Source organism: Lycium barbarum, chromosome 10, assembly GCF_019175385.1.
Source record: "Lycium barbarum isolate Lr01 chromosome 10, ASM1917538v2, whole genome shotgun sequence".
In the NCBI taxonomy this organism is placed as follows: domain Eukaryota; kingdom Viridiplantae; phylum Streptophyta; class Magnoliopsida; order Solanales; family Solanaceae; genus Lycium; species Lycium barbarum.
The window spans coordinates 30,262,171-30,334,259 of record NC_083346.1 but is presented as its reverse complement, the minus strand read 5'-3'; the positions used below and the strand labels follow the sequence as shown (position 1 = coordinate 30,334,259).

Here is a 72,089-nt window from a genome sequence, read left to right as displayed (position 1 = left end):
GGAAAATGGTCAATAGGGTAAATGGGTCAAAAGTGTTATAACGACCCTGGTCCTTACAGAATAAAAGCAAATTAGAAAAAGACTGATTCTCAAAAAGGAAAAAGGAAATTAATGTATGAAGAAAGACTGGGGGAAATTTGGCAAAGCAGGAAGGCGATAGGTCATTACTTGGAAAATGGCCCATTACTTTTCCGTGGATCCATTTCCAATCAAATTTCTCTTATAGGTAAATAAACCAATATTTTTAAGGTAAAGAAAAGTAGTGATTCCAAAGCAGCCTACAAGAGTTATTTTTAAAAAATTAAAAAAAGTACAAACGTCATATTAATACTATAAATTATTTAATTGTGTATTCATAAAAGCAATTATTTTGTTAAATTCATGTCAATTAATATTTTCATTTTAATCAAGCTATTTCAAAGAGAGTAATAGTTAAATCACAAAATCCAATGAAAATCAAAGTACGTATAGTAGTACATTGCTCTCATCAGTTTATAATAAGTATCCACTTAGTCTTTTTATTTTATTCCAAAATAAGCATCCACTTACATAATCAAAAAAAAAAAATTAACTTTATTTTTTCAACTTTGCCTTATTAAGAAAACTTTGTCTTATTAAGTGGCAAGTGATCAGATCTCAATGTGTCGAATTAATAGTATGGAATTTATAGCACAAAGATTAAGGGTAAGCGTATGACTTATTCTTAAATTAAATAATGTGTTTAATTAAAAGCCTCAAAAAAAGGCTGTTTTTTTTTTTTTTTGGTCAACGCAACTCTTCGTTGGGGTATGTTTCCGTTTTCTTCATAATAGGCCTATGAGTTGAAGCGCGGCTTCTGTTCGCAGATGTTAGTTTTAAATATTTTGTTAAATAAAGTGCTTAGGCTGATTAAGAAGTATATTTTAATAATTTAACTTTTTTGATTTTGACGTTCGCGTTTTTAATATAAATATAGATATAGATAAAATACTACTCCCCCGGTCCATATAATATACTAGTGTTTTTAGTTTGAACACACTTGTTTGTTTACCCCGAATTTAGGTAATCAATTAAATTTATGAGTGAGGTATATGATATGTGATTGAGTTTTAATCTATTTGGTTGAAAAAAGATATATATGGATATGCTATGAAGAAGTGAATAATAATCGATAGTTTGCCCTAAATATATATATATTTAATAGTATATGAATATTATTATCTTGAACAAAGCTAAAGGATAACACACTGAATCCGGACCAAAGTCAGGGAATGAGAGAGGGAGATTTTATATATTTTGCTATTACAATGTTTTAGAACTCAAAAAGTCAACCCTTGAAAGTAAAATAATGTCTCCTATTTATAGATTTGCCTTATGAGTCTCTTACAACATAAAGCCCTTTTGAATAAAGAAAAACCCTAAAAGGGATAAGGTTAGGTCGTACGGTCTGACACCCGTACGATTGGCAGTACAATGTGGCAGAACGGTATTGACGCGTGGCAATTGTGTAACGGATCACTCGGACCAACGGCCACGATCAACCGGACCAACGGCCACGATCAACCGGTCCAACGGCCACGATCAACTCGGCTATGGAGAAACCGGACCAAACGATATCCTTCGCTTTCTTCGGATCAAGCACTCCTCCGGTCCCAAAAGAAAGTCTTCATGCTCGTGCTTGTTTCTTTCTTCCCTCGGTCTCCGGTCTCACCGGTCTAGCATATATCCGATTTTTACCGTATACAGATAGTCCCCACACTTTCCGGACCGTAGTTTTATCGGAGTAACGGGAAGTGGATGAATCAAGAAACCGGTGGCTCCATTTGTCCGTTGTTATCTTTTCATTTTGGCGGGAACAGTTGCGTCACGTCCCTCTGTCATCGGCCACGTGTCTCATCCCGGATGGTCAGCACTGACAACCGCTGTAACACACGTCGTTTCAAGTCACTTCTTATTAATTATGGGACATGTGGCATTGCCAGGTCAATACTAAGAAACTGCTAAAAATCGATGGATAAAAAACTGACGCACTGCGTCGTTTCACAAAACCGACTCACTGCGTCGGTTTTTTGTATTTCTAATTTTTTTTAAATTATTTTAATCAAAAAACCGACGGACGGCGTCGGTTTTTTTGGCAGAATTTTGAAAATATAATTCTGCCAAAATAAACCGACATCCCACGTCGGTTTTATTAAAATAATAATAATAATAATTAATATAAAACTGACGTCATACGTCGGTTTTATTTTAAAAATATTATAAATAATATACAATTCATTTTGTTTTTTAAAAAAATAATAAACAATTTTTTTTTAAAGAAACCGACGGACAGGGTCGGTTTCTTTTTTAAAAAAAAAAAAATTGGGGTCAAAATCCAGTCAAACTTGCGGAAAAAACCGACGGACAGAGTCGGTTTAGTCCGTCGGTTTTTCTTTAAATTCATAGCAGACGGGTTTCATACCCATTTCTGCTCCCTCTTCCAAATTAAAACCCCCATTCCCCCAAACCCTACCCGCCGCCCCCCTCCCCTCCGCCCTGCGCCGCCGCACATTTTTCCGCCGCCCAGCGTCGCTGCCTGCGCAGCCCCTTCCCACCTACCCCAAATCCATTTTGAAGTTAATAAATTGAGGTTAGTTTCTCTTAAATTAGGGCATTTAAAATTATTTTAATTTTAGTTTTATTTGTAGATTTTAGGCCTAATGCTAGTCTATTTAGCTTTGTTAAACATCATTTGCAATGTTATTAATATTGAATTTGTTAAAAAAAAATGTAAACTTTATTTGACTAGTTTACTTGTCATTTTTTTTTTTGGCTTGAGATTGTGCTATATTTCATGTTCTTTGTCAATGTATTTGTGTTAGCTTAGTTATCATTCTTTGTAATATTATTGATGTTGAATATGTGAAAAGATATATACTTTAATTATTTGACTAGTTTTTTTTTTTTTTGTTGAATTGTGCTTTTTGTTAGAATTCCATAAGTTATTAGAATTGTTATTGATCATTCCAAATTAGAATCGATTGAGATTGTGCTTTTCAAAGTTAGAATTGTTAAGTTATAGTATTTCTATAACTTCAATACTAAAATGTAGATTTTATTTCTCTAGATTTAGTTTTCAATTTTTAGAATTGGTTGGAATTGTGCTTTTCAAATTAAGTTAGAATTATTAAGTTATGTTAGAATTATTAAGTTATAATATTTCTATAACCTCAAAACTAAAATGTAGACTTTATTTGACTAGATTTACTTTTCAATTTTTAGAATTAAAGTTAGAATCCATAAGTTATTAAAGTTAGAATTAGTTGGGATTGTGCTTTTCAAAATTATATTAAAGTTAGAATTTATAAATTATTAAAGTTAGAATTGTTATTGAGAATCCAAAGTTAGAAATGGTTGGGATTGTGTTTTCTTAAGTTATATTTTAAGTTAGAATTCTTAAGTTATAATATATTTCTATAACCTCAATAATTTGTGGGTATATTTTTGTAGATGGATCGTATGTGGATGTATAATATGAATAATAGTAATCGTGTGGGTGTACATGATGAATTTGTTGAAGGTGTTGATGGGTTTATCACACATGCAATGACACTTTACCCTTTTCAAAATGAAGGGGTAATTAGGTTTCCTTGTTCTCATTGCCGGTGTATGAAGTATTTGAAACCGGAAGCGGTTAGGGTTCATTTATATAGTCGGGGGTTTAAGCAGAAATATTATGTTTGGACTGATCATGGAGAGACTGATGGGGTCAATGGTATATTTTACAATATGGTTGTCGGTGAAAGTAGTGTGTCGCAGGAATATAGTCACATCTAATGATATGGTTAATGATGCTTTTGGCGTACAGTCTGGGTTTGAACCTGAGCAAAATTTTGAGGAACCTCCTAATGAAGAAGCAATGCGCTTCTATCAAGAATTAGAAGAGGCTAGTCATCCACTTTGGGTAGGGAGTCAACATTCTAAGTTGTCTGTTGCAGTTAGAATGATTAACATCAAATCAGATTGGACTGTTGCTGAAGCTGCTATGGACTCAATGATTAAGCTTGTAGGGGAACTAGTTAGTCCGGAATTAGACATACCTAAGAGTTACTATGAAGCAAAGAGATTGGTTTCCAAATTAGGATTGTCGTATGAAGAATTCATTGTTGTCCAAACGGTTGTATGTTGTTCTATAAGCAAGATGTTGATTTAAATGAATGTAAAATATGTGGACATGTGCGTTATAAGTGGACACCGAGTGGGAAGACGGTTCCAATTAAGGCGATGCATTATTTACCTATTATACCTAGGTTAAAGAGGTTGTTTGCATCGCCGAGTTCTGCTCCTCACATGAGATGGCACAGCGAAAATAGAAGGCCACCTGGTGTTATGTTTCATCTATCGGATGGAGAAGCGTGGAAACATTTTGATAGAACTTATCCTGATTTTTCTAGTGAACCAAGAAACATTTGTTTGGGTTTGTGTGCGGATGGTTTCACACCATACTCTGTTTCGGCTGCACCCTATTCTTGTTGGCCTGTATTTCTTACTCCATATAATCTACCGTCTGAGATGTGTATGACAAGTCCCTATATATTCCTAAATTGTGTTATCCCTGGTCCTCGTAATCCAAAAATTTTGATTGATGTCTATCTACATCCTTTGATTGATGAGTTAAAACAATTGTGGTGTGAAGGTGTAGTGACATATGATATATCAACTAAGAGCAATTTCAATATGCGTGCTTCTTTGATGTGGACTGTTAACGATTTTTCTGCGTATGGGATGTTGTTTGGTTGGATGACTGCTAGAAAGCTTGCTTGTCCTCATTGCATGGAAACTAGTAAAGCTTTCACTTTAAAACATGGCCACAAAAATTCATGGTTTGATTGTCATCGTCAATTCTTGCCTATGGATCACCAATTCAGGAAAATGAAACAAGCATTTAGAAAGAATAAAATTGAAAATGATCCCCCACCTTGAACATTGTCAGGAGAAGAAATTTGGGGGGGGGGGGTTTGTCACTTGCCTATGGTCACAGAAGTTGCCTCTTATAGACTACCTGGTTATGGTGTTGAACATAATTGGACTAAACAGAGCATATTCTGAGAGTTACCGTATTGGAAGGATAATCTTCTACGGCATAATCTTGATGTGATGCATATTGAAAAAAATTACTTTGATAATTTGTTCAACACTGTTATGGATGTTAAAGGCAAGACAAAAGATAACCCAAAAGCTAGATTGGACCTAAAGGAATATTGTAGGCGCCCTGAATTGAACTTGCAAGAGTTAGCGAATAATAAAGTGTTCAAACCTAAGGCTAGTTTTTCATTCACTTTGGAGGAGAAACGACAGATTTGTCAATGGGTTAAGAATTTGCGGATGCCAGAGGGGTATGCGTCTAATTTTGACAAGCGTGCTGATATGAATGAAGGAAAATTAATTGGTATGAAAAGTCATGATTGCCATGTTTTCATGGAAACTTTGATTCCTATTGCATTTAGCCGCCTACCGGAAAAAATATGGAAACCAATCACAGAGATAAGTTTGTTCTTCAAGGATTTATGTTCTAACACTTTGACGGTAGAAAACCTTCAAAGAATGGAACAGAATATACCAGTCATTATAACTAAGCTCGAGAAGATCTTTCCATGTGGATTTTTTGATGTGATGGAACATCTTCCCATTCATCATGTACAAGAGGCACGCCTTGGAGGCCCGGTTCAAACTAGGTGGATGTATCCTTTCGAGAGGTAAGTAACCAAACTTACTAGCTCTTTCTTTAACAGTATTTTGTTAACTAATTATTGTTCCTATTGATATTAAACATGTGTGCAGGACCATTGGCAAATGCAAAAAATTGGCTAAGCAGAGATCTAAGATTGAAGGTTCTATTTGTGAAGCGTATCTTGCAAAGGAAACAACACATTTCTGTTCATATTATTTCGGAGAGCAAGTGTCGTGTATGAGAAATAGGCCCAACCGTAATGATGAGGGTGGGGTTGAACATAACTACCCACCAATGTCCATCTTTAATCAACCAGGACGAGGTTCTAAAAAGCCTCCAAAACGAACCCTGAGTAGTATGGAGAGGCAATCAACTGTGACACATGTTTTGCTCAATTGCCCTGAAATTCAAGTATATATTCGGTGAGTATCGAATTATGTTACTGAATTAAATGGGTAACTGATAAGGGTGAAGCTAATGAAAATCTTGCATATGTCGAGCAGTTACTTCGTAGAACTTGAGGGCGATGAAGCCATATATTCTAAGTTTTCCTATTGGCTGTATGATTTTGTAAGTGTGGAAATTCATTGCATAATTTCAATTAAATGTAGGATACATAGAAGTTATTGAATTTTAATTTTCCTCCTTATTATATAGGTTTATCATATAGGAGAACATTCCCAATTTGTGAAAGATATAGCTCTTGGACTAGGCAATGAAGTTAGGACAATGAAAAAGTACATTGTTAATGGCTACAAGTTTCAAACCGAAGAAGTTTCTCAATATAAGAAGACGAATAATAGTGGAGTGTGCATTAAAGGCGATGCTGATGGTAGCGGTGTAACTGTTGATTATTACTGTGTGCTGCAGGAGATCATACAACTTACGTATCCACGTTACCCTAAAAAAAAGATAACATTATTTCGGTGCAAGTGGTTTGATTCGAGCCAAAGAGGTACAAGGGTGAATCGTCAACATAACGTAATTGAAGTCAAACACACAAGACAATACAATCGTTATGATCTCTTTATAATCTCACGGAATGCTAAGCAAGTCTATTATGCTCCATATCCTTTGCGTAGGGATAAGGTTGATTGGTGGGTGGTTATAAAGACTAAGCCTGTGGGAAGGATTGAGGTTGATAATGCATTAGATGTGGCGTATCAAAATGATGTACCAGTTGTTCATCAAACGGTTGACACAGAGTTAGAAAATAGTTTGGAACATCCTCAACACATATTGGAAGAAGTTGATGAAAATGATGTAACTATCATAGAAAATGTTGAGGAAGAATCGACCGATGGACCTGAAACAAGCGATAAGGAAGAATCATCTGATGAAAATGAAACAAGCAAGGATGAGTGGGAGGATAACTAGTTGCATGTTAGTTTATTCTATACTTGATAATAACACAATTCTATACTTGTTAAATTTTTACCTACGATCAATATATCATTATTGAGTTATTAATTTTATGTATGCAGATGTCATAAGGTGGTAGTGATCAAGGTAGAGGTAGAGGTAGAGCTGGAGGTACTAGTAAGAGAAAAGATAAAAGACCTATAGATCCTACAACTACTAGTAGTCAGTCCATTCCGTCCGCTCCACATATGCAGTCTACTCCGCCTTGTTTTTTTATGCCTGGCTCTTCTATGCAGGGCCAGTCTGGTCAGTGGGTCTTTCAGCCGGCATCATTTACCTATCCTACTTCTATACCTATACCTATGTATTGCCCACCACGTGGCAGATCTCCTAGCACATCGACCACTTTGTCTTCTTCTCCTTCTCCTTCTCCTTCTCCAAATGGTACACCTCCAAGTGTATCTAATTTGCGCCTTAGAGATAGCAGCTCTGAGCCTGAATCACTGCCATCCAACCAGTCTCAGACCCATCGTCGTCCTCCTGCACCTGTTCCTGCTCCTGCACCTGCACCTGCACCTGCACCTGCACCTGCACCGGCTCCTATACAGGAACCGATACATCATGGTTTACAGCCGGGAGATAGAGATGCGATGGGTCGGATTTTCATCGTGCCTGAGGGAGTTGGGTAAGATTGTCTTTTATTAAGTTTACCTAATGTTTTTTTTCATCTTAATCTAATATGCATTAAAAAATTTAACTGCAGGTTCTATCCACATCATGACACTACAAAAGTCGTGCTGGATGTTGTTCGGAGGCTTTATGGCAACCATTTTTATACTTCATGGGGTGAAATCCCATATGATACTCGACAGGCTATGTTTAGAGAGTTTAACGTATGCATCTTATTATACATTTCATAACTTGAATTTACTTTTATATAAATCATCTAACATTAGCTATTTGATTTGCAGATGTATTGTACATGGGATCCAATGGACAATGATAGGGTTGCTGCAAATTTTGAGAAGAAGGGGAGTGCAAGGCAGTCTGATTGGTTTTCAAGGGCTAGAAGGTATATGACGATGCCCCAATGGCTAAACGCTGAACAGTGGGAGAAACTTAAGACATATTGGCAAACTCCTGAGTTTATCGCCAAGTCTGAGCAGGCAAAGGCTGCCCGTGCATCCCAGAAAGGTGGCTCTTTGCACACTGCGGGTGCAAGAAATCAGGGGCACGTGGCTAGGACAATGGTAAGTAATTTTATACTTTTAAAGTTACCTACGATCAATATATCATTATTGAGCTATTAATTTTATGCTTAACTTTTTTTTTTTTTTGCAGAAAAAAGCTACGGGGCAGATGCCAACTCAGGATCAGCTATTCCTAAAGACCCACACAAAAAAGAAGAAGCAGGAGTCAGATCCGACCTTATGGGTTGAGGACAGGGCTCGTAATTCCTATGTAAGTGATAATTTTATTATTTAGGTAATTATATATAAGTTTAATTATGATATATTCGTTATATACTAAGTTTCATTTTTTAATATACAGACGCAATATATGGATCATGTGGACCAGTACAGCCAAACTCAGCCTGAGCATCCAAGCCGTCCTCCACCGGAATTAGAGATAGATTTTTAGTGTAGAGCAGTTGGGGGAGTACAAAAGGGTAGAGCGTACGGTCTAGGCCCAAGGAACAACTTAAATCGCCTTCGGTCAGGATTGCGAGGTGAAGGGTCTTCTCGACAAGCCGAGAGAGTTGATGGTGTTCAGGTCGCAACTATGGCGCAGCAAATTGCTGAACTTAATAGGAAATTAGCTGAGACTGAGGCAAAAAGATTTGAGGAAAGTAACACCATGAAAGCGAACATTGAATTGCTAATGGCACAAGTTAAAAGCCACATCGCATGTGGACAATTTGGTGTGCCTCCTTCTCCCCCCCCCCCCCCCCCCCCCCGACCCAGAAGATGATGATGATGGTGATTACGTAGCCCGAACACCGGATGATCAGTTGTAGTAGTTTGGATTTAATAATGGACTTATGTTAAAACTAGTTAATGGTACTTTTGGTTGGACATTTAAATATTTCTGAACTTTGAAGGTCTATTTAGATCGTATTTGATGTGTTTAGATAGTGTTTGATGTGTTTTATTATTACTTAGGGTGATTTTATGTGTTGTAGCTCTTTTAGAATTGATTTGAAGCATTTTAATGCTAGTTTTGAGCAGCTTTTGTTACTGCTTTCTGAGCAGCTTTTGGTACTGGTTTCTGTGCAGGTGTGGTTGTAGAAAATGCATGATTTGCATGCTGGAAATTTTCCAGAAAACCGACTCAATCCGTCGGTTTTCTGGAAATTAATTTTGCAGATTTTCCAGAAAATCGACGGAAAACCGACTCTGTCCGTCGGTTTTCTGGAAATTAATTCTTAAAGTTTATAAAAAAAAACCGACACACTGTGTCGGTTTTTTAATTAAAATAAAAACAATTATATGAAAAACCGACGCAGTGCGTCGGTTTTTTCATAAAATATATATTATTTATATATAAGATAAAAAATTAGAAATTAATAAAACCGACTCTGTCCGTCGGTTTGTTTTTTTTTTTTTTAAATTTTTGAATAAAACCCGACGGACTACGTAACCGACGCAGTCCGTCGGAAAAAACCGACGTGGTCCGTCGGTTTTCCAAAAGCGAGGCTATGAAAACCGACGGACCTTAAAAGGTCGGTTTCCCGTCGGTTTCATTAAAAAAACCGACGCTGGACGTCGGTTTTTGTCAACGATTTTTTCCATTTTTTAGTAGTGGGTTGGCTGGGATCTGTAACCGCCTCGATCCCATATCTATATAACGTCTTCCACCACCTTATTTTTCCATTTTACGCTTCATTTCACTTCTCTATTTTCATGTCTTCACTTCATCTCTCCATTTCATATCTTCCAATCATATTTCATCTCATATTTCTTGTTGATTCAACCATTTTATCCCCTTTGATTCATTGCTTATACTGCGTGAAAGGAAAACAGCTCCATCAACTTCTTCGTTAGTTGCCCTTTGTTTAGAAAGTGCTGCTGCTTTTTCTTCTTACTCTATCACTTTGAATTTTTTCTCAACTGCTCCCTTACTCCTGTTTTTTAGCTTCTTTTTCGAATTCGCCCAATCTCCTTTTCCATATTTTCAAATGCCTACTAACACCGAAACCACCTCCCATGATGTTCCCTCGGTTTCTTCTCAAGGAACCGAGCCAACTTCTCAACCCAAGGGAAAAATCGCCTTCGAGCCCACTACCTTGGACATTGTACCATCCAAACCCAACTATAACAAGGATTTTGAGGTTGAGAAACCTTCTCTGGTTTTCGATAGAGGGTTCGATGTAAGACGATACCCCTCGTCTATTACCGAGGACAAACTCGATCTAGTCTGGGCTAATTGCGGATGGGATAACCGTCCGGTTAAAGTTTTTGCCCCCGGACCAGATGAATCAGTCACCGACCATCGGGAGGGCTTCTTGTACGTTTATACTTATCCTTTCACCCTCAAGCTCGACCTCCCGATTGATCCGGTCATTGTAGATATGTGTCGGACTTATATTGTAACCCTGGCCCAGATTGGTCCGATTGTCTGGAGGACCGTGGCCTGCCTCCGGCTGTTGGCCAATAATACGAAAAAAGAGTTCACGCTAGCCCACTTCATACGGTTATACTCCCCGAGGTTATTCTAGGGTGGTGTAATAAAACTCGCTAAGCGAAGCCGGAATCCGATTTTTTCAAAAATGGACGAAGATAGAAACCAGGGCTGGTTGGAGAGTTACGTCCGGGTGAGGACCACGGACATTATTCCGGCCAACCACATGCCCTTTCCGGAGAGGTGGAATGATAATCGTAAGTCTCTGTTCTTTTAATAATTGCTTTTGAATGCTTTGTCAAACACTAGTTCTTCCACATTCTCACTACTTGTCCTCTTCTTTATACCAACCGTGGGTTGGATACCTCCGGCTGTCCTGAATATCAACGAATGGGTTAATGCTCTCCTCAGCCAACATACCCACGAAGCTCGGACATGGGGACTCCTGTCGCGTGGCCGATGCGTCGCTCAAAACCACGGTAATACTTTGGTTCTATCGGTATTCATGGCATTTTCTACCTCTTTTTTGCGTAACATCTTCGGCTTTCAGGTTTGCCCAAGGGCTCGGTGGACCCGAGACCGGAATCAGTAGCTGAACCCGCTACGTTGGCACCCTAGTTCGATTCAGTGGGTACATCCCGTATCCTTGCTGCCGCCAACAAAAGAAAAAATCCCTCGGACAAAGGGCAGAAACCGAAGAAGAGGGCGAGGAACGTCGTTCGGACTTTAAGAGACGAAACAGAGCCCGAGCTCCTCGTTCGGAGGATCGGTGTGGCCCCTTCCGTTGCTTCTATTCTGGAGGAGGGTATCACCATTTCATCACTTCCTTCAGCCGGGGAAGGACCTTCAGCTCCGGCATTACACACAGGTGGGGAAGAAATTCATTACCCGACTCCTTTAAGGTCGATTGAATTTGTTGATATTTCAGCTGATGCTTCATCCGAAGAAACCCCCTGCAAAGGACAAAAAGATCCGGGAAGTTCCAACGGATGTTGGTCCGTTGCCCGACTATGAGACTGCTGCAACTTCGGAGATCCCTGCCTTTGCCGAAACTGCTGAGGCCGCTCCAAGTTCTCCAACTCCGGCTTCAAGGTCGGATGAGTTTGATGACATGTTCTCGGATACATCTCCTACTACCGGGGAAGGTGCCGGTTTTGGACATCTCCCTATTCCTCGGGTCACGAGGGCAGCTAGCCGGTCCACTGAGATCGGTCCTAGGGATAGCTTGGTGCGCATCTTTCCGGCCCCGAGTGTGGAACCTAGGAGGACAAGATCGGCTGTGATCACTGTTCCCGAGGACTGTAGCTTTTTGTCTCGTCAGGTGGGTGTGGCAAGCTACCTGAGGCCCCTTGTCTCGGACTCAGACAAACAGAAAATGAACGGAGTCCCCTGGCAGTGTCTCATTAACGAGTGCATGCACGCGGGCAATCGAGTAAGTTTATCAGCCATCCTTTGCTTAATTCATTGAGAATTTTAGTTTCTCGTTTATCCGAGTTTTAACTTTCTTCTTTTACAGAGTGTGGTGCTTGTTAACGAAACCTTCATCCATGCTCAGCAAGAATTTGACGATCTCAAGGGTCAGCTGGATGCCCAAGGTCGAGAAACGGAAAAGTTTCAGCACCTTTTGCAGGTGAAGGAGGATGAGTTGGACCGAGCAGTTACTCTTTCCAACCTCCAACCCGAGCTCGATGCGACAAAGGCCAAAAACCTTCGATTAAATGATGAGCTGGCCGAGATGGTCGACAAGAACCGGCTTCTAGAAGCGGACAAAGTCGGCCTTAGCCAGGACAACGCTCGTTTTTCCTCAAGGCTTGGTGAGCTCGAAACCACCATCTCTCAACTCCGGGGGGAGCTGTACTCGGTCAAGTCCGATGCCACGAGCATGGCCGAAAGGCATCGGCTGCTCGAATCTGAGAGTGCCAAGTACAAAAAGCGGATGAGGGTGTTTGAGCAGAAAGCAGAGACCAGGGCCAGGATATGTGATGAGATAAAAATAGAACTCGAGGAGACGGCTGATGCTAATGACCTTCTCAAGGCCGAGCTCGAGTCGGCCACTCAATTCAAAAAGCTCTTCGAGGATAAGCGGGATGAACTGGTGGCAAAACTAGCCCAGGCTGAGGCCGATTTGGCAGAAGCCCTTAAGAGTGTGGAGGCTGCCGAGGCTCATACTACGATTGCTGTAGAGTATGAACGGTGGAAGTCTCGGAGGATCACCCTTGAGCAAGCCGGGTATGGCTTTGCGGATCCTTCGGCCCTGATACTCAAAGCTAAAAGGGTCGACGAAGAAGCTAAGAGAGCCCTCGAGACTGACTCCGACGACTCCAAGCGGACAGTGTCTGAACACTTCGGATCCAGCCATACCAGATAGACCAGGGCCTGTACTTAGCCTTTTGTTTTTTGCCTTTGTAGGGGTTTCCGATGTAAAAACCTTTGTATAAATGGAACAAGCATTTTTCTTGATTTTCTTTATTCTTTTGTTTGAATGTTTGTTATGACTTTTGCCCGAATTATCGGTCCGTTTTAAGGACAAGCAGACTCGGAGTCATTATTCCGCACTGTGCCTGAATATCAGCTTTTATCTTCATCAGGTACGTTTTGTCTGGGAATTTGATCAAGTTTTTTGCCTGTGGGACTTATCTAATTCTTTGTGAATTCAGACGTCTCTGAATCACGATAGGCATTTTTAGGGCCGGTGTTTTCGGCTATTTTTTAGGGCCGGTGTTTTTCGGACACCTGAATCCCAGCCTTAGCAAAATTTGATATAGCAGTCCCCATTCGAGGGAGTTTAAAGATTTGGACTCGGTTCACTGTGACCTTGTTGCCTTTGTCGAATTTCGACTGTAGTGCCCGGAATAGGGTATATGAATGAAGCAATGCCGAAATACGGTGATAATCACCGTGGTAGGGTATTTTAGCAAGAAGTCATCTGAAATACCGTAATCCGAACTTTCGATAATTTTTGTATTGCAAGTATTTGTACATGCATGATATGAGAATTTTGTTTCCTTCTGCTTTTGCCGCAGAAAATACTAAATGGACACGATTCATTCTGATCGTTTGGTCCTTACATCGAAACCTAATGCAAAAGGTCCGGTCTTGGTTTTGCCGTAGCAAATACTGAGTGGACACGATTCATTCTGATCGTTTGGTCCTTACATCGAAACCTAATATAGAAGGTCCGGTTTTGATTTGTTGAGCTCCTCTGTTTTCCACTAACCGGGGTAAACCTCGATGTGGGTATAATAGTCCCCTAGTGCTTATCCAAGCTGCAAGATCGGGCAAGCGCTATTAATCCCCCACTCGTAGGCCGTGATCCCGAGTTTCCGGGCGTTTGTCCTTGTCTTTGTCAAGTAACACGTTGTACTTGTTGCCTCATTAAAAACCTTGTCAGAAAACCCATTTTGGGACAAAACCGTACTAAGAAAAAGAGTGCAACACGCGTTTTCAGACCTAGATTCTAAATTTATCTGGTACTTGACTTCCTAAAAAAAAGAAAAGGGTTAATAGTAAAACACGATGTGTCCATACCTTAGCAGTAGTATCTCTTCAAATGAGCCACATTCCAGTTATTGCGCAACCGTTGTCCGTCCATGGATTCCAGCTGATACGATCCTTTGCCCGTTACCTCGGTCATCTTGTACGGTCCTTCCTAGTTCAGACCCAGTTTTCCTTCGTTGGGATTCCTGGTGTTCAAGGTAACTTTCCGAAGCACCAAGTCCCCAACTTGAAATTGTTGAAAATTGGCTCTCCGAGTATAGTACCTTTCCATTCTCTGCTTCTGGGCTGCAATACGGACCAACGCATTTTCGCGAAGTTCATCTGTGAGATCGAGTTTTACGGCCATGGCCTCCTCGTTTGACTCCTCGGTGGCATACCTGAACCGGAGACTCGGTTCACCAACTTCTACGGGAATGAGGGTTTCGGCCCCGTAGACCAACGAGAAAGGTGTTTCCCCCGTGCTTGATTTCGATATGGTTCTATAGGCCCACAATACTTCCAATAGTATTTCCCTCCAGTGATTCTTTGACGCTTCAAGTCTTTTCCTCAGATTTTGAAATATTGTTTTATTCGTGGATTTCGCCTGTCCGTTCGCACACGGGTGGTATGGAGTTGATACGATTTTCTTGATCTTCAACCCTTCGAGAAAATCATTGACTTTGCCGCCCACTAACTGAGGACCATTATCACAAGTTATCTCGGCCGGGATGCCGAAACGACAAATGATGTGGTCCCATATGAAGTCAATGACTTCCTTCTCTCTAATTTTTTTGAAGGCCTGTGCTTCAACCCAATTGGAGAAATAGTCAGTCATAAACAGAATAAAATGGGCTTTACCTGTTGCCCATGGCAGTGGACCAACAATGTCCATTCCCCACTTCATGAAAGGCCAAGGTGACACCACCGACTGCAGCAACTCCCCGGGCTGATGAATCATCGGGGCATGTCTTTGACACCCGTCGCATTTCTGGACAAAATTCTTCGAATCTTCCTCCATCCGGTTCCAGTAATAACCGGCTCTGATAATCTTTCGGACCAGGGCTTCAGTACCGGAGAAGTTGCCGCACGTCCCCTCGTGCACCTCTCTCATCACATACTCCGTTTCTCCGGGAGCCAAACACTTAGCCAGGGGTCCGAAGAAAGACCGTCGATACAATTGGTCGTCTACCAAGCAGAAACGCGCAGCTTTTGTCCTTAGTGACCGTGATTCTTTTGGGTCACTCGGGAGCTTTCAGTCTCTCAAGTAGTCGACGTATTTGTTGCGCCAATCCCAAGTTAAACCCATTGAGTTTATTTTGGCATGTCCGTTTTCTATTGCTGAATTCATCAAGTGCACCGTAGTCTCGGGGTTGATTTCTTCCCCTTCGATTGAAGATCCCAAATTGGCCAATGCATCGGCTTCGCTGTTCTACTCCCTCGGTACATGATGCATGGTCCATTCTTTAAACTGGTGTAGTATCACTTGGATTTTTTCCAGATACCTTTGCATCCGTTCGTCCTTGACCTCGAAGACGCCATTCACCTGGTTAACGACCAAAAGAGAATCGCACTTTGCCTCGATTATTTCGGCCCCCATACTCCGGGCTAATTCCAAACCTGCAATCATAGCCTCATACTCGGCTTCATTGTTAGTCAATTTAACAGTTCTAATGGATTGTCGAATGGTATCCCCGGCCGGGGTTCTAAGGACGATTCCTAGCCCGGAACCTTTGAGGTTCGAGGCTCCGTCCGTGTGTAGCGACCAAATACCCGAAGTTTTCCCAAGGTTAGCATAAGTTCTTTTTCAACCTCGGGGACCATAGCCGGGGTGAAGTCCGCCACAAAATCGGCCAAGATCTGGGACTTGATGGCCGTCCGAGGCTTGTATTCGATATCATATCCGCTAATTTCTACGACCCATTTAGTTAGTCTACCCGATAATTCCGGTTTGTGCATGATGTTTTTTAGGGGGTAAGTAGTCACTACACATATCGGATGGCATTGAAAGTAAGGCTTGAGCTTTCTAGAAGCACTTACCAATGCCAATGCCAACTTTTCCAAATGGGGATAACGGGTCTCCGCATCCCCCAAAGTTCTACTTACATAATATATAGGGAATTGCGTACCTGATTCCTCTCGGACCAAAACGCCACTTACCGCTACCTCGGAGACAGCAAGGTAGAGAAAAAGTTGCTCGTCCGCTTTGGGTGTGTGTAATAGCGGTGGGCTGGACAAGTACCTTTTTAATTCTTGTAAAGCTCTTTGACACTCTGGTGTCCAAACGAAGTCGTTATTCTTCCTTAGTAAGGAGAAAAGGCGGTGACTCTTGTCCGAGGACCTCGATATGAAACGACTCAGCGCCGCTATCCTTCCGGTGAGCCTCTGCACTCATTTGACGTTATTCACCACCTCAATATCCTCGATGGCTTTGATCTTGTCCGGGTTGATTTCAATCCCCCGTTTTGACACCATGAAACCCAAAAATTTACCAGACCGGACACCGAAGGCACATTTTTTCGGGTTAAGCTTCATGTTATACTTGCGGAGTACATCGAAAGTTTCCTGCAAATGCTTTAAATTGTCCTCTGTTTCCAGGGACTTGACCACCATGTCGTCAATATAAACTTCTATCGTTTTCCCTACTTGTTCTTCGAACATTCCATTAACTAGGCGTTGGTAAGTTGCACCGGCATTTTTTAATCCAAAAGGCATGACATTGTAACAGTAAGTCCCATATCGGGTAATAAAGGATGTTTTCTCTTGATCCTCCAGGGGCATCCGGATTTGGTTATACCCGGAGTAAGCATCGAGAAAACTTAACATCTCATGCCCGGCCGTCGCATCAATCATTCTATCGATGTGAGGCAACGTAAATGAATCCTTCGGGCATGCTTTGTTTAGATCCTTATAATCAACGCACATTCGAAATTTATTACGTTTTTTCGGCACCACTACTAAGTTAGCTAGCCAGTCCGGGTATTTTACCTCCCGGATAGAGCCTATTTTTAAAAGCTTCGTTACCTCATCCTTTACGAAGGCATGTTTTGCCTCTGCCATGGGCCTTCTCTTCTGCTTCACCGCGGGAAACCTCCCGTCTAAGCTGAGCTTGTGAGTTGTTATTTCCGGTGGCACACCTGTCATATCTATATGGGACCATGCGGAACAATCGACATTAGCTCGAAGAAATTTAATTAACTTGTTCCTGAGCTCCGAGGTTAACCCCGTGCCCAGGTATACCTTTCTGTCCGGTAGACATTCGGACAAGGTGATTTGCTCCAACTCCTCTACTGTTGACTTGGTCGCATCCGAGTCATCTGGCATGACGAATGATCTGGGTACACCGAAATCATCCTCTTCATATCCCGGATCCAACCCTGTGTGCTTTGATTGCTATTTGGTGTCCTTTCCCCCGGTTGAATCTTCTTCCTTTTGATCCGATTTCTTGGGTTGAGGTGTCGCTTCCTCGACCGCGAACATCTCCCTTGCAGCGGGTTGTTCACCTCGGATGGTTTTTATCCCCTCCGGGGTCGGGAATTTCAGCAGCTGATGTAATGTCGACGGCACGGTCCTCATGTTATGTATCCAAGGTCTACCCAGCAATGCATTATACTTCATATCTCCTTCGATTACATAGAACGCCTTTTGCTGGATAGTGTCATCAATGTTTACCAGCAATGAGATCTCCCCCTTTGTGGTTTCGCTCGCCATGTTGAACCCGCTGAGTACCCGGGCTACCGGTACGATCTGATCGAATAGCCTTAGCTGTTCGACCACTGTCCACCAGATGATGTTGGCCGAGCTACCTGGGTCAACCAAAATACGTTTAATTTGAGTTTTAAAAATAAGTATAGAGATTACCAATGCATCATTGTGCGGTTGGATGATGCCTTCTGCATCCTCGTTGCTGAAAGAGATGGAACCCTCGGGTAAATAATCCCGGCTGCGCTTCTCACGCATAATAGAAACCTTGGTCCGTTTCATCACCGGCCCTCGTGGGGTATCGGTACCCCCGATTATCATGTTGATTATATGTTGAGGTTCTACTGGTTCGGCCCGTTTATGAGTCTCCCTTTCCTTGTAGTGACTTTTGGCTCGTTCACTTAACAATTCTCGGAGATGGCCGTTCTTCAGTAACCGAGTCACCTCCTCTCTTAGCTGGCGACAATCCTCAGTTCTGTGTCCATGGGTTCCATGATATTCACACATCACGCTTGGGTCCCGTTGGCCCGGGTCTGACATTAGTGGTCTCGGCCATCTTACATCTGTGATACGGCCAATAGCTAAGACGAGGTTCGAAGTGTTGACGTTGAAGTTGTACTGCGATATCCTCGGCAAGTCTTTGTTGCTGGCCGAGCTTCCGACATCGCTCCTGAATGAGAGACCTCGACTGTTCGATGGGCGCTCGGCCCGTTGTCAGCCCGCCCGGAGAAATGACTCGGGCCAACCCTTGGTTTTTTCGACCTGAAGCTTGGCTTTTCCGAATGAGAGTATGGCCGATACCTTTCCCTCGATTGTCTGGACTCCGGTTCGTAATTCCTTCGCGATCTCTCTGTGCTTTTGTTCATATTTACGGGACCGGGGGAAGCTCGAGTTGGTCATCCTCTACCTGAATCTTTGACTCGTATCGGTTATGGACATCCGCCCAGGTCACAGCCTCGTATTCCAGCAAGTTTTCCTTTAATTTGAATGAGGCCGTCGAGCTCCGAGGATTGAGCCCTTTGGTGAAAGCTTGTGCAGCCCATTCCTCCGGAACCAGAGGGAGCTCTATTCGTTCCCTTTGGAATCAGTTGACATATTTACGCAATAACTCGTCATCCCTTTGGGCTATACGAAAAATATCTGTCTTACGGGCCTGCATTTTTTTTAACCGGCATGAGCTTTTATGAACGCATCCGCGAGCATTTCGAAAGAAGTGATTGAATGCTCAGGCATATGGTCGTACCAAGTCAATGCTCCCTTTGACAGAGTTTCCCCGAACTTTTTCAGCAACACGGACTCAATTTCATCCTCTTCCACATCATTGCCTTTTATAGCGTTGGTGTATAAAGTCACGTGTTCCTGAGGGTCCGTTGTGCCGTCATATTTATGGATATCCGGCATCTTGAACCTCTTCGAGATCAATTTCGGAGTCGCACTCGGAGGAAAAGGCCTCTGAATGTACCTCTTCGAATCCGGTCCTTTCAGAATAGGTGGAGCCCCCAGTATTTGATCCACCCGAGAGTTATATGTTTTCACCCTCTTTTCGGTCGAGTCTACCCGCTTCGCCAATGTTTCGAGCATCGGTGGATGAACCAGCGCCGAACCCATTGCTCTCAACCATCCGCGTCTCATCCCTTCTGGGTTCAGCAACACCCTTCTCCTTCTCCGGGATCGTTTTATCACTTCTGTTTTGCAACTGGGCTATTGCGATTCCCTGTTCGGCAGTCGCTGCTCTCTGTTCCTGCAACATTTCCAAAATTAAACGTAAGTCAATATTATCATCCGGGGCATCCGGTACTTTCTGGCCTTGTGTCCGGGACAAAGTAATTGAATTGTGAGTATTTAAAGGATCGGTGGCCGGCGGGGCGGCATTCTCCTAATTCACGGTGTTTTGTCGATTGAGGCCCTCCCTCGAATTAACGGGGTTCGGGTCAGCGGGATTTGTTGGTAATCCTCGTGGCCTACTGTCTTCATTTTCTACCACAATCTCGTTGTTGTTGACGTGACCAGATTGTCCACTATTAGCCATTTGGTCACCTTTCACAGAGATGAACAAAAGATATTTTTGATTCTGACGGGTAAGATAGAAATCAAGATCAAAGACCACTATTATCCTAGCCCACGGTGGGCGCCAAACTGTTTACCCCGAATTTAGGTAATCAATTAAATTTATGAGTAAGTTATAGGATATGTGGTTGAGCTTTAATCTATTTGGTTGAAAAAAGATATATATATGGATATGCTATGAAGAAGTGAATAATAATCGATGGTTTGCCCTAAATATATATATATATATATATATATATATATATATATATATATATTTAATAGTATATGAATATTATTATATTGAACAAAGCCAAAGGATAACACACTGAATCCGGACCAAAGTCAGGGAATGAGAGAGGGAGATTTTATATATTTTGCTATTACAATGTTCTAGAACTCAAGAAGCCAACCCTTGAAAGTAAAATAATGTCTCCTATTTATAGCTTTGCCTTATGGGCCTCTTACAACATAAAGCCCTTTTGAATAAAAAAAAACCCTAAAAAGGATAAGGTTATGTCGTACGGTCTGACACCCGTACGATTGGCAGTACAATGTGGCAGAACGGTATTGACGCGTGGCAATTGTGTAACGTATCACCCGGACCAACGGCCACGATCAACCGGACCAACGACCACGATCAACCGAGCCAACGGCCACGATCAACTCGGCTATGGAGAAACCGGACCAAACGATGTCCTTCGCTTTCTTCGGATCAAGCACTCCTCCGGTCCCAAAAGAAAGTCTTCATGATCGTGCTTGTTTATTTCTTCCCTCGGTCTCCGGTCTCACCGGTCTAGCATATATCCGATTTTTACCGTATACATTGTTAAGAAATTTTGAACTCTAAAAAGTAATATTTCGTAGGCGTTATCACTAAATTATCCTTAATTAAATACCTATTTACTATGATTTCTTGGTTATGTAGATACTCATTATCTTATATAAAGGTAACCTTAAAAAAAATATTAATACCTTTTTGATTATGTAAAAAAATTATTTATTTTGGATTAAATATAAAAGCTAAAATTATCTTATAATGTATATCCGCCACTGCTTGTTTAAACACCTGCAATTTAATTTCTATTTCTATTTATAATATTGTACCAATCAGATTTATGCATGTTACAAATTCTCTGAGGTCTTTGATTCTAATATATTGAAGGATAGCATTGATACTTGAAAATTTGATTTGCATAAACTTTTTGCGTTCGTGAAAACTTAAACTTTGTCATTTGTGTTAGATATTGATGTAATTAATTGTAATATGGTATGTCAATTATCATTTAATTTTGTTGCTGAAGTTGAAAAAAAAAATGAAGAAGAAGTCAAGATTCACTTTGAGAAAATTGAAGTAAAACTCAAGAAAACAGTGTCGCGAAGATAAAAATCTTTGTATTCTACCAAAACTACAAAACGTACAAGAATGCAACTAATGCAAGAATCTAAGTCACTAAAAAATTTAATCCAAACCAAATTAAAGGGCATCTAAAGCAACTCCAAGTGCAAATATTTCATAATCATCAGCACTGAAAATACTATTACTATTGCACCCACAATAACCCTTGCAAGTACATGACTCATCCAATGATCTTCTCAATCTATTATTATTATTCTAACTTTTGTTGCCTCATTTACTTTGACCTTCATTGCTATCTTCACTGATGGAGGTTTCACATCTTCAATAATTTTCTTAGAAGTTGCCATGAATATTACCCACTCCTCTATCTCCATTTTTGTTGACTCAAATACTTTTTCCCATGGAATTTCAACTCTACCCAAGAGTTGTGAGCCACCAATATTTTTCCCAAAAACTGAATGATATTTTCTTGACCGGAGCTCGAAAAGGACTGTTCCTCTCTTCAGCATGTTAATGGAGTCTTGATTTCCCATGCAATCCAATGAGAAAAATTCATCTCAAAACAAGTCTGATTTTGATGAGATTTCTTGGGTGTTAAGCTTAACTCTTTGGTCGTTTCCTGTTGGGAGATAACATCTAACAAACAAGTTGCTATTTCCTAATAAACTTTGCTCTATGTTCCTTGCTCTTATAATTTGTATTTCACAATTAATAGATGAAAAATCTTGAGTACTCTCCATGAAAAAATTAAAAGTAGAATTTTTCTTTGACGGGCTTGTCTTGGATGGTTTGCTTTGATGATGAGAAGCATTTAGTTAGTGAGGTATTTATAGTTGGATAGTGCTAAGAAGGTGGTGTAATTAGTTAACTAGGATTATCCTTGTAAAGAATACTCCATAAGATAAGGAAAACCACCCACCAAATGAGAATTAGTGCTAATCTAGTAAAGAATATTTGATGGAGCTAAAGTGAATCCTTTGAGAATCATATAAAAGATTATGAGCCCGTTTGGATTGGCTTACAGCTTAAAGCTGTTTGCAGCTTATAAGCTGAAAAAAATAAGTTGGGGTAGTCCAACTTATTTTTTTTTTGGCTTATAAGCTGTTTTCAGCTTATAAGCTGCTTTAGATAAACTAAGTCAAATGGGTCCAATTATTTTTTTTGAGCTTATTTTAAGCATAAAATGACTTTAAGCTGGCCAGCCAAACACTCAAAAAAGCTGAAAACAGCTTATAAGCCAATCCAAACGGGCTCTATATTGCCTTTGTGAAAATTTCTTAAACAGCTCTTTGGACTCTTGAAAGGTTAAAAAACGTGTGAAATAAGATCTTAGGATAAGTATTGATGTGGAATGCATGAAACTAGGGCTTAATGGGTTGATCTAACATTAGGAGTATCAAATTTAACTCATGAAAATTTCACTAGCTTAAATTTGAGCTGGCTGAACTGGTAATCTGGTATATGTTCATTATCATGTCATTTTGGGTATAATTTAAGTTGGTCCATACTAAAACTTACAAAAACATAGCCTCACCCTCCAACAAACCCCCACCTCCACCCACCCCATCTCAACCCCCATAGCCAACACACTCCTACCCTTCATCCCACTACCATAGCGTTCCTAGATTATATAAAATGTTTTTGATATAATTTTTTTTTACTTACTTAATTATCAAATAAATACCGGAAAATACATAAAAATCAACTTATTTTCTAGATAAACATTTTTTGTAAAACACATTTTGCTCCAAACCACCAAACATACCCTAAGTATCACTATTAATGCGTTCCGATTATTTTTCGGATTAATTAACGCTTACAGGAAGCATATAATGCACGTACCTGACTGCCCCTTATTTTTTTCTAACTAGTGTAGTACTTGGATGTCGTTACCCACAGAAATTAAATGGCGATCCATGCTAAATGGCCTTGTATAAAGGTATTCCGCTTTTGTGAGGGACCCATTTTTTCTTGGCATAATCTAGTTCAAGCCATAAAGCTAATCCTAACACTAGAAGTTTATTTTTTAATTACACATGCATATGAAAAATATCTTAGGATAGCATAAACAAGTGTATACTTATTAATGGGATGTTCATTAAAATACACAAACAAGATTGAGAATATCCTAAACACTATCTTTGAATCACTGACAAGATTCTGACTTTTTTACAACTCAAAAGCCCTTATACTTAGATGCACATATTTAATCACATAGATACATATCCATTGTATTAAGAAAATCAACTAGTTGGCAAGTAGATCTATATGATCTTAAATCTAATAAAATAATTAACACATATAAAAAAATGATATGATAGATTAAGAGGAAGTAGACTATAAAGTCAAAAGAAATATAAAATTAGCAATATTGTTTGACCTTAAATTTCTGGATAGCTTATCAATTGGGATCACTGCTTCCACCTATATATCACCTAAGAAAGAAAGAGAAAAAGAGAGACTATGTCTAGGCGGATCCAAGATTTTGAAGTTTATGGATTCCTATATCAACTTCAAAATATAATACGATAATAATAACTGAGTTTCCAGTCAAATATATACATATAAATATTTAGTAGGTTTTCTTAAATATCTATAAGGTCTGAACAAAAGCAACTGAGTTCACGTAAATCTGCAACTGAGCTTCTAGATCCGCTCCTCGACTAGGTTGTTATTTAATTTAACTTATAGTGATGTTGTACCATATAAAGGTGTACAACTAAGTTTTAAAATGTGATCTTATGGGATTTATATTGGATAGTGGACTTTGTAATTTAGTTTACCGCTCTTATTAAGTAGAAATTTGTTAACACTCAAAGATAACATAATTTTAAGTTAAAAGATGCTGAAAGAAATGAATAAAGATTTTGGCTTGACATCTTAAAACCCTTTGGTTTGTTACAAAGAATCAAGCACACCTTGTATAGACGAAAAGGTGATTAATTAGTTATTAGGAAGTGTAGCAATCCGAACCTTATGCACTCAACAAAGAAAGATTATGACAATTGACAGCCGTAAAAATAAAGTATATAAAGTGAAAAAAAGATACATTAATTAACACTACATCAATCTTAGTGCATATCCTCTTTGTCAACTTAATCTCCAGAATAATGTTATCATACGATAATTTGATATATAATACTAGCAATTTAGGCCACAGCAAAGTAGCAATATAAACCACACATAAAGTGTCAACACCGCAACAATCTTTTACTCACTTATGTACTCATCAAGGTAATTTGTGGTTTGTTTTCTTTTTGTGTTATTGTTAAACACTTAAAAATTATTAATTACTATCTATAAGATTTTGCAGGTCACCTGTCCTTAATTTAAAGGAAAAAAAAAGCTAAAAGTGAAATTGGCATCACCCAAGCCTTCCATAAATTAAGATGTTGAGGGAACTGTGTTTAACAATTTGAAAATTGAAAATTTGAGTGTTCATCCACTGAAAATTTAATATAATTCATGTTAATATTGTGTCGTCATTCTCCATTTAAGATCTGTCGACATTCCATCCTATGCTTCTATTCTATCCACCCCATGAGTTCCAACTTTCCCTCATTTAAGATTGTAGAATCCCTAATAAAATACTTTCCTTCTTATCCTCCTTTATATTAGATACTGTGTAAATATATAATTTTCAATTCCTCAAAAAAATTTCGCTTAAATATTCAGTTTCCACTTGAAGAAAGATGTTAAACAAAAAAGAGAAAAAAAATGCCAAGATATATTGGCTTTAACACATAGTAGCCCTTAAACTTGTCAGGTTATTCCATTTAGATACTCGAGTTAATTAAGCCCTACTACAATTGAACACCTCAACTCCTAAATAAATATTCCAACTAACACTTTCGGTTCAAATTTTGGAGAGAAAAAAAATTGCGTGTGTTTTCATTAGTCTATTAGGTAGTTAAGTTAATCACATAAAATAAGTCATCTCCTGTTATAATTCGTCTCATTAAGCCGTAAGACCCTAGATATCTCCTACTTGAGTTTAATGCGTATAATTAAAGGAGATGAAATAATTAATGTGATTAACTAATGAAAACACACTCAAAAAATTCCAAAATTTAAACCAAAGTGTCTAATTAATACAATTTATTAAGAATTAAGGTATTCAATTGGAATAAGACTTAGTTCGAGTTTATAAAAGTTAAACGGGCTGGCTATCCCTTAATTATTTATGGGTTGAAAAGGATCAACGAGGATCCGTGGCGCAATGGTAGCGCGTCTGACTCCAGATCAGAAGGTTGCGTGTTCGATTCACGTCGGGTTCAATTCCCCGATCCATCTTCTCTTTTATTTTATTTTTGTTTATCTCCTTTTCACTTTTTCTAAACCTTGTTTAGTATTTCCATGGTCATAAACATATAATCTTTGAAGAATTATTGGAAGTTAATTGTCACAAGATGGAGCAGTGAATTCTAGTGTATTTTGAGATATTTGATTCAAATGTGTAGTTGTGAATGCCTATATTATGGAGCTTCTTAGTAGTACCATTTTTTCCTGTAGAGTTCAACAGAGAGATGAGAGCAGTGAATTCTAGTGTATTTTGAGATATTTGATTCAAATGTGTAGTTGTGAATGCCTATATTATGGAGCTTCTTAGTAGTACCATTTTTTCCTGTAGAGTTCAACAGAGAGATGAGAGGCTGGCAACATGTTATGGAATTCTAAATTCGAACCCATAACGTTACAATATCAACCCATTAGGTTAATTTTTTATACGAGTCAATATAAACACCTCTACATTATTATAAATTTTTATACAAGGTTGATAAACTGTCTGCAGTAGGTGAATAAAGTTGTATAATGTTGTATACCGTGAAAAAGTGGCTATGCGAATGTAAATTAAAAATGTGGCTATGTGGATGTAATTTTGTATGCTGAATTGTACATTATTGAAATTTCCCCCTTTTTTTTTAAGTGAATCCACTAGGGGAGGTGCCTAGAGCTAGTTTTTCTATTTATATATGGGAAAATCACCTAATAATACCTATTTAAGACTCTATATACAAAACATAAGAATATTTTTCCTTATTTACCAAACATACCAACAAAATTACAAAGTATACCAGATTTGAGCTTAATGGATACCCACGATTTTAAGCTTTTTTTAAGAAAAAAAAAATCTAATTTTAAATGTGGACTTAATTCTAGGGTAGTTACCATTCAACTTCTTCTTCTTTTTAAAAATATTTGTCCCTCTCTCCAGTGTAAATTTCCAAACCAATATTACAAAGTATTTTGATTGCTAACTTGTTTATTAATTGTATATAAAAATTGATTTGTATCGTTTTGAGATATATATATGATCATTGTCTGTTTTGAAAATCTATATAAATTATATAAACTGTAGTTTTAAAAAATGTTGAAAACTAATCTATGTATGAAATGTGTATGGAGTCCGCTATATATCATTTTTTTAGATATATGCGGCACAATGTGTATGAAATGCGAACAATTTCGATATCAATTAGTCTTAAAAATGTTGAAAACTTATATGTGTGTGAAATGTGAATGGAATTTGTTTTGTACCAATCAGAAAACTTATTATACATATATACTTTCTCATAATCTATACATATTTTGATCAGATTTTATACAATTTATATGTACTTTATCATAATCACAATACACATACAACTTTTATACATATTTCATACGTAGAAATTATAACGAATTTATACATTTATACATATTGTATACAAAAATTAATATATATTTATTTTCCGGTGTGTGAACTTTGTATGGAATCTGGTTTGTATCAATTACAAGTTTATTATACATATTTTTCTCAAATTTTATACATACTTTGATTAGATTTTATACAATTTATATGTACTTTATAATAATCAAAATACACATACAATTTTTATACATATTTCATATATAAAAATTATAAGAATCTATACAGTTATACATATTGCATACGAAAATTATACATATATGTTTTTTGGTATATGAACTTTGTACTTAAAAATTACCGATCATAATGGACTTTTTGAGTAAAAGTTGGAGAAAATTGGGTAACAATATCTCTTAATTTTGAATGGGGAGAGGAAAGTGGATGATATAAGGAAGCAAAAGTTGGAGAAAATCAGGGAACTATATCTCTAAATTTTGAATGGAGAGAAAAGTGAATAAAATAAGTAAAACGATTTCCTTACCTTATTTAATGTATTTTATTTACTTCTTTTTAATTTACCTAATTCATATAGATTTTGTAACAAGTCTATTGACATATTTTGTAAAAATATCGTCATATTTTTTAAATATACCCTCTTAGCATTTACATATATGTTTTTTGCCCTTTATATATTAAAAGCGAAACTCAAAAGAAAAATAGAAGCAATGGGGCCTAGGAGTTACCTTACTAATCCAATTGAGGCGTAAAACCAACTTACGAAAGTGGATTCTCTACACCAACGAAATTTTGCTACAAAACTAACTGCTTTGATCTTTATGGATAGGATAGGTTTGTTCTCGTTTGGTAGGAGAATATAGTACGATCAATAACTTAAATTATACATTTACTTACTGTGTTTACCAAAAATTCTTCAACCCGATGATGAGTTAGTATGTTCCATAGGTCGGGGCGTAAGCCTTATTTCCTCCGTCCCAATTATCTAGAGAAAATGATCAAAATAGTCCTTAATGTATGGACTTAGGATTGCTTTGGTCCCTGATATATACAACTTATGGAAATGGTCCTTTAAGTATATTAAAAGCTGATCACTTTAGTCTTAGGCCCTACAAACCTAATGACACCCAACAAAAATCTGTCAAACTTAACAGAAGCCTACGTACTTTTCAGCTTCTTCCATCAGCCAAAGGTCAAAAACCTAACATATGGCCATTTTCATGTGTCTAGTTCCCAGTTCTGCCCTGTACTCCCAGGGACACACCTTACACTAGCCAATAAATCTTTTTGAATGATCTCTACAATTCTTCTTATAAAAAAAATACTTAGTAGCATCCCTAATAACTATTGGTCCATATGTTAGATTAAAGTACCAAATCTGAAACAAAGGGAGGCTTTGTCATTTACTAGAAATGAGATAGCCAAAACATTGACATATGTTATGGTTTCTAAAGAAGGTGAAGAGCTCAGAGCAAGAACAGCAAATGCTACTGCCATTTTTGGAGACCAGAAGCTTCATGATTCCTATATTGCTAGCTTTGTCGAGTACTTGAAGACTAATGTTTAGTCTGCTTCTTTTTTCACTTCCCATGTAATGGAATTTTTAATTGCAATTAATAACTTAAAATTATAGGGTGATTTATGGACATCATTACTTGCATTCCTCTGATCAATGAATTGATTTGGAATTACATACGTAGAAGCTTTTACATGTCAATTTACGTTCCTTACATAAGAGAATGTGATTGATAAAAATAACTTTTAACATATGACTTCACCATTTAAATCCAAAAGGCAGCATATACACAACTTTTAGTTGTTGTCTAAGATATTCTAAACAACACCAGAAAGGGAATTGCGCATGGTTTGATTAATTTAACTAAAACTACTCTTCTACGACACTAGCTTCCTTTCTTCTGTCCTTCAAAAAGATATTGTGATACCAGCTTTAATCCTTCATCATCTGATAGCAAAAATCTTCACTGCGAGGAAAAAGAGGAGCAACAAATTCAACAAAATATCAAGATACCAGCAGCAACTGACTTGAAAAGAAACAACATAATATTACCACCATAAGAACCATTGTTGCAGCAGCAGCATCTGTCCTTTTCACAAAAAAAGAAAAGGCAGTTGCACTCTGTTCATTGAACAAAAAATAGCAGCACCACCATATGTCCTCAAAACAAGCAATACTTTCTGTCCTTCACAAAAAACAAAAAGGTGTTGCACCATGTTTAGCCCAACAAAAAATAATTGCAACGCCACACTAAATATCAAAATAATCTTGGGTTGGTCCAGGATTTGCTCTTCTAACCTGGAAGTGTACCATAAGTTATTTTTGTATTATAAAACTATATAATAGAGAGCCAAATCAAATATTACGGCAAGAAATTTACCGGTAATTTTTCGGGAACTGATGAAGTAGGTGGCATCCAAAAAGCTGTCTCATATACACCCACTTCAGACTGCACATAGTTTTTTAATTTACAGGTTCTTATGTTATGCCCAGGCTTGTGACAGAAGCTACAATTAACAGATATTTGCTTTTTCTTCATTCTTGTTCTACTTGATCCCGCTTCATCTTGTTCTCGTCTCCTCAATTTCTGATCTCTTCCCCTCTTGTTTTGTCTTACAAGTATCGGAGGCAAAGGAGGAACCTTGTTTGATTTAGGCCACAATTGTGATCCATTAATCGGAAAGATGGTTTTTTCATAAATTCTTCTATGTGTGTCAACTTTATAGCAATCATCAACATAATCAAGAACATCATCTTTTTTAGCCCAAATAGCCGATATTGCATGTTTGCAAGGAATTCCTGTTATAGTCCATTTTCTACAACTACAGTTTCTGTTTTGTAGGTCCACAGCCCAATTGTCGGCAATCGATGCTCCAAGAATCTCATAATTCCACTGATTCGATTTTATTGGAATAAATGCAGCTGCCGCAGATTCATTCTTGTGCAATATGTCCTTAATCCGAGGGCAAATATCACTTGAATTCCATCTTTTTGCTTTATCCCTATTCGCTTGGAATCTAGCCATAAGAAGATATCTTAACTTCTCCAACAAAGTTATGATAGGCTTGTCTCGAGCATCAAGAATTATACTGTTAAAACATTCACACATATTATTCAACAAAACATCACATTTAGCACCTGAAGAGAAATGTGATTTAGACCATTCAGTGGGTGGTTTTTCATTCAACCATGCAGCGGCTTCTGCATCTAATTCATGCATCTTCTCCATATATATTTTAAAGAACTTCATAGTCGTAGCCTTTGCAGCAGCCCAAACTGCCATCTTGAGGGACAAACCAAAAAATCCAGCCTTCTTAAAATTGTTATGGAGGTGTCTCACACAAAATCTATGACCAACATATGGCAAAATCTCATTAAATGCTTCAATAAGACCTTTTTGTTTGTCAGACATAAAGGTCCAGCTTTCTTGATCGTCAATCTCTAAGTCACCAGCCAAGTGTTTTAAAAACCATGACCATGTCTCCTTGGTTTCCTTTTCAACAACGGCATATGCTACCGGAAATATATTATTGTTAGCATCGAGACCCACTGCTGCTAATAACTGATTCCCATACATTGGGCCCTTTGTCACACCCTAAAAATGGTAGGGCATGACGGGCACCCGACTCTCATCAGAGTCGAGCGAACCCTTAGACATTCGCTCTATTAAAACCTGTCATTTCAAAAAAAAACTTTTAAAAACATAAAATTTTCCAAATAGAAATCATTATGTCTATAACGGTTATGAAAACTTTCAATCAATAAGTACTTCAGACCAATCTAAATCATCTAAAATATATATACTCTTTTAAAATCCATAAATGACTCAACTGATATCACTTTGTCGACATCTCGACAAACATACCACAGGACACTGTCTGCAGAAGTCTCTAAGAAATAAACTAAACATTATGAGTCAGGACAGGGCCCTGATATACCCGTAATCATACATATCTATACATGACTTAGCACAGCTCCAGAATGAGGTGGAACTTGCCAATCCCAGCTGACGTCCAAGCATCCTAGCTATATACTTAACCTGCCAAACAATCTGGGGCTGCGGGCATGAACGCAGCGTCCCCAGGCAAAAGGACGTCAGTACGGACAATGTACTGAGTATGTAAGGTGGTAACAAATCATAATCATAATTTGATTTAGGAGAGAAGAAATCACAATCTAACTCAATACCTGCAGCCTTCGCTGGAAGAAACATAAACATATACACGAAGTCTCCAAAACAATCTTTAAGTAAATAATGCAATCTAACACACATTCTTTAAGTAAATAATGCAATCTAACACACATGCCGCTTCCGACATATTAACAAAATGGTCCCTTCGGACAGCCGCTTCCGGCTAGTATCACAATAGTCCCTTCGGACGGCCGCTTCCGGCATAATAATGGTGGCCCCTTCGGGCAACTGCTTCCGGCTTAATAATAATGGTGGCCCCTTCGGGCAGCCGCTTCCGGCTCAATAATAATGATGGCCCCTTCGGGCAGCCGCTTCCGGCTCAATAATAATAATGGCCCCTTCGGGCAGCCGCTTCCGGCTCAATAATAATAATGGCATGGAATGTAAACATAAGTCGTAAATGAAATGAAATAGTAAAACCTCGCACCCCCTTCGGAGTGGTTTTGAAAATCTAAATAGTAAAATCTCGCACCCCCTTCGGAGTGGTTTTGAAAATCTAACTTTATGTTTCCTTTAGTATAAAACTAATTTCCTCGAAATCATTAGTAAAATCATATACACAACTCAACTGGCACCTTATGGGTGTTCCCTTCGGAACAGAATAGGAGTACAATATCAATAAACCATCACAAGAAACATTTAGACCTTACTCGTCTAAGAATGGAATCATATGGAGTACTTATAGAATGAATAACAACAAGGATCATGCCAAAATGAAAGAAGGAATATCCTTAACATACCTTTAGCGCTTACTCGCGAATCCTTTTCGCCTCGTCGCTCTTTTAGCCTATTTATATAAAGTAACGTTGTCGTTAGTAACTACATTTTCTGGTTCACAATTCCATAGCCCATTCCTTATAGAACTTATCCGTTAGTTCACATATTTTCGTTTTAAGGCTTTCTATTATCTAAAGACTTGACGAAAATCGGGCAGCACCTCCCCTATATATTCGCCTATCCCGAATTTTCAATTACTCTCCTGTTGACACAGAAATACCAACAACAATATATGGGCACAACCATATCTTCAATTCTTTTTAATTCAACAAGAACAACATATCAAAACAGCCCCAACTACAACATAAAAGATGCCCGAAATTCTAACGAACACCTACAATACACCAAGCAGCCCACATACACTTCTCATACATTATTTCATGCAATCTTTTCAGCAAATTTCAGTAAAATACGACCAGCAGTCACACGATAAATATATCACCAAATTTGTATGCAAATAGCTACATTGTCGACTCTATACCCTTACAACAACCTATAAACAATTTTAACTCCAACTCTAACCATTAAATTCCTTCATTCTCATCACATAATCCATGATTATAACAACCAAAATATTAATTCAAATCAGTCCATCAATTTCAATTAAAAACAGCCCCTACGGCATTCAACAACATTCCAACACCAACATATATAATTTCATACATACAATTTACATTTACACATTCATCACCCATCCAAATTCATCCTAAAACATATAGAAAGTGATAAACTCTTACCTTAACAAATTGGCTCCTTAATTTGCTGAATTTAATGGCTTCAATTAACAACCACCCTTGCTGCCCTCAAGGACCAATTCACGTTCCCATAGACCTTCATTTGATTTAAAACACCATGGAAATTTTAATTTGAATCAAGCTTGGTGAACTTGATTTTTTTCCACCATAGCCGTGAGCATTCCCTCTCTCTTTCTCCTCCAATTGATTGAAAATTGAACAATTTAATGGTGTAGGGTGGGGCTGGCCGTGAACAGTGGCTCCGTGAACAGTGCGCCGCTGTGAATAGTGGCGCCGTGAACAGTGGCGCCGCCGTGAATAGTGGCGCCGTGAACAGTGCCCGTGAACTTCTTTCTCTCTCTAAGCTTGAGAGCCCCTCTCTCTAAGACCTAATTTGCAAGATTAATTTGTGGTATAAGTGATGACTTAGTCATCCACTTATGCTTATATATTATCTTTACAACTTGGACATGTGTCAATTTTCATGGCATGTGTTCATCTTTATTCAAGTCCAATCAAATCTCGCCACGTGTCGTGGGGCCCACTTTTCGATAATTAGATTAATTAATCACTAATCCCTACTTAATAATCTAATCATGGTATATTAATCCCAACTTTCCATTAATATTTTTACTCTAAGTAAAATTTATAAACAATTCATGTTCTCATAAAAACCGAGAATTAAAGATTTCTACTTCGTGCCCGAAAATGATCCCGTCTTTAACTTGAGTCGATTCTTTTGCGAATAACTCGACGTATAAAATTACGGGATATAACACCCTTCAACCAACACCCATCTACACCTACTATTTTGCGACATCCAACCTTAAATGCCTCTTTACAAGCAGCAAAACATAAATAGATTCTTTGAAATCTATATGGCTTATTAGGCATCTCATTGTCGGTAAACTTCATATAAATTGAAGTGCCCGGATTTGACCTGTCAATCTCATTAACATAGTCCCAAAGAATGGAAAATTGATCTTTTAGATTTCCATCAAGTAATGCAGTTGCCTTTTTCATAGCCGTTCTAGCTTGAGTTAAAGTAACATGAGCTTTAAGCTCGACACTAACAGTATCTCTAAACTCGGATATCTTCCATCCCCTATTTTGTTTAATTCTATCAAGATAGGTCCTTGCAATGAATGAAGAAGTTATCGTCTTGTTATGATGGTGCCAATTTCGACAACTATGTGGGCCTATAAGTTTTTTCTGAAATGTGTTATCCCTGTGCATTCTTGATGCCATTATTACCCAGTTGCAATCGTCGTGTATGCACTTCGCTTTCATCCTATCTTTATCATTCTTTTTCCACTTAATATACCTCTCTTCTTTTACCTCATGAGTTGTTACAGCATTTTTGAACTCCTCCTTACTTTCAAAGGAATATTCCAAAGCCAAAACTGGATTTTTTCCATCGGTCTTTGCATTGTGCTTTGGAAAATCAAAGCTTTCATTGTCGGAATCACTATCCAAACTCTTGTTGTCTTCAGATTTCACACAATCAGGATCCCCATCTTCGTGTAACATCTGCTTCTGAATTTCAGCACTAATAAGCACTCTACCATCCTCAAAGCTATGTTTGTAGTATCCTTGTTTATCAATTATCACGTCGTCATCGGAGAATTCATTTTCAGAATCCTCAAAATCATCCCTGGAAGATATGTTTTCCCTTTCGAGCTCTTTGTCAATAGGTCCAACAACATCTTCATTCTCTGGAATGTGACTAGTTCGGCAACCAAGCTCAACTAGATCATCTATTCCAATATAAGAGTCCAAATGTTCAAAATATAACTCAATTACTCTGTCTTTGGGGATGAATTTTTCCATGGTATGAGCTTCAACCTCCGTAGAGACTAATCTCCATTTGTTACCAAGCTTCCCGCATTTATGCCAAAATGTTATTGAATCATTCCGGTGACCACATAATTCAACCATCCTTTTCAAGTCAGTAAGATTGAAATTCTTCACTTCAACATAATCAAAGTAGTCAATGACACCACCAGCATACTGTTTGGTTGGCTGATGTTTCATCAATCCTTTATGATAAACTTTGATACTGAAAAAAGACGCCTCAGACACAGGATCTGCAGATAAAAGATTACATTAAGAAGTCAGAGCCACATTGTAGATGTTACAAAACATGTATATTTAAACAACACCAACTTCTAAAAAACAAATTTGATAAAAGGATTGGAGAAAACAGTAGTAACAACCCAGATTTTGAGTACCAAATAGGTTGGTCTTTGTATTGCTTCAACTAAAAACAAAATAAATTCTTACCGTAGTATGGGCTTGATCCTATGTCGTTTCTTTTGATTAACATTTGTTCAACAATGGAGAAACTTCTCTTGTGTTGACTGATTTTACAAGACCACAAAAGAGATGGAGAAGGGTTTTTGTTGGGAAGGCGGGAGTTTCCACATTTTGGAACTGATCAAGAAGGCAGGCTTTTGTTTTAGAATTTTGATATCTCACGTGGGTTGCACATGAGGAGGCTTCTGTTAAGTTTGACAGATTGTTGTTGGGTGTCTTTAGGTTTGTAGGGCCCAAGACTAAAGTGATCAGCTTTTAATATACTTAAAGGACCATTTCCATAAGTTGTATATATCAGGGACCAAAGCAACCCTAAGTCCATACATTAAGGACTATTTTGATCATTTTCTCCAATTATCTATCGTGATTATTAAAATAGTTGTGTCAAATTATTTTAGATAAAATAGTCATTGTATTATATGTGGTATTATTTCATATCATGTTTGGTTGATATTTTGGGGCATGTATAACAATCCAGAATTATTTAATATACCATAGGCTGTAATAAGTGTATTATCTTATAGCACCACCACTATGGGATAACTTATCCATGGATAGCTTATCCATGAATAAAAAACTAAACTAACAAAACTAGCCCTGTTTCATTCCAAGAAATTTATAAAGGCCAAGCATCCAAGGATATAATCGTAACAAATTATTCTTTAGTTTTAAAAATAAATAAATATTCAAATAGTATCTTTTGTGTCCAATCTTAGTGCAATGAAGCAAGCACCCAACAAAAATAATCCTTGTATTACTAATCCCATCACTATGAATCCATGAATAACTTGTCTTTGAACCAGACGACCCTTTGTGTATTGCATAGACGACACATTTTTCTTTCGGTAAAGAAAACAAACCTAACTGTACCAGCAGTGCTTTCTTTTTAATGCAGTTGTAAACAACATTCCATTGTCTTTTTGGCATTTGATGAAGGTAGAATGAGATGATGACTATCCAGCTGAAGCATGGGCTATTGTGATTAACAAGATGATTGCATAACCTCTTTTATCTTCATGCAAAATTATTTTTATAATTGTTAATATCTGACAAGCGATGAGGATGGCAATACCACACAAAAAAAAATTATTATCGCAAATGAAAAGTAAGTGAGATTAAACAAGAAAGGGTGCCGCTAACTAGTAAAATTTCGTCGTTCTAGACGCAAACATGGGGGCTGACAACAACAGAAGAACTATGAGCCTGCTAATGAATATCATCATATATAATGTAAAATGTAGAAGATAATATCAGTAAATCTGTCAGCCTCAGTTCTACCTGCCATTTTTATATAATGGGGGGCTGACCGGAAAGATTCTGCCTAAAACCTTTTACAACCATGGGACAAAGGCGCTATACACAAACTTGTTTTCCTATATGAAATATTACAAGAAACAACTTAAATATTTGTATACCCTAACTGTATAGTTTCCTAGCCTCAATCTAACTGCAATGTATTTCATGCGTAATTCATTAATTATTGCCACTATACCCATCCGAGAACATTTTCACAACATTGGAATACATCATCGTAGTCACAATTGTTGTGTAAATTCATCTGGTTCGTCTTCCTGCTCATCCATCTTAATTGAACGGAGCTGCCACTTGCCTTCACCATCAATCAACCGTAATTCCAGAGAATGGAAAGGTATTAAAGCAGGGCGCTGAGGAAAATCATAGACAGAGAAAAGTTGGATAAGATCTGGATTGATGGACAAAAGAAATACCGATGACAATTTGAGAGATGGATGAAAACAAACCTGTGAGGATGTAACAACAGTAATGCCAGCATCCTCAGCGAGCCTATAAAGGTGCTCTTCAACATCAACACTAGTAGCACTGCAAATGGAAGAGGAAATAGAAGCAGGGTCAGGCATATGAGGCCATAGAAAGGCTGGAAGACACTGAGATCTGAGCGTGTTTGCTTACTTTGTACATTCGTCAAGGATTCCAAACCGTGGCTTGTGAAAAAATAAGCGTGCCTTGAAAAAATGAACAAATCAGTTAGCAGCAGAGAAACGAAATATGATTATTAGATTTCCAAACAAAGTTGTTCGGTGCAGAAGCAATCAGCACATTTTCAGCTCACCATTCCTAATCGTTGTTGTTCTCCAAGAGATAAAATGTCTTCCCAGTTCTGGTTAGCATCCCAGCCACCTTCTCTTTCTAAAAGGTAGACTAATTTAACATTCTCAAGAATTGTTTGCAGATGAGAATCCAAAATGTTAGCAGACCCTTGCGGTCTCAGACCTGATATTCAAAAGATAAGTTACTATGAAGACAATTATGTTGGCATCAAAACCTATACCTACTAACTCAAATGACTACTGGAACACTAGAAAAGGCCATAAAACAATCATAAAATATTTGCCAAATGTTGAAATTCTTAGTGGTACGTGAATATGTTTACAGAAATTTGTTCGTATCTCTCACCTTTCCTGTTGATCAACTTTTTGTTATTTGCATTATCTATAAAGCAGAGACACCAGATATATGACCTGATACTGGAAGCTTGCGTCCATATTATGATTTATCATTTGATGTTTTGGTCATTCTATTTTGAATTTCTTTTTATTTTGGACTTGTGCCTTCGGGACTTGGAACTCCTAAAAGGACCACAGAATATACCAAACGCTGCAACCCAATTCAATAAATTTGGAATTTAAAAATAACTTTTAAGTCTTAATATTTTACATCACCTAAAGTACAAATTGTAACAGACTACAAGCAAGCCAACTCATAAAAAGCTGAGGAATATACTATAGCCAGAAAATTACCTTCTCGCAAAGAAGCCAGTACCCTTTTCTCAGCCACTTCATGTGAGAGAGGATATATAATTTGATCCCGTAGGGTTCCTAAGCACGTATATGGTCGTTGGGGTACATAGAAGATTCCACTGCCCAATTCTGAGTTAAGTGGCTGGCATGGTTTAACAAGTTTTCCACTCACAACTGGCCATAAACCACGAAGGACTCTGAAGATTGAACTCTTTCCACTTCCATTAGGGCCTTCAGAAGGAAGTAATTAGCAATAAGTACCACTATATATTAAAGTATAAGTAGAGGTCATCTGGCCACTAACCAGTTACAAGAAGGCTTTTCCCCTTCACTACATCACAAGTTAGCTTCCTAGCCAAGTTTTTTTGTCCCGGTGTAATGATGTCCACTTCAGAGAAAGAAATTACATCCTCCGAGGATGGCGATGAAGAAACACCTCCAGGTACCTCTGCATGCATACAAGAAACATCAGCTCCATATAATGATACTAACACCTGCAGACTAGTATTAAAAAAATCCAGCCAAAAGCAATTTGATAAGGAAAGATCAGTATGTCGTGATGTTAGAATTGAATGGTTTTAGGCACTTTTCAGCACTGATGGATATCAGGAATTTTTCCGGAAACAAATTTAGCTTCAGCTATTTGATTTTGCTACTCCAATATTATAGCTAAATGTCAACCAACTTTGTACCAAATTTCCCATATATATAAGAAGAAAATTCCCAACAATTTCTGGTAAAATGGAGTTTTAACCATTCAAAATCAAATATATGCCCCAGAATTTGAGCCCTAGTTCCTTTGCCTGCTCATGAAATAATTACATGCACACTTGTTCCCTCTAGTTTGTGGCAGTGGTATCGATTATCCTCGACAATGTTACACACTTCATACTTGAGAATCAAGAAGAAAAGGAAATTAGATGGCATTGATAGGAAGAGAGGATCATAGAAGAACTGGGAAACGTGAATGTTATCAAAGGAAAAAGAAAAGAAAGACGGTAAAATATTAAAACAAATAATTATGATGCGTAACGATTATGATTCAGTGGAGATAAACTATATTTCTGGTGCGGCTAGAAAGAGAGCTTTTTATTTATAACAGATGGTTCCCCCCTCCCCCGGAATCCAAGTTACATAGTCTAGCAACTATGTACGCAATTTTGTCATGAGTCTCGGGACAAACTGGCTGGTCATTTATTAGAATAACCTAGTCGTAGCATATCTTCAAGGCGAACACTTTCATCCCAAAAATTCATCAGCCACAACTAAGTGTTTTCCGCATATCCACTAGCATTATTTAACCGTCCAATAAACTTTTAACAAACGAAACGACTTCACATTACATTTATCTATCTTCAATTTCTTTACCATGTTCATGCTCGCCTCCCCTTCACACACAAAACCGTGACATCTACAGTACTAATGCAACGGACTCAAACCGGCCTATCAAATCTAAGGTTTACAGCATAAATTTTGGAGTTTATCCATTAGCTGCTGCACAAATGCCATTGAAGCTTTTATAAACAGAGAAGAGGAGTTGAGAGTTGAAAGTAACAGAAACAAGAGAAAAGCAAAAGTCAAATCACACCCACCATATTGAGCAGCATCTAGAAACTCTTCCAGCTCAAAAAGTCTATTGATACCACCAGAAAGCTCGATGAATTTTTTGTGGAGCTCAAGAATGTCACCAAAAGCCAAAAAGCTTTGAGACACAACAGATGCTAAAAATCGCAGTGCATGAGCGAGTTCACCTAAGAAAAGGGGACAGTAAAAAAAAAAAGAATTGGTAATTTTTAACAAAAAATAATAACAGCACAAAAATACACAAATTCATAGTTGGCTGGGTATCACCTTGAGTTGAAGTCAAAGCCCGATCGCCCTTGTGCTCCACAGCATACAACAGGCTCAATCCCCAAGTAACATTGTGAGGAAGCTGCTTTGTGATGAACTCATCTATTATGCCAAATAACCATTTCTTCTTAAGAAGCAAAGAAGAGTGATGAAGAAGTTCTTTAAATCTTGCTTCAACCATCTGCCATTCATAATATGTATCAGTATTGTGCTAGAAATAACTGGATCAACAAAGAAGACAGTAAAGGACATAATATTGCCCATGGACATCTAATTACATGTAGAGCAGGTCGCAGAAGACTAGAAGCGAAAGAACAGAAAATCTTTAGCTGGAATTGAGAGATCTTTTCATGCTTCAAGATAGGTACTCAAACTTTTATAAGAATCAAATTTTCTTGGACAAAACAGAGATGACTGGATACATGTGGATTAGTTTTAAGAAATTTTGTGTCAGAGCCAAGCTTGTGCACACCTCGACTATTCTATCGAGTACCTGCTACTTCCCACCAACACGGGTAGTTATGAGGGAATGGTAATGCAGGGATTATTCCCTGTTAAATGATCAGTTTGATATACTACAAATTAGTGTTCAGTGCATAATTCCAATGTGTTACTTTTTAAACACTTATTTTGTTTACTATAATGAGGGATAGTTTTGTCATTTTAATGTTTTTAATCCATGAATTACTAAAACTCGAATTCTTATTCCACCCTCCATCCAGCATAAAATTATACATAGATCCCCGCATAACACAACTTATGCAGATATTACTAATGAGAAAAACACAGTAGCAACCAAACATTGCATTAATTAATTCAGAATTGCATGCAGAGATTACATCTCCTCACTGCCCAACGAAACGACCACTAAATTTTTTACTCGAAATGGGGAAAAGATTAACAACCAAAGTTTAAAAAGAAAATCCCTTTCTCTTGGACAAAACAAAGATGTCTGGAAGGTTAGATGGATTAGTTTTAACACATCTTTTTGTTTTAGAATTTGCAAGTGTAGAATAAAAAACGACAAAGAACCACTACAAACTCCAGGATATGTACTGGATAGATACCCAAAGCCAATACAAGACTTGTACACTTCAATGCCTGTGGCAACTTGCTCTTTCGAAGAGAAAAATTATTCTACTCGTATTACCCATAAATTCAGACATGCCAAACGTAGTCCTTACACGTAACATCTCAGTCCCAACTTTGGGCCCACAATTATTTCTTAAAGGACAGCGAGCTCTTGATGTAATCGGTAGCAATCCATACAAAACGATCATAACAACTTAAAACTAGACAGCTTATCTACCCGCCCGCTTTGTTTTTCCAAATAGGACGCATAAAAGTGGGAAGAAATTTACTATACCAGCAAATTTCTAGCATGTCACACGGGAAAGAGATCACTTCAATGGATATGCATGTAACAAATATCAGACAAATGTAGCTAAATATCTTATTTCCGAAAGGTTGCACTGCTGATAAAAATAATGCTGCTAATTATACCTCTTTTTCACGAGCACCACCTCCAAAGAAAGCAACAGATTCAGCATGTGTTCGCAACCTTTCATGCATGAACCTGATAACAGATATTCAGTTGTAACAATAGCCTATCTAAACATAATAAGATAAGCAGTAACTAAAACATCAGATAACCTGAAAGTTCCCTCAAGCTGTTGTTCTCGACTTGCCAGGTCACCAAAGTCAGGAGTAACACATCTCAGGAAACCCAGACCTAATAACATGTAAGCATATAATATAGCAACTCCTCTCTGTCCAGTTAGCAGTTTCATTCTCCATGTGAACCTGCATTTCAATAGTACCTCTATAAAGCCAGACACATACTGTTAAAACACCAGCTTAGCAGCTACAACAGAAACTTACCACAGAATGTCAACAGTTGGCTTCACCATACCAGTTACCAGACTAGACAAGTCACTGGTTAGCTTCTCCAGATCTTGAGTTAATCTCTGATCCGCATCCAAGTTGACACCCGACATGTTAAATACCTACAATTCATCCTTCAACATTACATTTGCAAGATATTTGAACGGTACATCAGACTTCTATTGAAAAGTGAAGTACTTTTCCTTATAAGTAGAGATAAAAACAGTTAAGGAACTACAGCATTAGTTATCGTTTAAAAAAACAGTGAAGGAACTACAGCATTAGTTATCCTTTAATCAAGGATGAAGGACAAGGGATTATGAACAAAGAAGTTGTCCCACTATTCCAACAAACGAAAGACTGCAACAGGACCAAATGGATAATCAATCTACCAAAAACTTTTGTCCATGTTGAATTTTCAATAGTCAAATTGATTTTTCAGATAAATTCATAAGCTTAAAGAAAATATAAACCTTCCACTACCATGGATTTTCAATAATCAATCTACCAAAAACTTTTGTACATGTTGAATTTTCAATAGCCAAATTGATTTTTCAGATAAATTCATAAGCTTAAAGAAAATATAAACCTTCCACAAGGTAGTTTGTTTCATGTAGTTGATCATTTTTTCCATTTTCATAAAAATTTAAAAAACCTAGTAATAAAACTACTTTGGCCAAAGCACTGTTTGACCCCTAAAAGTGAAATTTAGGCCAGAATTTTAGGACGAATGGAGTAGCATAATAAATAATCCATTTGTTTGGTCAAGCTAGTGCTTGGAAATACAACAGGACCAAAACATTTCAAATGGCCAAAATTTTCACAATGTCATGGGTGAACATGGGATCTACTGAACAGCACATCTACAAATCCCCTTATGAGTTAGACTGTGATAGATATTCGAGTAACAGTCTAATTTGACAGAACTGAAAAGGATTTTCCGTAAATATTTATCTTGTCGGATAATATAGGTACCTTATAATATGCATTATTTCTTAAGTAGTTCTTCAACAAGTGCTTGGTCAAACGAATCCTCCATCCAAGTGCCAATGTCTGTGTCAAGTGTCTGTATGACAGCAGGAAGAAATTTTTATTGATCTCAAAGAAGAAAGGACAAAGGTCAACAAAGAACACACCATTAAAATGCCAATATGAAATGCAACAGTCTAACACGACAAGATTCATTAGTAGATAATAAACCATAAACGCACTAAATGAAATGATGGTACACAGTTTGCACACCCAATAGCAGCAAAAGCAGCAACCACCTGAACTTAAAACTACCCAACCACGAACTTTCTCTTAGAGGCCCCTATCATACCTAAAGAAATATCAGATTTCCAACCTTCCAGGATCCTGAATTAACAGACAGATCTTACTGTCCACGGCTATGGTGGTATATAGTTGTCCACAACTATTAACTCAGAGTCAAGAAAAAAAGGTTCCAGGATAATGTTGGAACCCAGCAAAATTGCCTCTAAAATTACCATGTATTTTAAATAAGATCACTAAATGTATAACCTTATCAAAGATACATCACTATCTACATGCTATAGAACAAAAGGTAGACATTAGGTTACTATAGCATTTGAACCTAGGAGTGTAGTTAGACCAAGATGTACTCTGTTTGAACCTCATAATTAGTGTCTGCGTGTTCTTTTTGTGCAATCAGTCATCAAAATGAACATTGAAAGTTAATCCTACTAGCTGAAAAAAGTATATGTTTTAATCTTGTAGACAAAAATTGGAGGTACATGTAATCGATATACTTATCCAAGATAACTTTCCTCTGTGTGTCGCTTCAAAGGGAGGGGCCCTTTTAGCTCTTTGTAATAACTGAATACTGAATTATGGTTTTTTCAGTCCGGGAAGAGAAACCGAGCTACCTAAGTAAGACTTACTCTCTGTCTTCCAGGTATAAATTTTAAAATTCACAGACGCTAAGCATGTTTGAAGGAAAGGCGTGTATACTCTTTCCATATATAAATTCACCTCAGAGACGGTGCAATAAAGGAGGAAGCAGCACTCTGAAGGACACTAATAACAATCAAACGTATGAATGCCGCCTTATCTTGCTCGAGGACAAATTTCACAGTTGTTCCTACATAAGCAAATGTCTTTGTTAGAAATAGTACAATAAAATCCTTCATCCCAGATGAAGAAGAAGAACATTTAAAAAGAAGAGAGAAGAAGTACCATTTAAAGAGGCAATGCGATCAGCAACCCATGTTCTAGACACCACAAGCAAAGCGACCGCGAAGAACTGTGCCCCCTGTTTATCTAGCAGTCTGGGTACCTAAAACAAGCACTGGAGCTATATGAACCAAGCGAAAAAGATGGATCTCAATAATATTAACTCCCTCCACACAGATACGGTGATCAGATCCTCATCAAAAAAGAAAATGATTATCCGCTTTACATGTTAATGCCAAAAGCTCCTCTTTTTCACAAAACCAACGACGGATATTCCTAATTTAGAAGATTTAATTTTTTCAAAATATCCTATCTTGACTGTAGGACCCAGTCAAGAGTACATATAGTAACATCTTATATCGAGACAGAAGACATACATACATATATATATTTTTTAGATAGGCAAAAGTCATAGATAGCCCCCTAAACTTTGCCACATTTTCCTCTGGGGTACCTAAACCGAGGGTTGTACCTATTGGGTACCTAAACCAGTCTGAATTTGTACCATTTAGACACCTTTTTTACAATCAGCAAAAAATATAAAATGGGTGTATTACACTCGCGATGACGTGGCAAAATGACCAATTAAATGATTACATGTGGCAGATTAGTCCAAAAAATTATTAAAAAAGGAATTGAGTTTTAAAAAAAACCAAAAAAAACTTAAACCCTAATCCTAAGCTAACCAGCCGCCACCCACCCAAACCCTTCCCCTGCTATCCCATCGAACCCACCCCACCAAACCCCTCCCTCTCCCTTTACCATCAGAATCCCCAGCCATAGCAATCCCACCGTAGGAACCAACCACTTTACCTTCCTCATTCCATTTCTCAATTATAACCTTCCTCTCCATTCCATTTTTCATTGGTACGAGGAAGAAGACTGAGATTTTTGCCGGAAAAAATTAAAGAGTTCCTACCAATTTCGCCAGAAAAGATGGAGTCACACCAGAATTTTTTTGATTCCCATATCTGATTTTCTTTTATGTTGAGGATTGAACCTCGCCGGAAAAAATGAAATTTCACCGGGGAAAATTATAGTACCCAAATCTAATGTTTCTTTTACTTGGACAGAAAACAAGGGAAATGGGTTGAGTTTAAAAGTATAATTGGAGAGAGAAGAGGAAAATAATGGAGGGAGAGAGATCTCCCTCATGGCTTTGAAAATTATCAAAGAGGCAGTGATGATGATTTTTTTTCTATTTTCTGGGCAAACTAATTCGGGCATGGAGATTACCTGACCCGTATCCTGGCATGCCGACCCGGTATGGCCTGTGATTGAGAAGTTTCTCTCACAAATTATTTTTATAGAAAGAATCCAAAGAAACAAGAAACAAAAAACAAAAGAACAAAAAAAAAATTGAAGAGAAGCAGTGGTGGAGAAGACGAAGAGGGGTGAGGGGAGGTCACTGACGGGCTGCTGTCCAGTTCTTAGGTCTTTTGTTTTTTTTTTTTTTTAATTTTAGTTATCTTTTAAAAGAGGTAAGCTTTCAACCAAAAAAAAAAAATAGGATTGAAGAGTACTTCACGCGCCCGAGGAGAGTGCATTTCACTTTTTTTGCCACATCAGCAAAAAGTATTTATGTGGTACAAATTCGGACTGGTTTAGGTACCCAATAGGTACAACCCTCGGTTTAGGTACCCCAGAGGAAAATGTGGCAAAGTTTAGGGGGCTATCTATGACTTTTGCCTTTTAGATATGTGTGTGTGTCTACCCATCACTAAGCGAGATTGTTTTTCCGTTCAAAACCGCCTTACCATTTTTCCACCATACAATTTCTTTTCCCCTACACCTTTTAAGGCTAAGCCAGTAAATGTTACATGTACATCGCACTAAATAAGATATGTTGTCTTTAAAGCATATAGAATTTACTTTGTTTCAAATTCACAACCAAATAAAAGGAAAGCATCCACTGTGAGAGGAAATTGGAAACTAACCAGCTAAAAGGACCAAGTTTGATGTCATAGTAATACAACACTCACCAGAACTTTAGACATGGCAGCAATTCTCAATGGAAGTATCCTTGGAACATTCTTAAGATGTGGAAACACATGCAAGGGGGACTCATCAGCTTCAGATGGAGGTGCCGATATCAACTCCGAGAAATACAATTCGGCCTCTGACTTGGAGAATTCTGTGCCCTGTGGATGATGCCAAAGAGAAGAGTTAGTTGGAGCAGAGAAGACGTCTCTGAGAACAAGTGTGAACAGCATGAGTATCCAAACCTTTTTTGCATTTTCAAATGCACGCTGCACAGTCATTGCATCACTTTGACGATCTGTCTCATTATGCTGGTCCTCATTGAACTCTGAGTCAATGAGACTGGGAGCCTCTGCCCTGGAGATTTTGTTGAACAGCAACTAATAAGTATCTGGATTTGCGGAGTGTGTGTGGAATAGTTAGTTACTTTAGCTTTGTACCTCTTATAGTGAACCCTCCAGCCTCCTTCACCATCCAGGGACAAGACGACATCATGAAATGCAACCAAAGCAGGGCGGTGGGAGATAGTGATACATGATGTTCCCATCGCTCTTACTTTTGAACAAAAGCGTTCCTCCATATCGGTTGTCACAGCACTGGTACATTCATCCAGAATGGCAAACTTTGGTTTATGGAAGAAAAGTCTAGCCATCCCCAATCTTTGCTGCTCTCCCAGAGATAATTCTTCACCCCAGTTTACCTCCTTTTCAGGAGGATAGCGATCCAGAAGATACTCAAGATCAACCTAGTATGAAAATGAAGAATTCATGGCGTTAAACCAAAATGATGACATTATAAATTCCAAGCCTTAAATACATGATAGATTGGTCATAGGGAAAGATGCAGGTTTCGGGGATTAATTATAGGAACTAACATTTTTAAGAAGTTCAGCCATGCCACTTCGTGTGAGCGGTTCAACCTCTTGATCAGCAGTCAAAGGATATATAATCTGGTCACGTAGTGTTCCAATAGCTGTATATGGACGTTGAGGCACATAAAAGATCTCCTTATTCAGATCAGAACCAATTCCAGGTTTTACAATATGGCCAGAAACAAGTGGCCAAAGGCCTCCCAAGACTCGAAAAAGTGAGCTTTTGCCGCTACCATTTGGACCTTCAAAATGAACCAGTGAGAATTATATTCTATGTTATATCCAAAAAAAATATATATAGTGAAGAACCAGTTGCCAATATTTTGTTCACAGTGCTCCAACGTAACACTTGAATAACTAAGGAATAGTTTGAAATAATTAGCTCAAGCATAAAATCTCATATAAGATAGTATAGTGTCTTGTTGACTGCGTAAGGGAAATATCGATGCATAACTACTGTAATGGTTGTTTGGCAGTATTAAATATCACCTGCATTAAGTTATGCGGAAAACTATATGATTTTATGCAAAGAATAGAATATGAAATTAGACTATGTGCATTAGCTATGCGGGAGTTGAACTATTTAAAGACGAAAATGCCCTTTGAAAGCAAGTAAAATTTACGTATAACAATCTCCTCATTGTTAATCACCTCATAACAACTTCTACATTATTAATCATCCCTGCATTATAATCCACATCTAACTAGTATATGAACCAAAGGAACCCTATAAGTCTGTTCACCGTGTTCAAACATAACAATTAAGTATCTGTCCCTATATTTATGCCCAAGATTAGGATTATATGCTTGTGATTATGTAGTTTTCCTATTTAGGTAACTTGTAAACTTCAATTAATCCCCCCAAACTTAGAGACATACTCAAGAATAATACTCCCCAAAAGAATCTTTTTCTTCTTTTATTCAGTAGCATCTAAAGTTCCTAGTATTATAGACGATTGGGTGGAGTTTATAGAGAATCATATTTTGTAGATTGGTTTACCCCCTTGTATACGCCCAGTTTTGGCCATGTTTATGAATGAAAATACATTTACTTGATCAAAAAAGTAGCATCTAAAGTAGCTAAGAATGTAGTGTTGCCAATAAGGAAACAAGAATACATCTCAGAGAAAAAAAAATTGTGGCAAACCCACAGTAACAATGCTCCAACATATTACAAGAAGGGTGTCACAAAAATGCAAATATTAAGATGGATCTGCAGTCATACAAAATTAGACAAGATTAGAAATGAAAATATTCGGGAAAAGGTGCAACTGCCACAAATAGAAAATAAAATAAGAGAGTCGCTTGAGATGGTATGTCCATATCCTGTGTTGATCACCAAATGCATCAATCCATAGATGTAAAAGTGAAACCATAACCATTAAAGGTGTTAAAAGGGGACAAGACAAACCTTAAGATCACATAAAAGAAAGCTGACTCGGAAGACCTACAACCCCTTGGAATCCATGCAAACTCGGTGAAAATAGGACCCAAAAGGGTGGGAAAAAAAACCATCAATTGCTTCAGATTAAGGCTCAATTGTGTTAGTACGCTTACTTTAGGTCCAATGCTCTAAAAAATCATTTATTGTTAGAGATTTGTGTATCAATAGACAAAGTAAAGAACTTCTAATGTTAGAAAATCTAACTTTTTAGAAAAATTAAATTAAGAAAAGCTACAATGGAACGACATGCAAAGACTTCATATAGCCGACCCTAACTAACTTGGGATTGAGGTGTAGTTATTGTTGATCCCACATATTTCTGGATTTTGACACAGTTAGTAGATAGGATAATTCATCTCCATAACCCAGATTGGTCCAAGGGAAGGGAAGAGAGATAAAATGATTTTCTTTTCTAGCATTCCTCAGTTGTTTGGTAGAATTTGAAGGGATGGATTAGCTATCAATTTCCAACAGCATGGCCATGGGCTTACACCATTTAAGACCGAAGGGAACTACGAAGAGTTGACTCAGTTTGACCAAGGGTTGACAGGTATTTGACCATGTTTGATGACGACATTGACTAGGTTGACTAGCATTTGGACTTCTGGAATTATCATTCTCATGACCGAATCACTTGTGAGCCACAGTCCACCCCACATGGGCCACATGGCCAACCTAGTTATTTAGGATCTTTTGTACTTAGGCCAAGGCCATTAGCTTTACGCAAAAATAGGAAGTCTTTTAGTCTGGGGTTTAGTTTATGATGTTTTGATGCAGAATTCTCTTGTGAGACATCCCCTCTATGGAATTGATCTTTACCTCCTCTCTTTAACCTCATCTTCATCCTTCTAGTACGTATTCAATGCATGAGTTCAATACATATTTCTGCCTTGGACTAAATCTTGTATTTGAATGCTATTAGTTGGTACCAAGTCCTTTTACTTGTTAGCTAGGAGTAATTTGCATCAGTTACTTGATTTCTCCCTTCCTTCTTGACAATCTAGTTAAAGGTTATTAGATAGTAATTTCAAGGAATCAACAATTCTATTACTTGATTTTGTATCATTACTTATCTACATGATCTTGCCCCAGCTATTCCATGCTTTCACCATGTTCACATGTCCATCAATTTTCTTGATACTCATGGAATTTCTTTCCCTGACCTGTCCACATTCAGGCTAGTTGGAAAGATGACGTGGAGGAATCGATACCCATCCACTTTTAGTTCCTGGTTATAACAGATAATTAACGCTTCACTTCCAGCTACAGTTGGGGATACTTTGGAGTACAACCTAATGACTACATGAGAACTTTTAGTAAATTGTAAATCTGACACAACTGAACCAAAAGCACCATTGCTCAAAAAACAAAGTCAAAGGTCAATCAAAAGAAAATACAAAAAACATTAATGTACCTGTTATCAAAAGATTAGATCCTGATTCAACCCTTAGGCTCAAGTCCTCTACCAACACATTACCAGTTGGAGTAACAACCTGAAAGCACCAAAGATCTAGGATCAGAACCCAAATACAGATGGTGGTAAAATCAAAACAAACAGATGATTTATCACCTTAACCCCATCGAACTCAATGTAATTTGCCTCAGTGACATAATTGCTCCCGTTAGATTGTATGGAAGAGGCATTACGTCCATCTAAATCTCTAGAAACAACCATGAGCTCATGAATACGATCTGCATACCCACTGCAAGTGCCAAAACCGGTTTAGAAAACATAGCTGGACTATCTCAAGTATAAAGTAGAACTGCAAATGAAAATGTGTAGTACACTCTAGTATGCCAATATGATTACGTGTCATATATAGCTCAAAACTGTTACAATCTAACATCCAGTTAAATCTATGAACTGTAGACTCGTATAGGATCTTCTACTGTCCCCACCACTTAGATAGTTTTTGGGGTAGAAGTCAAACCCATCCCTTATGGTAGGCCAACCAATATAGGATATTACTTCACGCCCCAAAGGTCCGATCTTAGGCATGAACGGGAGAGGAAGAGCTGCTATAATCCCACATCGGATAAGTCTTCTTATTTAGCCTATTGGCTATAGTCTTCTTATTTAGCCTTGGATCCCCACCACTTGAACTAGTATTTGGGTCGATTCAAGCACCAAAGTCAATTTGCTAACAAAAACAATGAAGCAAAATTAGTATCTTCTAGTGATTACTACAAAGATTTGCAGCCAAGAGATAGGATTCACAGATTGATATACTAGTGAATCTCCATTGAATCACTGGAAACAAATATAACAAATTCTTTCATTGATCTGTTATTCAGTTTATTGCTGATAAGAGTTTCACTTCTTATATAAGTTCCTTGTTATCAATCTATCACAGATGAGTAATAAAAGAGGTGGAAAGTTTATCTTAGTAATTTCCCTCTTGTTTTGTCTTTATTTTACTAGGGTATAGCCATGCCTGGTTCTGTAACCGCTGTTAAGTTCAAGAAAGACACAGAACCATCAGCCTCCTCTAGACAATCTTGCGGTCGATACGGAACTTGCATTGTGGCTTAAGCAATACAGTAGCAAGAGACAGATGCAGAAAGCGTTTATCTAGAGCCAGGCTAAATCACTTAGTAAAGCTAATGAGGAGCATGTACAAGATATACTGATCCCTTCATTGTAAAGGCAATAAAGCAATACCTTAGACGATTGAGTCGTCTTGAACTTATCGCAAGGGTTCCCAGCGCCTGGAATAAGGATACTATGACACTTGTGTGATATCTCAAGTTACTCAACATCTCCGCTCGTCCCAATGTGGATGCGTCAGGTCTCAAATTGCCAGAGAAGAAGGGCTCAATAATCAGGACAACAGCAACTGTAGCACCAAGATACTTGTGCAAGAAATCCTGAATCATCCCAAACCACCAGTGCTCATGAAGAACGGCCTTCATATGCCGAACTAGAGTCTTAAACTTCTGCTGAATGTGGAAATCTTCTCGGGTTTCACCACCATAAAATGCTATGCTTTCTGCATGGGTCCTTAATCGTGAGTGAAGCTGTCTGTATTCCCCTTCCAGTTGCTGTTCTTTTGACATTAGTCTCCCAAATGGAGGCGAGAAGTTTCTAATCGTAACCCCTGCCCCTAGAACATACGCCTGGAAAATAACATTAAATAAGAGAACTCACTAGACAAAAGAGTTCCGAATTGAAACTTTGGAGAAAAAAATTAGGAATCAAACATAAATGGGCATTTGAAGAACTCAACCATTAATAAGTTAAAGGTAGAAAAGTTGGAATAATTTAACAAAATAATTACCAAAATCCAGAAAAGATACTTCGGACTTGCATACGAACACAGGCGCCAAGTATATAGAAGCCCATCAGTGACAGCTACAAGATCCTCTTGTACAAGATCACTCAGCTCTGAAGAGAACCTGGGTACGTCACTTGCAATTCTCTGTTCTGGATGTGTTATCTGGCCGTCAACATGGGACAGTTTATAGTACACCATATCCTAATACCCAGCACAAAGATTTGTTAAACTACGATAGTAGACAAACTTCCACTATTTAGTTCCTATCTGGACACACCATAACAAGTGTTTGGCAGACCAAATTCCTGAAAAAATTTAAGACCATTGTGCACTTATAAATATGTGCCAACAGGAAGCCATCAATGTGATTTGACTACAAACCATGCAATGCTGTCTTTCCTGCTCCAGCAAGGCTATCTAGGAAGAAGTATACTTAATTACAACACCAACAACAACATACCCAGTATAATCCCACCAGGTGGGGTCTGGGGAGGGTAGAGTGTACGCAGACCTTACCCCTACCTTGTGACGGGTAGAGAGGTTGTTTCTGATAGACCCCCAGCTCAAGGAGAGATGAAAAAGCATCAGTAATAATACATAGTACTAATAACCAGTAATAGCAGCAAGATAATAAAATAACAGAGTGAAAGAAACAATCAGATAGTACTAGGGATCTAATAACATGCAGACGTAACAAAACAAGAAAAAGTATGTATAAAACAGGGTTTCTGTCTAAGCTGCTCTGGCGCACTCTTAATTTAAGTAATAGATAGCATCTTGGTGACCTAAAGACCAACATGATACACAAACAAATGCTGTCAGATGTCACAAGTTAATCTCTACCTGAAAATATTGTGCATGAATAAGCCTTGTTAAAATATTCCGGAAGCGTAAACTCAAGGTCCCCGTTATATATTTAGAGGTCGAATGCAGGGCTGACTGGAGGAAACACAACACAATATTTTCAAGTATGAGGCGGAAGAACATTGGCACACGCCGGAGGAAGGCAGCACGAAAAAGAAACCCCTGCACTTTTGCCAATCTGTTGCTTACAGCAGTTCGTAACACCTGCAAACAAAGCAGAACAACAGTTTTGGTTACTGCCAATGCAAACCTGGCCTACTAGGGAAAAAGATTGAACTGAACAGCTTTTTAATGGGAACGCTTATACCATCCAACTTCTCAGTGGTTCTTGTAGAACCCTGCATAACAGCAGTTGTGGTTGTCCTCATATTATGACCACCAAAACACTCAATTTCACATGCATAATTCACATGCAATGACAGAAACCACTCAATTTCCCACCTTTAATTGCAATTGAAAAAAACATGAAACACACATTTGCATTGATAAACTTGAGATTTGACAATAGAAGATCCTCAACTTCTAAACAAGGATAACTAACGTTCAGCTTTCGAAGCTCACGTTGAAGCTCAAGTGCAGGTCGTTCCATGTGCAGATTACTGATTCCTTTTATAAAAACAAATTGATTTTTATATGAGTTAATAATATGAATATTTCAGGATACCCGAGCCAAAATTTCTGCAATCTCTTCATCACTGTGGAAATATATCCTTTCCCAAGATCACAGGATAAATGTTTTTTTTTTATCAGGAAGACCACAAGATAAATAGACAGACCCATGCAATTCATCTCAAGAGACAAATAAACCGTTCAATCCATATGCACTCATATAAAAACATACATAAAAATAAAGCACAACTATATATACGATCCAACCACTCTTGCCCACAATATTCACATCAATGTTCCCCTCTCCATTAAATTCTCTGTTTAATTAGAAGTTTTTCGACTGAAGCCAATTCCACTTCCTTGACAGCTATTACCAATTTTGTGAGAAAAAGTTGCGATTTTGCTCCAAGGTATACATAATTTGATAAGATACACCAAAAGAATATGCAAGCCAACCATGTACACTTTACAGATGCTGAAAGGTCAGTATGTCTATAAGACCATCATTAAGATTTTCTTAGTTCTTTATACACATTGTAAGGTACTCTTTTGGGTGTACTTTTGCCACAGCATTTCCTCAGTTCATTTACATCAATAATACTTGCTTATTACTTATTAAAACAGAGTCAATATACAAGAGAAAGGGTAGGTAGAATAATCCACGAAGATTGCATGCCAGCCAAATATAAGAAAATGAACTTCATTATGTAAATTTAAACACGCCAACACTCAGAAAATAAAGAAATAAATGGAAAGTGTTAAACATCAAGTGCTGTTTAGAAGTCACTTCAATGGGCTGAACTTCAACAACAACAACATACCCAGTGTAATCCCACAAGTGGGGTCTGGGGAGGGTAGTGTGTACGCAAACCTTACCTCTACCTTGGGAAAGTAAAGGGACTGTTTAGGGGAGACCCTTGGCTCATAGAAAGACGAAAAAAAGGTAGTAACAACAAGCAAAAACAATAGCAAGATAATAAGATAATCGAGGCTAAGGAAACAACAGAGAGTAATAGAAATCTAAAAAATAAGAAAATACAAGAATAATGCTAAAACTCGGGAACGGAAAAGAAATGCGCCCGATTACCCGCTACCCTTCTACCCTAATTCTCGACCTCCACACCCTCCTATCAAGGGCCATGACCTCAGTGAGCTGAAGTAGTGCCATGTCCTACCTAATCACCTCACCCCAATACTTCTTCGCCCTACCTCTACCCCTCCTCAAGCCCGCAACGGCTAACCTCTCATACCTCCTTACCGGGGCATCTGCATCTCTCCTCCTCAAATGCCCGAACCATCTCAGCCTCATTTTCCGCATCTTTATCATCTACAAGAGCCACTCTTACCTTGTCACAGATATCTACATTCCCAATTTTATTCAGTTGGTAATTTGTAAATTCTAACCCAGCCTTACAACTCAACTCACTTAACTTCAATTTTCAGATTTTATCGAGTTTCTCTCGATTGAGGAGTACCCTCCGCTCTCTTATTTACTTTTGGGGTAAACGGAAAGTTCCTAGTTGTATAGAGGATTGGGTGGAGTTTGTAGAGGATCATAGTTTCTAGATTCTTGATATAGTGGTATACCCTTTGTATACGGCCGTTGTGGCAATGTTTATGAATGAAAATACTTTTACTTGATCAAAGAAAAAAATCCTATATAAGAAGTAGCTAGAATAGAAATACACCAAGCACATTTGCACGAAATTAGCATTATACAAAGACAACTCAGATAACTTTTGTCCCAACTTTCACCTTTAGACCAAAATGCAAATTATAGGCAAGAAAAAGAGGCCAGATGTTCATGATTTCACAATCCAAGACCCCTCTGATTCTATAGCCAAACCTCTAAAGCAAAAATACCAAAATCCAGCAGTAGTATCTGCATATGCTAGCAACTTGTGAAATCTTCAAAATACTGGAGCTTTTACTTATCTTTCCTTTTTGATAAGTCCCAATGTTATGTCTTTCTCTCCATTGGAAACTACAGAATATCTCCAACACATTTCTAGATACTCCAAAATTATCAGATCCTAGAAGCGGTTGAATAGTAACATATATGTTTAATGTTAGACATGAAGGATATGCTTTGACTACAGAATCTCACCACTGTGGCTACCAGAGCCAACAGATCTCGTGTACCCATTTTGCCCATTCGAGATAGCAGAATGGCTGCTAAAACTTTGACGGACTTCAAACCTCCTTTCTTTTGCCTGCTTTTCTTCACATTATTACCCTTTGCGATCTGCTTATTTGGCTGTATTATATCATCATTCATTCCATTGCACTGCGTAGAATCATGCCCCCTATAGGTTCTCCCTGACCGCATGTATGCAGCAGCTGTTCCACCAGCAACAATTATACCTGTTGTAAGCAGCAGCGCTTTCCTGTAAATTAAGAATAACATTTTGAGATTACTATTGCAGGTATGAGCTAAGGAATTGATTGATGCACAGTTTTCAAAACACTGTTGGAAGATAGTGATGCATGCAAGAATATATAAACATGATGTTGGATTTCACGTCACTTGAAGTTCAGAGGTATGGCTTCAAGCACAAAAAAGTGGAAAACCAGAAATAGGTTAAAGTTAAAAACTTCAAATTATCTATGCATAGCTAACCTACATTCTCACCCTTTCTGTGTAGTAATATAAATTCACTTAAATCCTCACCAGTTTCAAGATTAACTCTTTTGTTCATTAGTTTTGGTGATAGATATATCTCTTGTAAATCCTTCTAACTCGTGTAGTTTGCTCTTTTCACTTTCTAGGCACTCCTGACTTCAAATTTATAGTATCTCTCATTTCATTGATAAAACATTAAATGTGCATAAATGACTCCTTTTAGATAAATGTTTTTTCTCGCTTCCTGAATGTTTCCTCGATCCTCATTTTTACTTCTTTAAACCACGTGTTACTATAAACATCGATAGGCCTTCGGCTGACATGCACTTTTGCCTTCTAAAACATCGGTTCATTCTATTGAAGTTTGATCCAGAGCAGCCAGGAAGATCAGGAATTTCTGTTCTCCTCTACCAAAAACTCTCTCCCAACAAAAGCATGCCTAGGAGATCTTCCTTCAAACATTTCTGTAATACTAATATTCTACCATAATCAATCAGATATAGTTTTCTGTAAAGAGAAGGTAATCTCTAGTAAACGACAACGTTTTGCATTCTACATCGTCCTGAACCTGATTATATATCCCTTCTGTTAAAACTCTTATACTATAGCTCTTTATTTGTTGGATCACATGATGAACTTGAACTTTTGCTTGTAAATTTTTAACATGTAACCCTGTTTTGGGAAAGTAAAGTTTTATTACTTATCAAAAGAAAAGAGATAGAACAATGCGCTAGTCTCAGAAATTTTTGGTAATGTTCGTTCATTTCTTTTGCCTATTATTTTTGGTATTTTAAAACTAGACATGCATTGACACAAGAAAAAAGATATGAATTAGCAAGCACAAAATGGAGAAAAAATTCAATACCTTTTAGAAGCCAGAAGGCCTCGGCCATGTTCAGTCAACTGAAGAAGCTGAAGAGAAGGCATGTCTGCAAATAAACCTTCCAAGCCAACAGATTTTAGTAGCTAAAGATCTTGATATCTGTAGGAATAGTGCTTGTATATTAGTAATGTGGGACATGAAGAAATATAAACTTCAAGAACAACATTAGGAAACATTAATAATGTCACTGTTTCAGCATACTGAAAATGAAACCACCACAGCATGAAAATGACAGCATATAAAGGAGCAAAAGAAGTTTACACATCTATTCACTAATACTTTATCTTTCCTACCAAAAGAAACACCTATTCACTAATTCTTCCAACAGCTCGCCCACCCCCAGGAATTCTAAGAGGGAGGAGGGGAAGAAGAAGATAGGAAAGTAAAAGAGATGCAAAGGATAATCCAACGATCACCAAATAAAGAAATTTCTATGTTTTGATATCCAGCATCCTCTTACTGTCTAGCTATTAATGAGCAACATTACATTTACTTGCTTTTTGACATTCATGAAAATCTTACTGTGCCAAGGTGACTAACATATCAAGCCTTACAGATCAGGGACATGGCTTTCGATTACTTAAATCAGAAAACTTCCCCGCGACAGCAATATTTTAAGATAAACACAATAAAGACTTTTCTTTATTTATAACCTACACAAGTATTAACAAGTACACTGGCAAAAAAAGCAATAATTTCTGCCCAAATCCTATACAGAAAGGAAAATAGAAAAGCATATCATATATTTTAGCGCACTAAACCATCCATAGCTTCAAGAGTATATGGTGATCAATTAAGCTGTAATAATCCAACCTTACTTTTTAACTACCAAATGAAGGTTCAAAATTATGGGTTCTACTCACAGTGTTTGGCTTTTCTTAATGTGGCTACTGATCTATAAAAGAGGATCAGTGTTCAGTTTCTACAACAATGGTTAGGAAGTATGGAGATTGTTTTGAAAGCATCATGAGACAATGGAAGGTCAAAGTCAGAATCTAAGATGATCAGAATTATATAAAGTAGCCGCAAGTATACAGATATACAAAAGTAACCAATGCCTACTTAATTGAATCCTTGTCGGCAGAACCAACCTCGTCCTACTTTTACTCTATTCTTTCCATTTCATTTCTAGCCCAATAGCACCTAGATTGTTCAGCTCTGTCTTGATTCTTTCTTTTCTCTCTGGATCAGACAAATGAAAACATGACGAGATGCAGGTATATTTCCAAGGGAATCAAAGTCCTGATCATGTAACTCATGAAATCTATATGGGACTTCATTCATAAATACAAAAAACGGCTTCCTATCAGTTAGCCAGTCGTACACGTTAACAAGCTGAAGGAAAAAAGAAAATCACTCAAAGATGGTGATAGAAAGCTACCTTTGGAAGTGGCGAAAAAGCTAACCAAGCCCCGTCAGATAAAGAAATCGGTACAAAAACATACTTCTTGAAAGTGGATTTGATGGATGAACTTCAGCTCATTGCACAAGCGTAATATGGCGCAAATCGTCTCCAGCAGAGATTCACAGTCTCAGAGAAACAGCTGTATTTGTAGATTAAAAAACTTGATTTAGTCGAATGATTTGATTCAAATAGAAAAACACATAGAGAACATGGAAGTCCAGACATGGAACACTGATGGTAAACATGTAGTGCTGAAGTAGTGGATCAATTAATACCAAGATCATACCAACTTAATCCCAATACAACAAAAACAACATACCCAGTGTAATTCACCCCTCATACTTGGCATCATTACATAGGGTGGGTCTTAGAAACGTCCTCCATCCAAGAATGATTCAACAATATCATACCTTATATTTTGCGGGAAACTCCTTGCCGAGGGCCTGTGCACCCCCGGGATTAGTCGGGGCTCAAAGAGACCCGGACACCCGGTGCTTAATCAAAAAAAAAATATCATACCTTATATTTGAGTTGACAACGAAACCAAAAATGCAGCTATGCAGCAAAAGCAAAGCAACTTTGAGATTTTAAGCACAAGATGTTGAGGCTTGTTAGATCTAAAGAAAATACCACTTCATTCAATTAATTGAATAGAACAACGAAGCTGTTTCTTCGTTTTTGAGACAACTCAAGTCTCAGCCTACAAACAACATGCTGTGAATCAACAGTACGTGGTTTCAAAATCTTCTTGTCTCTCCTTTATTGATCTTGTCGCAACTTTGAGCTCCCAATTTCTAAGGAATTTTTTCTCAATGCCAACAAGTACATAACTTATGGGGTAATTTACATGTTTTAAGCCTTCACCATCAACTCACACTTAGTAACAACTTTGTTGCTATGAGAAAGCACTAATTAATAAATCTCAAGGTACAAACTTTCAACTAACAACAAATTACTTAGTAATGTCAAGGAAACAAACAAATATCTTATTAACAAGGCATCACATTAATCGAATCTTTTACACAAGTTCGACAAAATAAAGATCATATTACATTCCTCCTTTTGAATTTCAACGAGGATCATATTAATCACACTGTTTTAAACAATTTAAATTTTCGAGGTGAAATTATAACAAAACGGACAAGAAATATCCTGGCCTCAATATACAACTATACATACAAGTAACCTACATTTAATTATTTTAAAATCAAAAATAATCAACTAAACCAACTTGTTTTAATAATTTCCATAGATAATTAATCGCAGATTTCGTAAACACTTACACAAACTAAAGATAAACCCACATAATCCAAAACAACATAAATCAAGAAAATAAAGAGTAAGCAAATTAATAATAAGTGAGATTTATAACCTGAAATCTTGAAGCAGCAAAACCCAAGGACTTTTGAATCAATTGGTCAAGCCCTAGAATCTTTTTTATACAAATAAAAAAAAAAATCTATTTTTTTTCTAATAAGAAACAACCAGGAAAATAAATATGAAAAAAATAATATTGTGCAACAACCGAGTAACAAACTTCCCTGAATAGTTGGGAGTGAGAAAATGGAAGGAGAGAAAATAGTAGTAAGTATTGTGCAAGTAACAAATACTAGTACTAGTATTATTTAGATTGGAGAAGCGCTGAAGATGATGATGATTGAGAGAAAAAGTGAGGTGTCTTTTCTCAAGGGTAATACTATTTTTACACTTTTAATGGAATTTTTGTTTTTTTCCTAAATTAGCTTAGTTAGCTTATATAGAAATGGAAAAAAATAGTATTTATATTAAGAAAATCTACTTCCTCCGTTCTATAATAAGTGTCACCTTAGTCAAAAAAAAATTATTTCATAATAAGTGTCACCTTAAGAAATCAAGACTTTAATTGACTAGTTTTTTTTCAAATGATGATTGAAAAAGCCACATAGTAACTTGGTATTGTTGGATTCCCAATGTCAAAAGGTTTACTTCTTGTGCATGCTCTAATCAAAAGGTAAAAATAATTTATTTTTATTATATAGAGGTAATTTGGTAAAATTTAATATTGCATTATTGGTTTCTTAATATGTCTGTTTTTTGCTAAGGTGACACTTCTTATGGAACGGAGGGAGTAGTAAATTATTTACTTTTTAGTTGTGTAAGGGGTCGTTTGGTATATATGTTGGGCAGCCATAAATAATCCGGAGATAAAAATTTAGTATTATCTTATTTCTCGGCATTAGTTATCTTTAGATAAAACAATGAAAATAACAAAAATACGTGAGGTCCCTCAAACTTTTTTCTACTAAATAAAGTGAAGGATATTTTTGTAAACTAACGACTTATTCTTAGAAATTATACAATGCATGTTATTTTAAGACTGCAAACCAAACAGTCAATAAAAAATAATACCAAAATAACTAATTGCGTTCAAACCAAATGACCCCTAATAGTATAGTTTTGAATGAAAGTATTAACCTTGTAACTATTGTTGTAGACTTGTAGTCATCTTATAGCTTATTTTTTACCAAGCTCTTTGGGGGTTAAGAATATTTATTTTTCGGAGAAGAAATAAATTTTTGAAGATAATCTTATTATTTTAAAAATACTTTTTATTGAGCCTGCTTCAGAAGTTGTAAGCCGTGCATCTTCACGTCATACTTCCTCGTGTAATACTACTTTATTTTCTTCATTTGTTTCTTTTATGAGATTTGGATTTTCTCAAGAATAGGGTGTACGTACAGATTTTTTCTTTAGCCAAACGCTTCATACCAAAAGTATTTTGTTAATGTTACATAAATTATTTGTCTTTGACCAAATGCACATTTTTTTTATATAGAGGAGAATATTATAATACTAGATGGCCTAGGCCGGTGCTGCGTACGGGTCTAACACTTTAGATTATAGTGCATCTATGTGTATGTAGTTGTCTTTGAATAGTGATTATATATATATACACTATATATTATGTTCAAAACACGATTAATATAACATTGTAGTTTGTGCTCTGTATCTAAAACTTTATTATATTAGTGTTTGCTACGAATACAAAGTCTGCACATTTTTTTTGACATTATTTTTTTTTTAATATGGGATTCACTTTTTTTTTATATTGCTTGATTTTGTTAATATGGGGTCCACTTTTTTTTTTCCCGTGAGTTTGGAGATAGTGGGTTCTGCTTTTTTTACTTTTTTTTTTAATGTTCAAAACACAATTAATATAACATTATAGTTTGTGCTCCGTATCTAAAACTTTATTATATTAGTGTTTGCTACGAATACAAAGTCTGCATGTTTTTTTTTTTTTTGACATTGTTTGTTTTTTTAATATGGGATTCACTTTTTTTTGTATTGCTTGATTTTGTTAATATGGGGTCCACTTTTTTTCCCCGTAAGTTTGGAGATGGTGGGTTCCACTTTTTTTTTTTTTTAATATTGGTTGGTTTGTGTTTAATATGTGGGCCCACAATTAACATTATAGTTTGTGCTCCGTATCTAAAACTTTATTATATTAGTGTTTGCTACGAATACAAAGTCTGCACGTTTTTTTTTTACATTGTTTGTTTTTTTAATATGGAATTCACTTTTTTTTATATTGCTTGATTTTGTTAATATGGGTCTACTTTTTTTTTCTCCGTGAGTTTGGAGATGGTGGGTTCTATTTTTTTTTTACCTCTTTTTTTTTTTTTTTTAATATTGGTTGGTTTGTGTTTAATATGTGGGCCCATAATTTTTTTTTGGGCCCACAAACGGACGACGAAAAAGTGTCCTACTATGTTCAAAACACGATTAATATAACATTGTAGTTTGTGCTCCGTATCTAAAACTTTATTATATTAGTGTTTGCTACGAATACAAAGTCTGCACGTTTTTTTTTACATTGTTTATTTTTTTAATATGGGATTCACTTTTTTTTTATATTGCCTAATTTTGTTAATATGGGGTCCACTTTTTTTCCCCGTGAGTTTGGAGATAGTGGGTTCCACTTTTTTTACTTTTTTTTTAATGTTCAAAACACGATTAATATAACATTGTAGTTTGTGCTCCGTATATAAAACTTTATTATATTAGTGTTTGCTACGAATATAAAGTCTGCAAGTTTTTTTTTTTTTGACATTGTTTGTTTTTTTAATATGGAATTCACTTTTTTTTATATTGCTTGATTTTGTTAATATGGGGTCCACTTTTTTTTTTCCCCTTGAGTTTGGAGATGGTGGGTTCCACTTATTTTACTTTCTTTTTTTAATATTGGTTGGTTTGTGTTTAATATGGGGACCACACTTTTTTTTTTAATATTGGTTGGTTTGTGTTTAATATGTGGGCCCACAATTAACATTGTAGTTTGTGCTGCGTATCTAAAAATTTATTATATTAGTGTTTGCTACGAATACAAAGTCTGCACGTTTTTTTTTTGACATTTTTTATTTTTTTTAATATGGGATTCACTTTTTTTTTATGTTGCTTGATTTTGTTAATATGGGGCCCACTTTTTTTTTCCCGTGAGTTTGGAGATGGCGGGTTCCACCTTTTTCTACTTTTTTTTTTAATGTTCAAAACACGATTAATATAACATTATAGTGTGTGCTCCGTATCTAAAACTTTATTATATTAGTGTTTGCTACGAATACAAAGTCTGCACGTTTTTTTTTACATTGTTTGTTTTTTTAATATGGGATTCACTTTTTTTTATATTGCTTGATTTTGTTAATATGAGGTCCACTTTTTTTTTCTCCGTGAATTTGGAGATGGTGGGTTCCACTTTTTTTACTTTTTTTTTTTTTTTTATATTGGTTGGTTTGTGTTTAGTATGAGGACCATACTTTTTTTTAATATTGGATGGTTTGTGTTTAATATGTGGGCCCACAATTTTTTTGGGCCCACAAACGGACGACATATATATATGTATATATTCAAAACACGATTGATATAACACTGTAATTTGTGCTCCGTATCTAAAACTTTATTATATTAGTGTTTGCTAAGAATACAAAGTCTGAACTTTTTTTTTGACATTGTTTATTTTTTTAATATGGGATTAACTTTTTATTTTTTATATATTGCTTGATTTTGTCAATATGGGATAATATGTTCAAAACACGATTAATATAACATTATAGTTTGTGCTCCGTATTTAAAACTTTATTATATTAGTGTTTGCTACGGATACGCATGATGTTTAATATGAGGCCCACAATTTTTTTTAACATTGTTATTTTTTAATACGGGATTCACTTTTTTTTAATATTGCTTGATTTTGTTAATATGGGGTCCATTTTCTTTTTCCGTGAGTTTAGATGTGATGGTTCCACTTTTTATGGGGGGCCCAAAATTTTATTTTTTTTACAATTTTTTATTTTTTATTTTTGTGGGCCTGTTTAATATTGGGGGGGCGGGGAATTTTTTTATTTTTTTTATTTATGGGGGGCCCAAATTTTTTTATTTATGGAGAGGAGCCCACGACGGACGACGTTCTAAATAGTAGAAAAAATTACAAGCACACCAAGTCACAAACTTCAATAGGAGCCACTATTTTGACTTGGTAACAACCATACTCTTTCTTTGAAAACTCTCAAGTGTAAATTAATTCGTCGCAGCAAAAATACAAACCAGTATCGATTTGTTATAAATTTTGATGAATATGATGTACTTTCGTGGTACTCCCTGTGAACTTTACAACTCATTTAAGAAATACTAATAAATAAAGTATACTGTATTTTGGTGTACAGTCTAGAAAATGAAATAAGTAATTACTCCCTCCGTTCATTTTGACTTATTCACTATGGACTTTGTACATCCCTTAAGAAATAATAAATGAAGTGTATAATTTACCATGATATCAATATTAATTGATGAATATTTTTAATTAGACTACAAAAATGATTTGAAATGAGTAATTAATACTATGAGTAAAACATGACAAAAAAAATTGTCTTCTATTGATATGCTAAAAGTCACAAGTAAAGAAATATTAGATAAGTAAAAGTCAATAGAGGGAGTAATTAAGAGTAAAATATAACAATTTTTTTTCTGACACGCTAATAAATAAAAATAAAATATATTTTTAATATAATGAATAAGTAAAAAGAAACGAAAATAGTATAATATTGGAAAACGAAAAATAATAGTAAAAGAAAATGGGTACCTGGGGGACTGAAACAGGAAGGCTATTGCCTCGTTAGGCGTAATGTTGATATTTGTTGGTTCTAAAGGATATGACGAAAGTGATGACTTGGTGGTGTACGACGTATGAAATCATCTGGATCTATGTATTGGGTTATGTGTTAAATACTATTATTTTTATATTGTATGAAATATTATTCTCTTTAATTTCGCTTTAAAAAATTGAACTCCCCGCTAACTTTAAAAAGGGAAAAGGGCCTGATTTATCCCTCTACTTTGGGAAAAGGTTCATATTTACCCCTCGTTATACTATCAGGCCATTTATACCCCTACCGTTACAATAGTTGAAATATTTGCCCCTATTTTTAACGGAGGGGTAAATATGAACCTTTTTCAAAGTAGAGGGGTAAATCAGGCCCTAAAAAATAAAGCACCCTAAAGTTTCCAAACAAAACTTACTTCGGGTACCTTTTCAACCCCTAAAATGACTATCCGAACGTCTACATATCCTTGATGTATTGAGCCTACATTATTGTACGCAGAAAAAATATCAGGTTCTATATAAAATATTGACGTTTCGGAGTCTTGACACACCACTAATCATTGGTCAAAGTATGAAAAAAAAACTAAATTTTTTCAACCAAAACTTACTTCGGGTACCTTTTCAACCCCTAAAATGACGATCCGTACGTCTACGAATCCTTGATGTATTGAGCCTACATTATTGTACGCAGAAAAATATATCAGGTTCTATATAAAATATTGACGTTTCGGAGTCTTGACACACCACTAATCATTGGTCAAAGTATGAAAAAAAAACAAAAATTGGCCAACTTTATTTTTTGCAACACTTAGTGTTATTTTCCATACTTTGACTAATAATTAGTCGTGTGTCAAGGCTCCGAAACGTCAATATTTTATATAGTACCTCATATGTTTTTCTGCATACAATAATGTAGGCTCAATACATCAAGGATTCGTAGACGTTCGGATCGTCATTTTAGGGGTTGAAAAGGTACCCGAAGTAAGTTTTGGTTGAAAAAATTTAGTTTTTTTTTCATACTTTGACCAATGATTAGTGGTGTGTCAAGACTCCGAAACGTCAATATTTTATATAGAACCTGATATTTTTTCTGCGTACAATAATGTAGGCTCAATACATCAAGGATATGTAGACGTTCGGATAGTCATTTTAGGGGTTGAAAAGGTACCCGAAGTAAGTTTTGTTTGGAAACTTTAGGGTGTTTTATTTTTTAGGGCCTGATTTACCCCTCTACTTTGGAAAAGGTTCATATTTACCCCTCCGTTAAAAATAGGGGCAAATATTTCAACTATTGTAACGGTAGGGGTATAAATGGCCTGATAGTATAACGAGGGGTAAATATGAACCTTTTCCCAAAGTAGAGGGGTAAATCAGGCCCTTTTCCCCTTTAAAAAGTATGCTTTTCGCTTCCTATCTCAATTAATTTCTTTAAGGGGTCGTTTGGTTTAAGGACTCATTAGTTCCGGGATTATAATCTCGGGATTAATTTATCCCATCTATTGGGATTATTTTATACCATCTAAAAGATGGTATAAAATAATCCCAGTATAAGTGGGTTAAGAAGGTATAAGCTGGGTTATCCCAGCACTAATTTTTATACCATGTTTGATACAAGGTATAAATTTATCCCAGCACTAATTTATACCTTATACCAAATATGGTATAAAAATTAGTGCTGGATAACCCAGCTTATACCTTAAACCAAACGACCCCTAAATGTCTATCGTCTTACTTTCTAAATTATCAACCTCAATCATCTTCTTACTTTTTTTTTTGAAAGAGTGGAAGTAATAGACATTCTCAGTAAGGGAGGCAAATGAGCGGATTGCATTATATATAGACGGGTTGAAAACAGGTTGGAAAAAAAAAAAAAAAAAGGAGATAAAATCCAATCCGCACATATTTAATATGAGTTAAAAAGGGTGATGAATAATTTGGCTAATCGATATTCTTGTCATTGATGTGGTAGGAATCTGAGCCCTCAAATACCATCAGGTATGTGTTAGCTTCAAAGCCTTTTCGTTTGTTAGCCCTTAATTAACATATAATAAGAACTTAAATTTGTAATAAACATAATAAGTTAATAATGTTAGTACAACGAAAGGATGAGTAGAATGAAATTTTTTAAATGATTGGTCTAGAGGACTTGATTTCCGAGGGCCCATAACTAGATACATGATGTGATTGACCGGTACTTACTTACTACATATCTTACTCGCTACTTTAATATTGTATTGGATCAATATGTGTGTGTATCCTATTATTGGTGCTTTCATGCATTATTTTAAAGACTTGCTCTACGGGGTATGACGACGGGGTGGGTCGACGATCTTGCTGGGCTATATGCTCACCCTTGTTAATTTTCCGTTGTCAGTAGATCCTTAGCTTCTACTACAGTGTGGTTATTGGTCAGCTTTGACTAGCTTGTTCAAGGCCTTGTCACTGTTTAGTTGAGGAACCAACCGTGTCAGTTGTGGTGGCACTTCAAGCTAGTTGTTTTCTTTTGTCTATTTCAGGCTATGACCCAACTAATGTATTTAGAATCTAGTAGTATTCATTGACAATCAGTTTGGAATATGAGTGGCTTTTTAGCTATGCACTCTTGAATTTCCTTTGTTCATTTTATCTAAACTCACTACTTATTAATCGCTTATATTTTAATTAGGGAAAAGGATCAAAAATATCCCTCTACTTTGGGAAAAGGACTAAAAATATCCTCCGTTCTGAATTTGGGTAAAAAATACCGCTCCCATTATTAAAATTTTCAAATATACCCCGTCTTAATGGAGATCCCCAAATCCCCCAAAATAACCTAAATTTCATTTTTTTAAACCCGCTTCATCATCTAAACTCCACCCAACTAGAGAGTATACATCGAAACCCCCCGAAAGTTGACACTTTTTTTCAATAAGACACCTAAATTGCGTACCTTGGAAACTTCGCGTCGTTTGCATTATAAGTAAAATAACGAAAGCCCAAAGTGGTCATGAAGCCCTTACAAGGTTAAGGAGGATATCTAATAATTTCAAGTATGTACCTCAAGGTTTCGGAGTTTAACGAATCGGCGGAAGCAAGTTCGTTGAAGGTTAGGATTGGTGTCATGTTTTGGGAAGATTTCGCATCATTTGTGCTATACATTGGTTAGCATTAGCTTGAGAGGGAGTTATAGGGCTTCTTAGATGGTTGATAAAGTTTTACATAAGTGTCAAGAAGGTGTCATAAGGATTGGAGGCCAAACGAATAAAAAAGAACGCATATCGCGAAAATTAGAGTTTGTGGGCAGTTTGCGGCCGCATACTAAGTTTGAGGTGCAAAATACTGGCCGCAAACTTGCCATTTTGGCTGAGCTTACTGCCCAGCACCACCCTCATGTTGTGGAGGGATTATGTGGCCGCATATTGAGTTTGCGATGCCGCATCCTCCCCACAACACAGGGCGGTGGAGCGGTTTTCTGTTACACCCCATATTAGAACTAAGTTTAGACTCATATCGTTAGAGTTTTAGTGGAAAAAATGAAGGTTTGAAAGTTTTTTTAAAATAGTTGACATGCCTACTTTGGGAAACCATAACCCCTTGACTAGTTGGGAATTTGGGAAAGTACCCTAATGAAAGTTGTCGTACGTAGAAATACCTTTCCAACAGCCTAATTTCGTGAAAATACATTGAGAATTTGAGAAAACTTAAAACATGAAAATTGTAGATCTTTGAAATACCTTTCGAAACATATGTTGTGGAGGATGAACAGAACTTTGTGCTAGGAGTTATGCCTATTTTACCGAATGCTATCAGAAATGGCGCCCTAGGCAACGCCCTGGGTGCCGCGCCAGGCCAAAATCACAGAAAAATATAAAATTCATCAAGTTCTGTAATATAGGCCTAGTGCTCTGCCCCCTGCGACGCTCGGGGCGACGCATCAAGCCAAATTATGCTTGAAACGACCTTTTTTCGAATTTTATATGTACCCAACTCCGAAAAACTTTTTCCACTTCATTCTAAACTGTCTTTTTGGAGAGAAAACACCCTAGGGCTTCCACAAAACATCCAAGATGAGTTCTCACTCAAACGGCGTAGTTCAGCAGCACAGCTGAAACTGTGGCAGCAGCACAGTTCAGCAGCAGCAACATAGTTTCGGTAGCAATAGCAACAATAGTTATCTGAATGCTCAAAACCAGTAACCAACAACAAACAACGTACAAGACAAAAACAAGCAACACAAACAACATAACGATAAAATGAGCAGCAGCCAAACGGTCAAACAACATAAATGTCCTAAATTTTAGCTCCAAATACAAAACATAAGTTGTAACACTAAAGTGTTAAATCCATCGTCTCACATAACAATCATAATTAAGTCTGAAATTCACCAAATTCAAAACATAAGCTTAAAGTTGAAGGTGAATCCGCCTATCTTCAAGACATCTCTCAATATGCTTCATTACGCTAGATGTGCCATTTGCTCTATGACAATTAAGTATCGCACCGCATGTTAAGCACCTAGCTTTACGCCCTTCTTCATTGTCTTGAACCATCACAAAATGTTCCCAAACTTGTGAGCGAGCTCTAGAAGGCATGGTTGAACTTGAAAATAACAAAAAATAGATAAAACCAAAAGTTAGAATATAACTTTCAAGATAAAAGAACAAAACTACAAAATAAAGTATTGAACTTACCACTAGTAACAAAGAAGCAAACTGCAATCGTACATCAACAATGCAAGGATCTCTTCCACTATTTGCCATGTCTAAAGATAATTTAATCAAATATGTCATACAACATAAAAAAGTATATTATTTTTTCACTAAAACACATAAAAAAAATACAAAATCTTACCAAGTTCAAGTTCCTCAAGATGATCCAAACTTTCTTCCACACTAACAGATTTAGTCTTTTTCCTAAGCCAATCTTGAACACAAATAAGAGATTGCACACATTTAGGAGTCAACGAACTTCTAAACGAATCAAGTACATGACCACCGGTACTAAATGCACATTCCGATGCCACACTAGAAATCGGAATAGCCAACACATCACGGGCCAACTCTGAAAGAACAGGAAATCTAGGAGCATTAACTTTCCACCAACCTAAGATACTAAACTCAACGGCGGTTTCACTTTCATCTATTGGCTCTTGTTCTTCACCAATGTATTTATCCAACTCGAATTTAGCATACCCACTTCCAGAATCTTCCTTTTGTTTCTTCAAGTGAAACTTAGTTCTCAAAGCATTTGATTTCACACTTGAAGAGGACCCGGAACTAGAAGTTACATCAGATGTATCATGAGATGAAGTAGATACAGAAGGAGACAATTGATGATGAGATTCTCTTGAATAATTTTTTAGATACTCGCCAAACAAAGATTTCATATAATCGTACACTCCTTCGCTTACTTTCTTTCCAACTTCCTCCCCAAATAGCTCTTCAAGTGCAAAGCTAACATACACAAACTTATTGCGAGGATCCAATACGGAAGAAATAAAAATCATTTTGTTCATCTTTTCAGGATCACCCCAATACTTCCTAAACTTTTCTCTCATCCGGTCAGCCATTTTACTCAAATTAAGATATTCACTTGCTACACATGCTTTCAAATATGCATCAAGCTCACATATATCCTCAAAATGAACATTAGAAGTAACATACTGTGAACCTGAAGCCTTTACGATGAGCTCGTAAAATCTTTCAAGAAACTTTATCACATTCCTTACATTCACCCAATCATCACATTCAAGCGTACCTGCGACACTTCCATCTTCACAAACATGAGTAGCAAGATAAGTTTTAAATTTCTCATCAAAAAAATCAAACCTATCAAATGCCTTCTAAAAATTTTGTGCCGTGTTCAACATCGCGTAGGTGGAATTCTACCTAGTAGGCACATCTAGAATTAATGTTTTAGCACACTCCACCTTTTGAACTTCACAAGATTTCTTAAAGCTTCTTGTTCTTGCCGAAGATCCTCTAACATACCTTACCATTTGCCTAACACGTTTAACAGAAGCATCAATTTCCTTCAAACCTTCTTGCACAATTAGATTAAGTATGTGAGCCATACACCTCACGTGAAGATGCTTACCATCCATTATATTAGTTCCCCACATATTTAACTTTTTAGACAATTCTCTAACTGTAACATCGTTTAAAGAAGCATTATCAACAGTAATAGTAAATACCTTGTCCAAGTTCCAATGAAGCAGGCAATTACTAATAGTCTCTGCCATGTGCTCACCCTTATGACTAGTGACATGGCAAAAATTCAGTATTCTTTTATGCAACTTCCAATCTATATCAATAAAGTGAGCAGTCAAACACATATAATTAATTTTTTGCAATGATGTCCATGTGTCTGTGGTAAGGAAAACTTTTGAATGTGCTTCTCTAAAAGACTTCTTCAAATTTTGTCTCAATTCATTGTAACGTTCATAACAATCCCTTGTTATTGTTCTACGGGAAGGAATTTGAAACTAAGGTTGGGCTTGACTCATAAACTTCTTGAAGCCTTCCTTTTCTACAAAGCTAAATGGTAGTTCATCAATAATTATCATCTCAACTAAAGCCCTCCTAATTAATTGTTGATCAAATTCCCAATGCTCCTCTATCTCATTCTTATCCTTAGATGGAAAATGTATTTTTTTTCTGAGTGGGAGGTTAAATAAGGGATTTATATGCGTTGCACCTCAATAAATGTTGTCTCAATCCCGTTGTCCCATTTACAGTTGCAACAACAAGATCTTTTTTACAATACTTACACTTCACTCTTTCAATTCCCTGTACAACAATCTTCTCAAAATGACCCCAAACAACAGATCTAGATTGCATTTCTTTTCTTTTCTTTGTTACCTGGGTGTCAAGTGAGTTATCATTGCTATCAGTATCATCTGTATTAGGTATGCTACCAGTTGAATCGGCAACACTTAATTTAGTTTCATCCGCCATCTACGAAAATTAAAGAGAAAATATAAGGCATTGTAGGCCAGCACGTTAAAAACCAAAAGCTCAATGAAAAATAACAGCACAACCACCAGCCACCAGATATGATAAAAGTCTTTTTCTTTTTTCCATATACATAGAGATCTCAAACAACTACCCATTTAATTACAACAAATTCACAACCATCGCATATCAGGTTACAGCAATCAAAACAGTAGCAAGAAACTCACATCAACAAGATAATAACACAAAGCAGTGAAACACCATAAATTCACCATAGACGACATAACAAGCAAAACAAAAGATACCAAAAATAACCATAAATTCACAACTAAAAGAACAAAATAATAACGACCCAATTGACAACAAGCAGAGACTTAAAAAGCACGACCAAAGTCAGCTTTTTAAGAAATAGGTCTGAACATTTTTAAGAAATATACTAATGGATAAGTACACTATTTTATTTAAAAACCAAAACACAACAGCACACACTAAGTCTGAACATTTTTAAGAAATATACTAGTGAAAGAACAGATGAAGTCGATTAGGAGAAGTGTGAGAGAGAGAATTCGCTGCCAGAAGTGAGGACTGAGGATTAGGAGAACTGAGAGAGAGAGAAATACTTACTTTATCGCCGCCGGAACTTAGAAAAGAAGTAGCCGCTGGAACTTGGAAGAGAAGTCGCCGCCGCTGCTGTGAAGTCCAAACTTTGTGTCACGACCCAACTCCGTAGGCCGCGACTAGTGTCCGTGCTGGACACCTAGACGTACCCGATAACCCAAATTAGCAAAATGACAGAATATTTCAAATATAAAAGTCACTTGACGTTAGTAATTAGCATAAAAGAACCGACACAGTACATGGAGGCCGATGAGGCTGTCACAGATCGTATCATACCCGAACATATACAGAACCCACACAAGTATGTCTACAGACCTCTACAGATCATAACATAATCATAAGACGGGACAGGGCCCCGTCATACCCCTGAATAGCATACATATATATAATAGCGGCAAACTGTACCAATATACAGGCTCTGAACAAAAGAGCGCTCCCAATATAGCAGAATAGATGTCCTAGGCAGGCGGTCAGCAAATCTGTCTTTTGTACCTGCGCGGCATGAAAACGCAGCCCCCGAAGAAAGGGGGTCAGTACGAAATATGTACTGAGTATGTAAAGCACAGAACGTAGTAAACAAAGTCATAATCAGAACAGAAGGTACAGAAAATGGACAGAATATCCAGATTAGCAAAATATTGATCATAAAACATAAATAGTATTTGTTGAAAACATATGTCGTACCTGGTCCCAATACGGAACAAGATCATAACCGAAACAGGACTTACAGAGAAGTGAGTGTGACATCTGAAGTATCAAATGCATATTTTCAAAACATGAGGAGTGTGTTCAGAAACATACAGCATAT

At 37.1% G+C, this 72,089-nt stretch overlaps 3 protein-coding genes and 1 non-coding gene across 5 annotated transcripts; 1 reads left to right on the top strand and 3 right to left on the bottom strand.

Annotated features, from left to right (window-relative positions):
• Positions 1–25,459: 25,459 nt before the first annotated feature.
• TRNAW-CCA (transfer RNA tryptophan (anticodon CCA)) lies at positions 25,460–25,531 on the top strand. The gene has a single exon. It is a non-coding gene; the product is annotated as a tRNA-Trp (tRNA).
• A 3,315-nt stretch (positions 25,532–28,846) lies between these two features.
• Positions 28,847–30,491, bottom strand: LOC132612894 (uncharacterized). Its single transcript, XM_060326970.1, has 3 exons — positions 29,295–30,491; positions 28,967–29,035; positions 28,847–28,861 (listed from the first exon to the last, which is right to left on the bottom strand). Exons 1-3 carry the CDS (start codon positions 30,489–30,491, stop codon positions 28,847–28,849), a joined length of 1,281 nt encoding a protein of 426 aa, XP_060182953.1.
• Positions 30,492–32,660: 2,169 nt separating this feature from the next.
• LOC132612893 (uncharacterized) lies at positions 32,661–35,056 on the bottom strand. The gene is made up of 3 exons (XM_060326969.1): positions 34,901–35,056; positions 33,443–34,704; positions 32,661–32,714 (listed from the first exon to the last, which is right to left on the bottom strand). The coding sequence occupies exons 1-3, from the start codon at positions 34,941–34,943 to the stop codon at positions 32,661–32,663; spliced, it is 1,359 nt and encodes a 452-aa protein (XP_060182952.1). The 5' UTR covers positions 34,944–35,056.
• A 1,075-nt stretch (positions 35,057–36,131) lies between these two features.
• LOC132614749 (ABC transporter D family member 1) lies at positions 36,132–59,272 on the bottom strand. Of its 2 annotated transcripts, none has more exons than XM_060329275.1 (27): positions 58,965–59,272; positions 57,569–57,731; positions 56,170–56,286; positions 54,789–55,068; positions 52,052–52,276; positions 51,212–51,409; positions 50,596–51,050; positions 49,504–49,636; positions 49,348–49,426; positions 46,493–46,731; positions 46,059–46,363; positions 45,864–45,975; positions 45,621–45,779; positions 43,642–43,741; positions 43,438–43,546; positions 42,421–42,511; positions 41,443–41,567; positions 41,215–41,364; positions 41,065–41,137; positions 39,562–39,742; positions 39,303–39,461; positions 38,015–38,158; positions 37,711–37,941; positions 37,023–37,183; positions 36,863–36,915; positions 36,694–36,772; positions 36,132–36,597 (listed from the first exon to the last, which is right to left on the bottom strand). In XM_060329275.1, the coding sequence occupies exons 3-27, from the start codon at positions 56,229–56,231 to the stop codon at positions 36,469–36,471; spliced, it is 4,032 nt and encodes a 1,343-aa protein (XP_060185258.1). In that variant the 5' UTR covers positions 56,232–56,286; positions 57,569–57,731; positions 58,965–59,272; the 3' UTR covers positions 36,132–36,468. The 2 variants fall into 2 exon arrangements, with proteins under 2 accessions (XP_060185258.1, XP_060185259.1); XM_060329276.1 differs by having other exon boundaries at positions 56,170–56,245.
• Positions 59,273–72,089: the final 12,817 nt, after the last annotated feature.

Bases quoted from the DNA above. Each gene is read 5' to 3' on its own strand.
- LOC132612894 (XM_060326970.1), bottom strand. From the start codon at position 30,491: ATGTATGGGAATCAGTTATTAGCAGCAGTGGGTCTCGATGCTAACAAT. The intron at 29,036-29,294 runs GTAAATTTCTTG...TTCAATGAACAG, and splicing joins CAGTTCCCGAAAAATTACCG to AGTGCAACTGCCTTTTCTTT.
- LOC132612893 (XM_060326969.1), bottom strand. From the start codon at position 34,943: ATGTTAATCAAAAGAAACGACATAGGATCAAGCCCATACTACG. The intron at 34,705-34,900 runs GTAAGAATTTAT...TTTTATCTGCAG, and splicing joins AGGATCAAGCCCATACTACG to ATCCTGTGTCTGAGGCGTCT. The intron at 32,715-33,442 runs GTTGGATGTCGC...AATCAAATGAAG, and splicing joins CTTGTAAAGAGGCATTTAAG to GTCTATGGGAACGTGAATTG.
- LOC132614749 (XM_060329275.1), bottom strand. From the start codon at position 56,231: ATGCCTTCTCTTCAGCTTCTTCAGTTGACTGAACATGGCCGAGGCCTT. The intron at 45,976-46,058 runs GTACAAAGCTAA...CAAAATCTCCAG, and splicing joins TGGAGGGTTCACTATAAGAG to GGCAGAGGCTCCCAGTCTCA. The intron at 45,780-45,863 runs GTTTGGATACTC...CATCATCCACAG, and splicing joins CATTTGAAAATGCAAAAAAG to GGCACAGAATTCTCCAAGTC.